Source organism: Passer montanus, unplaced genomic scaffold (assembly GCF_014805655.1).
Source record: "Passer montanus isolate IOZ18808 unplaced genomic scaffold, ASM1480565v1 scaffold226, whole genome shotgun sequence".
NCBI classification, from domain to species: domain Eukaryota; kingdom Metazoa; phylum Chordata; class Aves; order Passeriformes; family Passeridae; genus Passer; species Passer montanus.
The window spans coordinates 246968-319056 of record NW_024366882.1 but is presented as its reverse complement, the minus strand read 5'-3'; the positions used below and the strand labels follow the sequence as shown (position 1 = coordinate 319056).

Below are 72089 nucleotides of genomic sequence, written 5' to 3'. Positions count from 1 at the left end.
CTCTGCTGGATCCTGACAAAATGGATGAGTTGGCCAATTTGAATACAAATGAGAGAAAGTTGGACCACCAACCAGAGAGACAAAAGGAAATGTGGGAAAAGGAAGAAGGCAGGATGCAAGCTGGGACTGAATGGGCACGGATCAATAAAAGGAGACTAAGATTATTCAGTTTCAGAGAGTAAGCTGAAAGAAGAATTAGTACAGACTCGTAAGGACAAGAAACCAGACCAGTGGGCAGGCAGGGCTGTGCTGGAAGGGAAGACCATTGTCTCCCTTACTCCATGGACCACTGATGCTTTCCATGAACTGGAGCGCTTTCCCCAGGAGACACCTGAACAGCCCCATCCCAATACACCCTTCTTTCTGCCTGGTGCTCCTGGGGACTTGTTCCAACTCATGATCCACTGGATATTTATTTACATAAAATGGAATCGTGCAATCTAAGTACCAGGTCCCAAACTCTGCTGTTTCACAGGATCTGCTTGGAGATGCAAGTCTGGTGCTCTCAATAAACAAGCATCTACCTTGTCCTGGTAATGAGCAACCCAGCAAGCAGGGGAACACTCTCATATGCTTCTCCTCAAGATTTTGGTTTTAAGCTAGTCTTGTAAAATCTTTTTCCATGTCAGGTAAAAGAAGAAATGCAGTGTGAATTCTCCTCAATTCACAGAACAGCAACAGATAAGGAAGACGAGAGCAACACATCTTTAAAATTAATATCTATTCACCTTCAAGAATGACAGTGAGCCCTTACACAAGCTTCTGGGGAGGAAGTCCAGAATGTCCAATACACATTGTTTGTCTACCCATAAAAGTAAGCCAGGACAGAGCCCATCACTCCTGCTCACAATTCAGGACCTTACCAAGGGAACATCACTACAAACAGCTTCCTCTGGCACAGCAAATTTTGCCATCCAGCCCCTTACACACTCTCAACACAGAAATGAACTGCAGATTACTCCCAGCTGAGCTCGACATCATGTTTTCTGCATTTTCTCTCTTCCCTGGCTCTTTTCCTACACAATTAACTCGCCAGGTGGATATATTAGCACGAGGAAGGAAAACAAACCAAGCTGACTTAAGTACAGTAAGTAGAGCAGGAAATCGGTACCCATAAGCTCAGCAACTTGCAGAATATTAATCACCAAGCCACAAGTGAGACAAAAACATCATAAACATCTGCATTTGTCAGCAAAGAGTGAGGGAGCCACAGAAGACGCAGAGAGATGAGCAGCAGATTAACTACATTTAGCTTTGGGAAAAATGAAGCACTGCTCTTGGCAAAGATGTGCCACGGGCACAAAGGGCACTTGCTAGGCACCCAGGTGTGTCCAGGAGATAGCCAGGGCATGGCTGGAAAAAGCCCCTTAGTGATACCTGTGTTTAACCACAGGAAAACAACTTCAGCCATTTACAGAGGCTTCCACTGCAGTGGCATTTGGCAGCACCATGATCCATGCTTTATAATTTCCTTGCTTTTGCCTGTTCTAATTCACAGGCAGCACCCTAAAGAGGCACATTTATAAACACTTCTGCAATTTTCCAAGGGAATACTTACAGGGTTTTGGTCATTTATAATTTGCTTCTCTCAATGTCATTAATAAATTACTTCCATTTAAAAACCAATCTCACCATAACTGGACTTTTGGCAATAAAAAATGACTGTTCTAAGATGGAGGTAAATTACTAGAGGGAAAGTACCCTCCTGGTCCACCGCTGCCCTGTTCCTGGCAATATCTCATCATCTCTTTCACAAGTTCATCAAGTTTCACTTTTAAATGAGTTATTGGATTGGATTCACTGCCAGGCTGTGACCATTTGTTCTTGTGCCAGCTTTGGCCTTCAGCATAAACACTGCTGGTATTTACCCCCTCGTGGCAATTTATACAGTAATTATAATGCATTTTCATCTTCCATTTTGCTGGGGACTAAACAAATCAGTTGAAAGCACATCATATGAAAAGATTCTGAACTTGCTCAGCTCAACCTTTTTTAATACAACTAATTCACACACAAATAAGACTGAGTGTCTGTGGTGATTTTTTTAGCATTTCAGTATGTGTTCAACTCTCTATGGCTGATCTGTGCCTATTACAACTTGTGTGGTTATTTGGCATTTTCTGGGTTGCATTCCCTTACTGGTGCACAGTTTCACAGCAAACTTAAGACTGCAAATTCTTATTACTAGACCAAATTCTTTAATATTTACATAACACAACAACTTCTTGTGTCACTGATGCTTCACCAACTCCAGCACCCCAGAATTACTCCAGTGTTTCCTACACAATGCTCCAGCTGCCCACTGCAGTGACAGCATCTCCCAGACCTGGCTTTCCACGTGCTTCCCTCAGTTAAACTTCAGCAGCTTTGCAGCCAGGACAGGCTCAGCCTGCAGCACAACCTGTTGTCAGCTCCACTGCAGGGATCCTCCCTCCCCTTGCAGTCCTCTCTTCTGCCAATCCTGCCCTTCCCAACTGCACTAGTAACACGCGTGGCACGACAGCAAATGCTCACTGAAATCCAGACAAATCAGATTTACTGCGTTCCCCCTGTCTAGGAGACCAGTAACAGAATAATCTGCACAATCTACCTTTATTAAACTCAGGTTACATTTTATCTCATTATCTCCATCATTTGAAATGATTCTTCCCTTTCTAGATTACACGGAAGCCAAAAGGATGAGCTTCTACATGTCCATAATGTTTATTTTGCAAAATTTCCCATATTCCACAGTAGGAAGGACTTTTCCACATAGCCTTCATAAAATGAGCAGATGTCTGTGTGTCAACAGACTCGCCATTTGGGATGTCACATCCTTCAGCAGTCTGGGGCACCATTTCCTACTAAGATGCAATTGCTTCATTCTGTTTCCTAAACACTCACTTTCTCCATCCTCTCTGGCAACAGATTAAAGGATGAAGAGCACCATTCCTTCATTTTATATACTCATGGCTAAACAGCATTCCACTAATTGTTTTCATTTCTTCATTGTTTTTCCTCTTTTTTTTTTTTTTGATGGTCATCTCACTCCTCTCCATATTGGTAATTCTCATTTCTCCCTTATGCTTTCTAACTAAAGAGCAGTACCTTTCCTCACTGAATCATATTTTGCATTTTTGTGGACTTCCTGCCCACAAATATCTCATTTTTTACCTTTGTGGGTTTTTCTGGATTGTTTTATATTATTATTATCATTGTTATTATTATGGGTTGTTGCTTGTTTAAAAAAATCTCTTAGACAAAATGCCTTCCCTAGCCGACTTCTCCTAGGTCTGGCATATTAATTATACAGCTTTTTACCTCTCTCACAAAGAAAAAAAAATTAAAAAAATCCAGGCCACTTTTGTATTCAAGTCCAGAGTTTTACAGCCTAGTTTGCCTCTATAACTAGTTTTCTTCACTTTTATAAAATAATAAATCTTAGTTACAGTTGAATGTTTAGCCTTCCATCTAATTTAAATTGAAACAACTCACGGTCTCTCAGCTGAAGGTCACTTTCTATGTCTAAGACTTCTATAATAATCTCAATACTTTGCAAATCTGCACTGCTTTTTCTGAGTTTAATAACTATTTGGGAAAGAAATCCATGAATTATCACATCCTGGTAAATCTGTGCCCAGCATTACGAGCAGTATTTGTTCTCCAACATCTATTCAGAAAATGAAAATCTTTCAAAATGACATAATTTCTGATAGTTTTTATCTCACCAATAATGTGGCTGAGATTTGTGGGTCTCAAATATGCCTTAATACAATGAAACACTTTTTTCTTTGTGTGATTGAGTTTAACCTAGAATAATTTCATCACAAAATTACAGCCAAATCTCATTAAAGCAGGCTGACTACATATCTCTGCACCTCTGCCTTCAGCAGAGCTCATTTGAAAAAAATTCAGACAGGCTGTATCCTGCTTATTCCTGCTGAAAGAGGGAATTATTTTCCCAGTTAATTCCAATTAAAATAATTAAATCATGCAAGCTGTTATGCCCTAGCAAAGTTCTGTATGCAGAAGTGTTACTGGTACCTTTGGCTGCTAAAACTGGGAATGGAACTGCCAGGAGGGAGAGGTGTCCACCCTGTGACAGAAATCCCTGTGTGTTCCTATGCAGAAGTGTTACTGGTACCTTTGGCTGCTAAAACTGGGAATGGAACAGTGCTGCCAGGAGCAGAGGGCGAGGTGTCCACCCTGTGACAGAAACCCCCGTGTGTTCCCGCTGCTGGAAGCCTGCTCTGAGGCTCGGGGTGAGGATTCCTGCTCCACGGCAGGGCACTGATGCTGGAGCAAAGCACTCAGCATCCCCTTCTCCCCCAGTGCTCTGCACAGCCCACTCCCATCACGCCGACAGAGATTCAGACTGCCTCGCCCAGAGCTGTGGTGAGTAATTCTCACTTTTCCCTGGTGAAAATAGAGCTGGGCTTGTCCGTTCTGCCTTGCCAGGGAGATGAAGAAAGGAGGTGCTGAGGCATCAGCCTGAAACACGCTGCTGCATCTGTGCTGATGGGCTGCTGACAGGCTGGGACAAATCCTTGTGCACATCCCTCCTGCTTTTTTCAGGTTCCCTTGTGCCCTAAACAGAGAAACCTTGTCCCCCAAAGAGGAGCAGGGGGTGTTCACAGAGCAGCCTCTGCTGCCTCAAGCACCATGACGCTTTCCCAAGAAAATAAGTGGCACAGGAGTCATTTCACACCAGGCAGCAATTGAGGGGAAGAGTTAAAACCCCTGATAAATGGAGGCCACAGAGCCTGCACAGAGCAGGCACAAGGAGATGCTCATGACCTCCAGCCACAAACAGAGCAAGAGGAAAACAACCACATTCCCCTCCCTCCCACAATGAAGTCCAAGAGTCAAAAGTCAGGAATACAGCACATGCTGTTCCTCTAATGAGCTGGGAAAACATAAATATGGCTCGTCTACAAGCTCCTTTAAGTAGTAAATTTTAAGATCAGATACACCTGTCTTAGACATCAATAATTAATCCAAAATCCAGCAGACTAGAACACATGCAGCACAAACCAGAGACAGTGCTTCCAGGAAAACCCAACAGGTACAAAAGCTGGGTTAAAACAATACTGTCATTGCTGAAATGAAAAGCTGCCAAGAGATCAGAGAATGGAGCTAGGACGGAAATGCTGCCAGCATCCCTCTTGCAGGATTGCTGCAGGCTCTCATCAGACCTGTGACTGGACTTTACAGCAAATCCCACCTTCTTTTTCCAGTGAAGATTCTTAAGAAGCCTCAGGGCATTTCACTTAAGCACTTTATACTAACAGTTAATTTGTGAGACAGACAGTTAATTAACACACACTCGGTAGACAATAAAAGCTTTCTCCAGCTTCCAAATTACTTGTTCTTTGCAAATGAGAGGGCTTTTTCTTCTGTCACAGCAAAAATGTCCCTTTTACAGGGGTATCAAAAGAGAGGGTACTACTAAGCCCTATCTTCCCACCCTTGGTTATGGACCAGGTCAAGGGACACATCCCTGCAGTGCGAGGACAGGGATTTCCATCACGTACCTGTATTTATATTCACTACACACCTGGAAAGCTCCATTTTCCAGCTAAAGTCACGGAACCAGTGCACTTCCATCACCAGGTTGGAACTTTCTACGTAATTTGCAGCGTTTTATGTTCATTGCTGGTTTCCTGAAAACATCCCCCTTCTTAGCCAGTACAGCACATTACATGCCCAATTTTCTCCCTTAACAAACGCCAAAACCTTTTCCTCTCTTAACATATCCCCTCTAACTCAACCCTCAGCCCCAGAATTGTTTCTGTTGCCCTTCTCTGAATTCCTTCCAATCTCTGAGTCATAAAGGAGGATTTATTGGACAAAAGAACCACTTTTAATAATGCCTTCTGCTGTATAATTTCACTGCTGAAACTAACTCAGGCACCTTCTGTCCTGTTGGATTGTGGCTTGGAACAATCCATGACAGCACGTCTGGAGGAATTCTGCTGAAAAAACTCACAGTAGCAAAAATGTCAGATACAAAACGAGAGGCAACACCCATAGGGAGAACATGGGTGACAGGGGGAACCTGTCAGAGGAAAAGCAGGGAGACAGCACTGCTGCCTTTAGTACCTTTTGCTCTGTTTGTGGTCACAGGTCTATACACAGAAGTTAAATAATTGCAAGCCCTCAGCCTGTGACCCCTGCTCTCCTCCAACTACGTGAACAAGTAGGAACAAACCTCAAATTGTAATAAAAACTCACAGATGGTTTCTGGAAACCTTTTAATTAACACTGCAGTTTCCAAATGGAACAAGACAATCTCTCTCCCTTCTCACTGAGTAAGAGCAATAAAGAGCTGCCTTTAAAGGTGGATCATCGAGGATGTTATCGTGTCCTTCTGAAACAAGAGTGCAAATTAAGTGGCAACACTTTTATTACCAATGATTGCAGGGTCATCTCAGATCTTCTGGAGTGTCTGAGAGAAGGGCTGGTGCACACCAAGGGAAGCAATGCACAAAGGAACATGTTACTTGTGGAAACAGCGAGTATTGTCCAAGAAACGGGAATGCTGCACAGACTGCATTGGGCAGCAGGCAGCTGTACTAACTCCTGGGCCACACACCCCTGGCAAAAAACATTTCTCACCACAAAGGAACTCGTTTCTCTCCCATTCAGTCTGTTCAGACTGAGTTTCTATCCTGGCAATAATGACTAATAGCCCTTGTCAGCAGTGACTGATAACATGTCCTGGATGCAGACATCAGCCAAGAGGTGGAGATTTATTAGGGTGGTATTGAGTTGGACAGAGAGGAATCTGCATGTGGAGGTGATAGGTTTTGCATGACATAACGAATCTCTTCCACAACCCACCTTCTCATGCCCAAGTCTTCTCTGTCCTTCCTGTCACTTTCCTCCTACTTCTCACAAAGGAAACTATTAACACAAATGCAAGCATGCAAAATTTTTGGGGGCAGGAGATTTTTTTTATTGTTGTTTTTTAATGGCAACCAGATTGTTCCTTCAAAACAACCAGGACTTCCAGCAAGTTAATAGCTCCAGTCTATATCTGAGTGCTTTATTAAAATTGCTGTGCCTCCCTCTTTTTTTAATCACCTAAAGGCTGGTGCTGCAATACAAAAGACATTCATGTAGCATAATGCAGAAAGAGGTCTGTTTGCTCCTGAGACTCTGAGGACTGATTATTAACTCTCTTTTTGATTTCTGGCTTCCCTGCTAAGTTTTAGTGGTCTTTGCAGATGGCTCTGAACCTTTCTGCTGGAATATTTATGCACTAACTTATTGTAGCAGGTTGCTCTGCTGCTGCACTTCTTTCCCCAGGTCTGATCTCGGCAACACATTTGCATTTGCACTTTAAAGACATCTAAAGACATTGGATGGCTTTATTCTACTCTGTGGTCCTCTAGTTTCCAAAGCCAGGAAGCCACTTCAGCTGAGTCTTCCAAACCATCTCCAGAGACATCTGCAGAGACCACTAAAATACACCAGGGATGCCAGGAATTAAAAAGGGAGGAAATCCCTCCAAGGAGGGAAACTCCACAACCTCCCTGAGTAACCTGTGCCTGTGCTGAGCCACCCTCACAGTAAAATAACATTCATTTCCTGGTGTTCAGACAGAATCTCCTGTGCTTAATTTTTTGCCCACTGCCTCCAGACCTGGAGCCAGCTGAAAAATTCAGCTCTGCCCATAAAGTTTGCCTCATTGTCTCCTAGGCCACTGGGCTAATGCCCCCAGCACATATGCCATGGAGAGATAAATCTGTATGAAACATGATGAGCTAGGAAAGATAGTTCAATAGCTAAGGCAGGAGAGCAATGAGTTTTCACCACAAATTCTCAGGTCTTCCAAAGACCTTTTTTATCCCACTGCTCCTAGACCCTCTTGAACATAGGTTTCCTTCTGCCAGGGGTCCTTCTAGATGAGTATTTTGTTGCTGGTAGGGATCAGTACTGGCTATCCTGGTGAAAAGTTTAAGAACACAGCTGACAGCCCTGAATCTCCAGCAATCTTTACAGCCATCACATATTATATGAAGAATACTTTTTTCTCTGTTTTAAACTTGCTAATACTCTCCTGGAAAATGGCAGAGATAGTTCAGACATTGAGATTCACCCTCCTCTGAGGCTTCTCAGTGGGGCTGTGCTTCCAAGGACTCACCTTGATGCTTGAACTCATCTCCTCCTCTCTCTTGTTTGCACACCAACCTTCAAGACACTTTCACTGTCTCTAGGACCTGCTTTGCCCCACTATCTGCCTAGACCTAATTAGTTCCCTATTTGCTCTGCTCTGTCACATCACATGAAACTTTGCAGGTCTCTTCCAAACTGCTGTGAGAGGACAAGCAGTCACTCAGAATACACCATCCTCCGTACAGGATGGATGAAAACCCTCCAGTCCTGGCTCAATCGTGTCATTAAAATATTGCTCTAGGTAAAAATGACTCAACCAGTTTTGACAGGGGCCTCACAACTTGTTTTCCGCAGAACAGGAGGGTTCAGTCACACTTTCCATCTTACAACTGCTTTCTCAAATACATCTGCAAGTATTCTAACAATAAGGGTGATGGGATATCCTTAGCAGAAAAGGGACAGACTGACAAAGCTACAGAGGTGCCGTTTGTCTGGGCAATGAAGGTGATCTAAAAAAACCCAAAAAAAAAAAAAATGAAAACATGAAAATAATTGAACGTCAGAACTTCATTAGGAGTGTATATTTAATTTAGCTGAGGCTGAAAAGGGCATGGTCATTGAATAGCTGAAGGCTGAAACATCCAGAAACACATTTCTCCTTCTCATTTATTCACCGTATCTACAGACCAGGTTAAATAAATCCTTTTTTGCAGTCTGGACAGTTACTTTCTGCTGACTCTGCTGTCACACACTAAAGAACTATTCAGTGGCTTTTATTATAGAAAAAAACAGAAAAGAAACAATCAAACAAACAAAAAACCAAAATGAAAATGACTGGTAGGAAATTAAAAAAAGGTATCTAATCAGGAAATAGCATAATTCAGATGCTTTTAAACCATAAAAGACTGTAGAAGGGGAAGTAAAAATTGCAAATTTTTATTGGATTTGTGATGAATCCCCCTATTTACTGAAAAAATTGCTTCTAAATATCTATTTTTCTCTGAATATATACATTTGAGGAGTCAAGGCTATTGTGTTTGTCATGTATTAAGCTAATACATGAATACATTAGCTGATTTATCTGAATGGGCAAGAGTCACATGTAAGCCCACTTTTTCAAATATGTAAATCTGGTATGTGCCCTCAACATTTTTGTTATGACAGCCTCACTCGGAGTGTTACTATTTACCTACCAAGCATGCACACTGTACTTGCTATGCAATTACACCTTCTGAGTATGGAAATTCATCTTTGTCCTACTCAGTGTGGATTTAGCTTTGTACAGATGACAATGTAGCTCCTCTGAGCTTTTCCTCCTTCCTTCCTCCGAACATTTTTGAAGGGAAATGTGGTCAATATTTGCATTAGAACCACAAGACTAGGGTCATCTGTGATGGCAGTTTTAAAAATTACACTGCAGATCTGAGTGGTGGAAAGAAAGCAAGGAAGCAGCTGTAGCCAGGCTGCACAGAGCTCACCATGCCCCAGCAATCATTGCATCATTGGCTCCATCACTCGAGGACTCTATTTGGATGGTCAAACTCTTAAGCACAGCCATCCGTTAGCCCTGGGAAGATTAGACAGACAGATGGCTCCTACAGAGAGATGAGTTAGAAAGATGCAGGGAGGGATATTTTCACCACATGGATGCTGCCAAGTTTTGCAGAGCACAAGAGGTGCCCTGAGGTCTAGATCAAAACCTAGTCCCCCAGGATCTTCTGAAGAAAAACACTTCCACAGTTCAGCCAAGAACTTGACCAGAGGAGTAGCTGCAGATACAAGATTTCCTGTTGAATTAGGATATGGCCATATCCCTTATGCCTCAGTCACTGTATAAGGCCACTGAACCAGCCCCAGAGATAACCAGCTTGCACGAGATGGATATGAACAGCTTTTGGCCCCCAGTGCCAGCAATGCATGGAAATACAGCAACAGCCACTGCAGCCTTCTCTTAGGTGTATTTTCAGTAAACAACCCAAAGAATAAAAGTGAATGGAGAATCTACACAAGGCCACCAACTTTAAAACACACTCAGAATGCCTGTCAGAGTTTGCTCACTCCATGCAGGTTTCAGTGACTCAAGATTCAAGAGTTACAGGAGGGAAAGTCCATCATTGATAGCTACATCAATGTTCACAGAAACTGTGAAACTGCTAACCACAAAGTATTTTACAATCTGAAGTGACACTACTGTGAGCAGATTATACCCAAGTATTTGAAGATATGATTGATGACTACAGGCACAAAGAAAAGGGACACTATGAAAGTGAAGATAAATTAAAGGACATCATGACCTAAGAAGTGCATGCTGCAGACTCTATTGTGGAGTCTTTGGAAAGATGTACAGGCTCCTCTGAGAACTGTGTGGCTGAAGCTTTTGTTACAGAGCACACAGCCCTTCACAGCTTCCTCTTGCTGCCCTCAACGCACCCACCACCCCTGCTGAGCACGGCAGTCCTCTGCTATAGAGGATAATGGTTTGATCTTTCCTAGGGAAGACCCTAGGATGGAGATGAGCTTGTACCTTGCCACAGATTTCAGTGGGGTCTTAGAGCTTGACTATCTTGGTCTCTTATGTTCTAGAGATTTCCAGTATTCAATACCTTTAGAGAAAACTTTGAAAACATCTCCTGGCTATAAAAAATTTATTTCGGACAGTCTCCAAACAAACGACAAGAAAGAGAGTCCTAAATGATGAGCACAAAACTGAGCTTTTGAAGTCTGTAAATAAAAGGGGAAAGAACTGCAGGGCTGGTGATTACTTTGAAATCCCACTGAAACCACAGGGAGCTGCAAGTATTTACAGCACCACTGGTAATGAAGTAACTAGGTGTCAGAACAGTGATTTAGCCGAAATAGATGATATCTAGCTTCTGGGTTTATTCCTTCAGGTGGTGTCAGGTCAATTTATTCCATTTTGAACTCAGATAGTGATTTTCCTACTTCCCTGCATCACTCCAACTTGACAAACCTGAAAACCAAGTGATTCTTTTAGCCATTTCTTTTAATGAATAATAGAGCTATCTAGAATAGAAGCTGCCTCCAAACACTGCAACACTGTTTGAACACTTCTTTAGTTGAGCAATGTGGGGCAAACAGGTCAAATAGGGACAGGATGGATGAACTCAGAGAGAAACCTAACTAGGTCTCTCTGAGCAGAGAGCAATGTCAGCCCTGGAAGGCTTCAGGTGTGAGAGACTCATGTGAGCTCATCTCTTTCAGAGCAGTAACAACCTGATAGGAAAAGGACGTGTGAAGGAGAAAATCTTCTGAGGTAAAACAACGTGAAAAAACCTAATGCTGTCATGTAGTCACTCTCTTATCTACTCAAGCTCTTGCACAGTGCCCTTACCACAGCATCCGAGTGCCTGTCAATCACCAACAGGCTTATCTCCACACTGTCTCCGTGGGAGCAAGAAAGGAATCTTATCTCCACCATATAGATGAGCAGCTGAGGCACAGAGATTAAGGGCTCCATCTGGTTACCTCAACACAGGTTTCCAGTGCCATCTAAGATGTCCTGGGGCAGGTAAGACATGCACAGGACTGGCAGGCAGGACACAGGTCCTAAGGGAGATCCATAGTCTTGTGGAAGCCAGGCAGGGGATGCTGGCACATTGCACAGGGAGGGGAAGGTTTAGAACTGAATCATCGAGTCAAGGTAAGCCATTTCTGTGAGAGCAGGGAGCTGAACTCTACAAATTGTCCTAAGAGCACCCTAAGTATAAAACTCCTATCTGCAAAGAGGGACACAACATTCTTTAAAAATGCTGACTGCAGGCCTGTTTTATTACTAAATAGTACTATCAAGCTTATTGTGCCTGGGACTTCAAAAAAAAAGGCTACTGCTGTCAGGAGCCTGTGAGTTGTCTTCTGGGCTGAAGCACCCACCCACACCTTTTAGCCACTATCAAGGAGATCCCTATGGACCTATGGAATATGAAGTTATTCCCTGTCAAACTCAGTAAAAACACAGACTGTCATACAAGGGGTCAGAGTCAGTATCAGAGTGGCCTTGGTCCACCAAGCCCACAAGCCCAGACCTCATGCTGAGAGGTGAACATACTTCATTGTGGCAGTATTTACTGAAAGACACTTTCATTTTAGCTCATGGCAAATCCCTGATGATGATTTGGGAGCTCATGATGAGCTTCGTGAGGAAGAATGAAAGGATGCTCAAGGTCGCAGCACCCATAGGAGTGCTTTCAGTCTTGACATGAACAAATAAGGTTCTCAAACAGCTGCCAAATCAGAAAAAAGCTGTATGCAGAGAAGCTGTGCTGGCCTTGCTGCAGGCTGGCATTTTGGTGCATTAGGCTGAGAACAGACTTGTAAAACCACTCCAGCAGTTTGGACAGTGGGCTCCCCTTTGCAGCAGCTCAGTGCACGAGGTGGTGGTGAAGCACAGCCTGGCAGCCCTGGCTGCTGGAGCAGCTTCCTGCAGCCACACAGCCATCCCCTCCCTGCCATTTGTCCCCTTTGGGGTGGACTGTGGCCATGTGCCTTGCAGGTCCACATCCCAGCTGCTACCTGAAACACAGGTTCAACCAAGTAACCCCAAGGGACAAGTCTGATTTCAATCCTTCTGGCCTCCCTCTCTCTGAAGATAAAAAAAACACGCATCAGACAGAATCCCCCAGCCACAACAGGTACCCTCCATTGTATTCACAGCTTCAACAGTGAGCAGAATCTGATCAATGTCTTAATTTACTTAAGCTTCACAAAGACTTGAAAGAGGAGAATTAAATTTATGTTATTATTTTTTGTATGTGAAATCTGATTAGAATAATCCTGGCAAGGCAGAGAGTGATAAGAAAATGGAGTAGGTGAAAAAATGCAGTTTCGAAGAAGGAAATTGATTTCCTTCCATCCCTCCAAATTTGAATAATAAACTTTCACAAAGACCTGCTTTGCACAAAACTCCTGGAGATGCAAGAAACTATAAAATACTCTACTAAACCTTTAGTAAATTGTCTCTCAGAGCTCCTTACAAAAACAGAGACTGTTGCACAGTGTAAGTTTGAGACATTCACACTGGGAATCCAGAGGGAAAAGCTTCTGTGGGGATGCAGAAATATTTTACAAACTACTTGAAATTAGCCTGTGTCATGCAAGAAGCTGAGGCTATGGGAGCCTGGGTGCTTTGCCACTAAGGAATTACAAACCAAAGATAAGAGTGGCCAACAGGTGCCTTTCCCTATTCTACAGCTCTCCTTTCTTGTGTAAAAGGTGGATAATTCTCTCCTTCTTCTGGAAATCACTTTGAAATTTCAGGTAGACAGGCCAGTCTTGCTATCACATCCCAGAAAGACACAATAATTTCCAGTTTCCAAACCAGGCACTACTTCTAATGAATTACCATTTTTTCACCAAAATCGTCAATCACTATTGACAAAGAACATTCACAGAGAATTCATAATCCAATGCCTCAAAAAGGAGTTTCTTCCAGCTGGCACTGTGAGTAGCACTTACTGAAGGAGGACACTGAGTTAATGCACCCACAAGGGCCACCCTTACATTCATGTCAGTGAGAGCAAGGGAATGTACTAGGTGCTCAATACCTCTGAAAGCAGGGCTTTAAGCTATCTGAAAACCCATGCCTGCTTTTTACTGCAAACAGTTTTCTTGCAAGAACTGGCTGTTCAGCTCCTGGGGGCAACAGCAATTACCAAGCGTTTCTTTTCAGAGCACTGCTGCAATCCTGAGCTTCTCAGGAGCAGTTTCTAATTCTCCACCTGCCATCTTGTGAAGCCGACACCGTAAACAGCCCCAGCTCCTCGGGTGGCTGAAAAAGAGATATCTGTGGAGCCCTGAGCAACTGCACTTGACATATGGTATTAAGATGTGCAAGGGAAGATGGCTGGCAAAGCACGACTCTCCTGTGGTTCTTTTGCCTGCTCCCATTATCCTCAATGATGATTGCTAGGGACATAAATGCTGAGGAGCCAGAACAGAAATGCAATGGGAAGACAGAGGGAAAAGCAATCCCAGCCTACACAGTGCACAGCTTTGAAAGCAAACTGATTTTCTCAGACACAAGATACTACACAAACAAGTTGTGCTGCTGCTGATGCACTAGTTCCCTAAATAATCACAGTGATACAAAAGAAAGCTTGTAATTAAGGCAAAGTATTAGGATCAGGAAGAACAGAAGGCCTAATCCAGTCTCCACACATGTCCTTGGGCATATCACATCACTCCTCTACACTCAGTTTCCTTAGCTACGTGATGATGTTTGCCAGTTTGAGTGGAAAACTATCAGAGAGCATGGGAGAGACCATGAGGAACTGGCAGGACATCCACAGACATTTCCTGTGGACAAGATTGTGATGAGCCTCTATGAAGACAGACAAGCAGGAGGTAAAAAAGACACAGGGTATCTCTAAGGACAGCAGAGCCAGTGCTGTTTAGCAGCAGCTTCTGCAGCATGCCAGGAGAATCAAGGAGAAATGCTTTGTCCAGCCAAATCCCCAGAGCAGTAGGAAGAGGTACAAGAAGACAGAAGTTGCTTTGGACAAGCCAGTGTTAACAGCTGTGAGACCTTTTCTCCCAAGATCTAGGAGGGAAACAATCAACATTATGGAACCCACTTGCTGCACACGTGCACAGCACTCTGCTCCTGAGCTGGCTGGATCCCTGGCAAAGGTCCTGCTTCTGGCAGTGTGCCCTGCCCTGCTGGGAAGGAAGGGGCTCTGTGCAGCCCCTCACTGGCAGGGGAATAGACACAGTACAGAGGACTGGGCTGCAGGAACAGACAGCAGGCACCAGCTGCAGAGGGTGATGATTCTCCTTGGCAGCAAGCACAGTCCAATGCTCGAAACCCATCAGCTGCCCCAGCTCCACCATCAGCCTTGGGAGGAAAAGAGGAACCTCTTTGCAGTGCACATGAATCAACTTAAAGCAATATGGGACCATGTGGGGACTCAAGCCACCAGAAGCAGAAAAGTCACTTTAAAGGCATGTCTGGCATGCAATGTGCAATGGCTTTGAACACTGAGCAGGAATACCAAGAACTGCCCTTGTCAACCCCTGCTTGCTTCAGATTCCTGCTGTGGGAACAACAGCCCAGCACAGCCACTGTGCTTGAGGGAATGTCAGAATTAGGCAAAATTTCTTTCCTCATCTCACTCTGCACGTGTCTAGAAAGTTGGACATTATCTTTTTTGGTGCCTCCTCACTCAATGGCCTTGTTCAAAATCCTGAGGTTCCATTTTCTTCTCTCCTATTTCATGCTTACAATGACTTAGTGGTGGGAGAGAAAAGGCTGTGCAGGAGATTCATACTGATTTCTATCTCAGGGGTTTTTAGAAAGAAGCAGATAATCTTTGTCCAGCTGCATTCATTGCTCTGCAGTGTTCCAGACAGCAGCTGGGAGTCTGTAAGGTGTGCATGCAACCTCCAAGGGCTGTTATCAATAATGCATTTGGTGTGCAGCCTTCAGCAGCTGACCAAGGAAGTGTCTTATAAAGAGAAGGAAATCCTTCAGTCTTCTCAGGAGGAAAGTGGTGAGGAGACAAAGACTCACCATCATTGTGCCATGTCTAATTTATGTCAAGAGGTTGTTCATGTTTCAAAAAGCTTTTAGCATGGGGCTGGTGCATAGGTATGTATTTGGAGGATTCGGGAGCACATTGTGAATACCAAAATACTTTCAGCTTTCTGCAATCCCCTAACTTGTAGGGAAGAGCTGCATTAAAGGCTACCACTGCTTCAAAAGCACTGCTCCTCTACACCTCAGACACAATCAGTATGTGGGAGGTGGCAGGGCACCCTCATAGTCTCCTTACTGCCTTCTCACTGGCTGAGATGTCCAAACACCATATTAACCTGTGACTTATGTGTGTGTGTGAGGGATTTATTGATTTCACAGAGGAACAATTAGTTTAGTATCATTTAAACATTACAGGGCTTGTCAAGCTTTTCCACAGTAGAGTAGAAACCTCCACACAGTTTGCAATCCTTAGTTCATCAGCAGTGAAGAAGGTTCATTTGTTAATCAAGCAAAAGCTGTTGAGAAGGCCACAGGCATAAGAATACATAGTTTGCATCTGCTAAGATAAATCTGATGGTTTGGGTATGTTATCCGAAACACAGTGATGTGAAAGTAAAAAATGGTAAAGGAACAGGAGAAAGGATGACAGAACTAAGGTGAGGAGCGGAAGCTGCTGGGAAGTGTAACTAAAGAACAGCAAAACTGCTGCAAGCAAATGAAATTAGTCACAAAAGATTAAGCATGTAACCTAATTGCAGGCAGAAAGGTGATGATACACCATAAAGGGCCTAATGGGTACCAGTCCAACCATGATTATTTGGTTCTCCAGTCCTGCAAGCAGTCTAAAAACAACTGCTGGTGCAGCAGAGAGTGTTTCATTTCAGTTTGGTAAAGAAGGACCAAGCTGCAAGTCCACACTCTGCTCTGAATCATCCTGTCTGGGCTCAGCCTCCAGTGAAGTGAGGATTTTCTCCTCCTATTCATGATGCAGAAGAGGCCACGGCTGATGAGAATTTCTGACAGCACAGACAGGGATGTGCAAGCACATGCAGTATCCTGCTCACTACCCTGCACTGTCACAACTTCCAGGGCAGGACAAGGACCAGCAGGTGGGATGAGAGAGCTTTGTGTGTGTTTGAGCTCACGTTGAGGTTAATGTGTGAAACAATCTGCTCTGCAGAATGTTGGTTAAACTGGCTGCAGAAGGTTTGGGATGATTGCTAAACTGACCTGCTCTGCAGAAGGTCCAGGGGGAAGCAAAGCCTCCATTGTAATAATGACTGTCTTGAGTCGTCTTTCTGCCCTGAAGAACCAAGGACCTCTAAATGTGCCTGTCCCCATGGTGTTGGATGGCATAATCTCAAAACCCTGTGGGCCCCACCCTAGAACCATTCCAGAGGCAAAAAAATACCATGGAAAAAACCCCAAGTGTTACAGCAGATATTAATTCATTCAAAATTTACAAGTTGACTAATACAATTAAATGCCCTAGAAATAAACAACCAGCAGATCTGACACACTCAGCTATTTCCCCTCGAGGCTGACATTTTCAGTCTCCCAGGAGGGTTGGGCATATTTTTTAAAAAGTCAGTCCCTGTGGCAGTGGCTGTGGTGGGTGAGCAGGAGAGGCTCTGCCTCTGCTGCAGGGTGCCTTCCCAGTGCCCTCCAAGCCCTGTCACAGGGCCAGCATGCACAGGACACAGCCTTTGCAGTGCTGCTCTGGCACACCTCAGATGCCATGAGCCACATGCAAGGACCAGGCAAGGCTCAGGGGGCCCTGGAGCAGTGACAGAGCTGCATCCTGCCTGTCTGCTCTGCTGCCAGGCTGCCTTTGGGCAATGCTGCTGGCAAGGTGCCCCTGAGCTCCTCCCTGCTTGCACACAGCTCAGGCTCCTGGCACAGCCCCGCTGGCCATCCTGTGCCTCTGCAGAGCCGAGCACACTGTCAGCACACAGCACATGGCAGCAGGGACAGCAGCACACAGACCCCTGCCACCCCATGCTCCCTTTCAAGGATGCATGCACTGCAAGAGAAGATGGGTAGATGTGGAGTTTTCCTTGCAGCATGGAGTGTCTCACTCAGAAAGATGCCAGAAGCAGCATTTGGTGCATTTGGATGGTGCTCCCCACAGCCTGCATCTCTGCCACAGGGGTGACCAGGGAACACAGACTCACAAAACACCAAGGTGCAATTCTAGCACTTCACTGAATTGTAGACACACGTTTCAGGCCAGGTTCCTAACTCCTGCTGTGCACGTCTACTTCAACAATTTCAGGAGGTTCCTGTGCCAGAATCCAGCCCTGTATCTTGGGATCCATGGTAACAAAAGTCTCTAGTACCTGAACTGAGTTCCAGTCATCCAGAGACCTCAATAAAATTATTTTTGTTTTGCAGATGCTTAGTCAGGACATTACCCTTGGACAGCAAAGCAGGGATAGTTCAGGGTCCCATCCAGGCCTTTCTGCTACAGTACCCTACATTCTCCACTGTTTCAACCAGTCTGTCTTGAAATAGCCCAGGGGCTTAGTCTCTCTTCCTTTTCCTTGGAAAACAGCATTACAATTCAATGTTCCCCATTTTTGAAGTTTTCTATCACTTGGCTCACAGTTATAATTACATGCACATAGTCAGTAAAGTTCTTTCCTTGGATTTTTTAGCCTCTCTCCTACTTTCACCTCCAGAACTGTTAGTCACTGTTTGGAAAAGGCACACCATTTCCTAGTTTTATCCATTCTGTATTTGAGTTTGGTGTTATTAGAAAAGAGATCCAAATCATTTCATTAACACAAACCTGACCTCAGTCAAACATGTCCTCACTCAAAACTTTCCTTGCTTCTTTTCATATCAGTGTCCTGCACTTGGGAAGGACAATATTTGTCCTCCCTCCACTACAAAATAAAATGTTAATGATAGTCTCACTGTAACTCAGGATATCCTGGAATTTTGTCTAGGTTTACTTCTGCAAAACAGACAACAGACAAATTATTTGGTAATTACTTATTGTCAAAATAGACACTGGATAAATGGCATTAAAAACAAGCAAAGCAGGCCAGAGAGTTTTAGGAAAAGCCAAATATTAGCCAGGTACTGGAGGAAGGAGCTCAGTTACCAGCCAGTCCTTCATCCCCCAGCTAGCAAGACGCAAAGGAATGGGAACAAAAGGGACTTCTGCTGTGAATACCTCTCCAGAATGACACTTTGACAGTTGTCTTTTGGTTTTTCCTGCTGGGATAAATGCTCCACCTGAACATAATTTTTGCTAAACAGGGTCTTCACTGCACACTGTCCTGTCCTCAGTCTAGACATGTGTTAGAGTTTCCTTCCAAAACCCAGTTCAGACATTGTATTGCCATTGACTGTTCTGCTTTAACCTCATCATTTCCCCTACAGTGATTAATTGATCACAAACAACACACAGGACAAAAACAGATAAGCTCTATGCAAGGCTACTGCTGCTTTGCACCTGCTCCAAAGGCTCTGCCTACCTGCTTATCCAGGGCTAGGTCTGTCTGGCCTCAAGGAAATCAGCAAAACAAACACTGTGCAGGAGATGCCAGCCTCCACTTATCCATCCCTCTGGTTTCAACTCTTGCCTTCACTTCAATTTACAGCAACCCCTCCCTGATGGTGTTTTACCCTCCCTCCACATTTCAAGGGAATCATGTGGGATCAAAATGCTCCACCAAAATCTAAACATTTTGTTCTGATTTTATTAGGAATGATAAGGCAATATAAACCTCTCTAAAGTTCTTTCAAAATGGGAATCTGTAATGTTTCTTTGGGGAAGTATCAAAATGAGATAAGTCAGCACCTCAGGAGCATTTCCCCCCAATCTTCTTTCAAAATGAAATTTCAACAAAAGATCATAATTCATTCCAACACTGACAGACCACTGCCCACAAGGGAAATGGCCCATCCCTGCTCCTCAGCTGGTGTTAGGTAGACCATTGTATGTTCCTAAATATACTGTGCAACTAAGGCTAAGAGAAGAATATTTTTATTGAAGCTTACTTATCCTTTATAATTTGTATTGCTGTCATATAAGACAAGGTAACAGCAGCTAAGAAAGCAAGATTAGGCACTGCTGTTACTGATTTTTTCCTCTAAAGGTCTCTTGCTTGAACAGCAAAGTCTGATCTAACTCATTCCAGATGTGAATTCAAGGTGCACAGCCCCATCCTCCCTTTGGGAGCTGTACCACGGTGCTGTGCTGGGAATTTCAGGGAATACAGGTACCTCAGCAGGATGCCAGATGAGAAACCTGCCCCCAAAAGCCACAGAAATGCACCATGCTGCTCTCCTCCACCTGACAAGTGAACAACATGGATGGCAGCATCTCACCAGGGAGAAAGAGCCCACTTTGTTAATGAGAGGTGTGTTTACAAGTTTCCATGCTACAAGGATGGCATGGCCAGGGTGCCTGCCAGGAGCTGTATATTAGGAACATTCGATGCAAGGCAGGAATCTGCTCCCAGGGGCTGGCTCTTCTCAGGACTGCTGCTTCCTTGAATATTCATTTTTGTTCCTATATTTATGAAAAAGTCAGGGGACAGGAGGAGCTTTTTATCTCCCAGTTAATGCCTCCATTCAGTGAGCCCCTTTAAACAGCCAGTGAAGCAGAGTAGATACTCTGGAGAGAAATTAAAGGCACATTACATTGCTGTGCTTTGCCTGTGAGATAGTTCTCTCCCCCTCCACTGACCTGGCTTCCTAATGAGGCCTGTAAACTAGGGAATCCCTCAACAAGTGTGCTTTCTTACCAGGTCTGCAAAATGTCCAGGATACCTGCCTGGCCTATTGGTACCTCTGATCAAATCAACTAGCACCACTGGAGATCAAACAAGAACTAAAGAAATGGAATTGGCAGGGGCAGGTTTAATACCCCAAGCCTATTAGGGGAGAGAATGCAGTATTATTGATTCCAGCCCCTGACCTTGGAGTGATATAAACAGGAGTGCAGCAACCCTAGAGGAGTTGTAGCAAAACAGTTATAGCATTGCAAGCAGATTAAAAATACAGTTAATATACATACTTCCCCAGATGCTTGTTCATTATTATTCAAGACATGTTTATTATGCAAAATGATAAAGCAGAAAAAAAGGAGAGGAAAAGAAAATGCAAAGACACACTGAGCTTTTAGCATGACTGGGGTTTTCTCAATGCTGCTTAGAATTTTTTTTTTTATTGTGCATAATCATTCCCTTATTAGCAGGAATCTTTGAAGTGATTCAGGCTCTAATTTCAGCATTTCAAACTCATAGGTTTATATTGAAAAACCATAGTGAGCTCCTGTAAGTGACCCATTTTTTTTCCCTCTGTATTCTCTATCTCTGCTAGGGTTTTCTACGTCTTCCCAATAAATTATGCATCACAATTTGCCATTTCAAAAATAATTAGAACTCCAAGTTAAACAACAAGGAATATCTGAGAGCAATACATTTTAGAAGAGAAGTGTTTTGCACTTGGGGCAAAACCAATCCCAGCTGCATTGCCACTGAATTATAGATATCATCATATTGAGAGATGCACTTTCAGTGTACTTGGAGTGATCGGGTAGCCTGTGGAGACTCTACAGCCCCATGACGAAGAGAGATGCACTTTCAGTGTACTTGGAGTGATTAGGTGGACATGGGGAGACTCCACAGCCCCATGACGAAAATCTGCTCCAGGAGAACCAGCTTTGCCTCCCAGACAAAATACTTCACAAGCACTCCCTTTCCTATGGCCCTGTGAGGTGTTGCAGGAATAACAGAGGGAAAGCTGGGAAGCGAGGGGAGAAACTTCACAAAGTAACACAGGAGTGGAAATTAATTTGATGCTGGAACTATTAACTCCAGACAGACAGGAGAGCATGCTCTGAGTCTTCTCCTGTTAGGATTAGGCTGCAAACTCACTGGAGCAGGACAGACCTCTTTATGCCACATTTCTGAACCCTGTGCAACAACCAGCCCATGGTCTCAGATTCTTCCCAAGTGCTGAGGCACTGTAAGTTATACCCCCTGCCCTTCGTTCATTCTGTGCATTTTTACTTTGTCATCAAATGCTAACAGTGGATTTTCAGGAGAGTCAAGCCCCTCCCCAGAACAGAGGCTGACTGAAACCTTTGTGCACCCTCAGGGAATTTACAGCTGCTGTACATTACAGGAAATCCAAACAGAACACACCAATGACTCCACAAGCTTGCTATGCAGACAGTGGCTTGCATCCTACTTTCTGCAAAGCAGGAAGCCTCCAACCAAAGCATGATTTTCTTGTCTGCTTATCCCCTAATTCCCATGTCAACCTCAGAGATAACAATAACCTAGTCTGGGGGAAACTAAAACAGGTATCTAGTGTGAGTAAGCAATGCACAAGTCCCAAACAACTGCTTCCCAAACAAAGAAGGTTTAGCATCTAATAAATTTAGGTCTCTAAAGCTGGCTAGGAATATATGGTTGGCTTCAACCCAGCCTGACACTATCCCTGCCTGAACAGATGAGGCAGGGATGAGGAAACTCATTGCTGAAGGTAGTGATGTGGCCAAGCCATCGGAAGGTCTTGCAAGTTTCTAGGAAATGCTGTCTCACCATATTTGGCTTTAGAGGACTCTACTCAGCCCTACTTTTGTGCTAATCGACAGAAGGAAGACTTTTTCCAGGGGCTGGTTATTCTAAGCCCATTCATTCAAGAGCCCATTGGCCTAAACTCAGAAGGAGCTGGCACAATCCTCCCTAAGACCAGGCTGATAACAGCCTCTGGCTTGATCCAGGACAGAGGATGTCAGCCAAGACCTCAGCTGTCACGCAGAGATTAAACTTCACTAAAAACCCCACAAAACAAAACCAAAGCAAACCCACAGTGATGACATGTTCAGTTACAGCATCAATCTGGGTTCAAGAGGAGGGAAAAAACCTCAACCCGAACCAAAAACAAACAAACAAACAGGGTAAAAAACCATTACCCTGAACAATTTTATTTGAAACCAGTCCTGGACTTGAGGGGGTTCTAAGAAGTCATTACAGAGCTTCCACGCAGCATGGAAGGCAGCCAAGCAATTAATTTATCAATTGGCTCATGTGAGTGAATGATATCTGTGGGGAATGTTGACCCGTTTTTTTCAGAAATCCCCCCAAAAAGGATAGTGAAAAAAGCCCAAGTTTCTTTTCACACAGAACAAATCTGTAGTTTATGGTCTGCTAAGCAAAGCCCAGGGACAATGTGTCCCTCGGTGTGGTCAGAAGTGAGGTCCAGGCAGCATGGCCTGGGGACCCCACAAGGAAACCTGCAGCATCCAAACGAGACTGCCTAAACAGGTTCTGAGCTCTTCTCGGACATATCCAGTTCTTTCATGGCATCCTGATCTCATCCCTTGTCCTTTATGATGAGCTTGACCCACACTCCCTGCTCCTAACACACTTTATCCACAAATTTTCTATTTTCTTGCCTTGGGGTTTGCTCCCAAGCACAGTGAATTCATTCATTTGCTGCTGTAAGACAAAGACACAGCCACCAGTCATCACAAGGAAAGTATCCAAAAAGGTCCATCACCCTGGAGTAGAGCATCACATATTTATTGGAAGCAGAAACCTTGGATCACATTGATAAAATGAACAGTTTCACTCTTACTAGCTCAGACAGAGCTCAATGCCATCAAGCTGTGGCATGTAATGAGGTTCACTTCATTAACCACCGGCCATCACAGTGCATCCTTCCCCATCAGCCTTCCCTGATTAACCTTCTTACTCAAGACAGGCACACTTGTTGGAAATAAGCAAGCCCATTAAATCTGCCTCATTTGAATACATGTGTGATCTGGTGCCTTTTAGGATACTTGAAATGACTAACAGATGTGTTTCCTGGACAGCATGGTCTTCCTGCTGTCTACCACCTCTTGGTGTGTCCCTCCCACCCTTTATATCGTGTCTCACTGCTACTAGAGAGAGAAAATTTTTCTCTGCATCTCCTCTAGTCTCTCAGCTGTCAAAGATCATTTTTTCAACTCTTCTTTTTCCCAAGACCCACACCTTTCCCTCCCCTGCACTACTTGTTCAGAAAATGATGACTGCTCATTGGTCCATTGGCTGGCTGTGATTGTGTGACACACTCTGATTTCCTGCAATCCTCATTTACAGCGTACTGATGGTGCAAGGAGACTTAGCACTGGGCCAGAACTGTGTTCTGCACTGCACAAACAGGGCAAAGCATCAGTCCTGAGCCCCTGACAATGTGCCCAGAGGGACATACACACAATAATGCAGTACCACGCCGTGCTTGGTATTACCTTCAGGACTCTGATAGCTTTACAAAGAAAGGAAGTTTTCATTGTTTGTAAACCTATTTAATTTATTTAGAAGCAGTCAATTATGTTTACTGGGCTATGAAAGAACAGGAAGCGTCTGGCATCCACAGAGATCCAGACTGATCTTTCTGTCTCTTCTTGACAAGCAGCCAGTTTTGAGACCTATCTCGCCAGGCATACTAACACCTCCACTTGCTTCCTACCCTGAGCTGCTGGGGAGACAGAGCCTTGCCACATCCCAAGGGAAAAGGGGAAATCTCAATCATGTGACCAGTATAAAACTGACCAGGAACAAAGATGGAAGATAAAAGTAATGAAAAATCGCCTAGAGCAAACCAAACTGCTATCCTTTCAGTGGTCCCATCTCCATGCTCACACACACTTCTGAAGCAAAAGTAAGTGCCCAGACAAGAGCAGAATCACTGCATTGTAAATTTACACAAAGGCAGATGAGATTAGAATCTGGCTATGCACTGTAAAGCTATCATAACTACAGAAATGAGAAGTGTATTATTAACTATCCCTTTTTACTATGTAGAACTAGAACAAAGTTATTTGAAGCATAAAAATTCTGGCAAAGGGTTGCCATATTTAATAAATCACTGAATCAATTATTCACTGTGAAAATCAATTACTTATTTTAAATGAGAATCTTATGAATAACCTCATGCCCTTTCATGCCATCTAAGAAAGTTGTAAGGGAATTAGTCGGCAAAAATTGCTGCACTTATCTTTTACGTGCTTTAAAAAGACCACACAAATACAGGGAATTTCTGCCAACAGAATAGTCCAGAACCCTTTTAAGAGAGTCAGGGTATTGCTGTGGATTTACACTGCAGTCAAAAGCAGAGTATGACCCATTGGGGTACCACCTATGATCGGTTATCTGGGTGCAATTCAGAAGCAATCCCAGTGAGTCCATGCCATTTCACAAATGAGAAATCAGAATATGACCAGCCAACTCTATACAAACGCCTCAACAACGTGACCTACATTAAGTATATACTTAAAGGAACCAAAAGTGTATCTTCACAGGTCAGGAAATATTGCCATGAATCTCCATGGAGACACTATTAAGTGAATATTGCATGGTCTTGCAGCAGCTCCCCCCGCTCCTGCTTTTAAAGGTTTGCTGATATGTGCTTGTTTTCAGGAAAAGCTGGAAGTCCCGGCGCAGTCTGCTTCCTCCCACCTACAAAACTCCAGGAGCCCAACAGTGCAAAGTACTCACTGAGCTGTAGAGATATCCCTCAGCGTTCATGGCAACGTACAGACCTGCCTTCACCCCTTGGATTGCCACCACGCGAAGACCCACAGGAATTAGATTGAAAAGGGCTGTGGAAGGAAAAGAAAAGCAAATGTTATGGACACATCACCCTACATGGCCACTGCTAATTTTGCCCCAGGGCCAGCCCACCCCACTCCTGCCTCTTCACAAAAGTGACTGCACTAGGATCAAGCATCCTGCTTCCAGATACAGGGAAGGACTGCAGCCATGGAGGTGATGGTGAAAGGAAATTTTTAAGAGTACTGAGTTTGGCTGCCTCCCAAATGCCGTAACACACCCATCAGTCTGTCTGATCACTGCCTTTGCAATGCCAAGGGCTCATCCGTGCTCCCAAGCAAGAGCATCGTGACGGCTTTTTGAGGGCCCGCTGAGCCAGGGCAACTGCACATAGATAGACTTTGCCTGTGGCAAACACAACAACACAACTCAGTTTAGCTCCCCCTGAAACACATTTAAGCCTAGTCACACTTTCCTGCATTTGCCATATGCTAAAAGAGGACACAGACAGCGACCATGGCCAGAAGAATGCAAATTAACTTGACTGTGTGTTTGCCCATGTGATCCTGGGCTGTCAAGGGAATGAAGAAACTCAAGAAGAGATAGTGCTTCACTCTGGGACATCAGCACTGCTCCCCATTCAGGACCAGCACTGGAGAGGACAGAAGAGGACAAGATCTTCAATTATTCAGTTTTACTGCAGTCTTATTGATTAAAGCATTGCAACCACTTCCTCTCAGTTAATTACTTTATTGCTTGATTCCCACCCAGAAGACCCTATATCTCATTGAAAGACTCTTCCCATGAGTATATACATTAATGTACTGTCAGGCTTTTGCTACACTTCTAACAGCATGGGCTCAAAGAGGAGACTATTATCAGCACGGATAGACTGAGCACTGAAGCATTAGCATGGCTTTGTTTCTACTGAGCTTTATAGGACAAGAGTATTTAGATGTTGCAGGATCCCTTGTGCTTCAGCTTACAAAGAGCTAATTAGAACTCATCCCAGGAAGCTGAAGATAGGGAAAGATGGGCACAGGGTCAGGCAGAAATATAAGCACAAACACAGTGGAAATACTTCACTCAAGGTCTCTTCCTACGCAACAGCCCTGAAACAAGAATATGCAATGCCACTTTGCTCAGGACATCTACCAGGTGTCTTGGCTGTGCTGGTTTCAGGGTTGCCTCCAAAAGAGGATCAATAAATTCCAGTGCATATGAATATAATTTTTTCTTCACTTAATTCCCAAGGATGACTGAATGATTTCCCTCAATGAGCTGCCTAAAATGGAGACATCTCAAATCTAGTAAAAAAATCCCTCATCTCAGCCTCCTCTTGTGCTTTTATGCACCATATTCCGTAAAACATCAAAGCACGTGCTGAAGTCTTACCAAATCCAGTGCCTGTATGTGTGTTTTTGAGGGACAATGTCAATAGATGTATATGGAAAATGCAGTCCAGGCCAGGTATTGGTCTGTGAATAACTGGAGTCAAGGACAGTGCTACTCTGGTACTGTCCCTAGACAAGACAAACCCATCCCCGAGTAACTACTCAGCATTAGAAGTGTTGCCTATCCCTTTCTCCTGACCATGAAGGTCTAAAACCTTCTGCAATTAACAAGTCTATAAGCAATTCCCCTTCCCTATTTCTTCCTCCTACTGAAAAATGGAGCATATTACTGCTAATAATGAAAAAAAATGGGCATCATCATTCATTTCCTACAGCCAATTTGTCTTGCATAGGGAACTTGTGACAGACCATTCAAAGCATTCATTAGGCAGCAAGGTGATAACACCCAGAATTAGTGGTTGAGAAGTTCCACTTGGAAGCACCCCCGTGTCTCCAAATCTCTTTTCACCTCTACATGCAAAGGGAGCAAAGGAACAACCCTGCTGTGCTGTGCTACAGCAGGAGGACCACTGCCACTTCCCAAACTCCCTGGGACCCTTCACCCACGACCATGGCAGAGCATCTCCTCCTCTATGCAGGGGAGCAAGTGGGCAGGCAAGCATGAGGACACAAAGCTGACAGAGGTAACTGGCAGCCAAAAGAAGTTTTAAGAAGCAAATATCTTCCTCTATTAAAAAAAACAGTGGTTTGGGTCAATCAAGATTCTGTAAATTCCCAGAGCAACGTCTGCACTCCAATCTAGAAATGCCTTTGTAAAAGTTGATGCCTTTTACTATGATGCTTCCAAATAAACATTTCATATTTTGAACAGATTTAAAAGCTTATAAGCTTAAAAGTAAGAATGTAAAAATGGAGGAAAACCCCTCAATCAACCTCAAAAGCAAGAGGTCTCATTTTTCGTCTCAAAAAAAGATCTGATTCATTTGAAACAGCAGATTTGAAAACGGGAAAGAGGACTAGTTGTGGTAGAATAGAACTGGACACTGAGGGTGCTGATGTGAGAAAGAGAAAAATTTAAAAATGCTTTTAAAACTGTTTCTTTACTGCAAATGGCACATATTCTATGCCATCTGCAACTTCATGGAAGGAACATGTTCTTTTACTTCATGGGCAAAAGGGAAAAAAACTTAAAGATATTGAATATTTGTGCCCCTTTTCTTTCATTACATCTTACCATCTTCAACCCGTGGTATTTACACCTAACCCTACTACTTCTAGCACACTCCAGTCCTAAATGCATGAGTATATTGTCACTGTTATGTTATGGTAATTTATCAGCTAAATTCTGAATGCATGATTCCCTATGGGTCTAAGTTATCTACAGAAAGGGAAGAGTGAGGCAAGACCTGCCATATATAAGATGTGCTCAGCTTTAAACAGCAGCAAGTCAGAGGAGCTAAAGTAAATGATAACAGGTGATTTGCTCCTGAGCAAGACATTTGTGCTGCACATGAATAGCAAAGAACTGATGGAGGATGCAATAGGCCAGAGCAGCCTCAGTGCATGAGGAGGTGAGGATTAAGGTCCTGAGGGGAGTGAGGAAGGCTGCTGAGATGATCAAGAGGCTCTGGTGCAACATATAACGAAAGAAGAGACAGAGGGAACTGCATTTGCTGCACTCAAAGAAGGCAAAAATTCTTCTCAGAGGAACACAATGAGAAGACAAGAGGCACTAGACAAAAGCGTTAAATAGAAATGAGGACTGGATATGAAGAAAATTCTCTACAAAGAAAATAGTGCAGCACTGGAACCCGAGAGGTTATGAGAGGTTATGCAATAGCTAATTGCTAGAAATGTTTGAAAGAACTCGACAAGGCTCTGTACAGCTGAAGATAATCCAAGTGGGATGCTGGAATGCAAGCCTCTTTAATATTTTGATGTTTCTAGCTGGAAATCCCAAAAAATAGCCTAGATATGCTGGGCTGATTCCATCTGTTCAGTCCAGTTCACCTATCCTTTCTGTACTGTCCATTTGCCAAAGCCTTTCAGATGTTCAACATGATGATGTGGGCAGACAAGGAAGTCCACTTGCTTCTATGATGGGGCATTACCCTGCTCAGCCCAGGAGAGAGCAGTAACAATGCAAGCACTGACAGCAGCAGTGAGCCCTGAAAGGCCATTTGAGATCACTGAAGCTGGGAGGAAAAGATACTGCCCCAAGCTGGGGTTCATACATCACAGGAGGAACACAAACAGGGGCCATACACCACGAAAATACACTCCAGTGGGAAGAAAACTCTTCACATATGCCAATAGCCAGAGAATGTGCCCCCTTGCTTACATTGAGATGGCACGTCTCTAACAGCATGGCAGAAGGAACAGATGTCCCAAGTGCTGGCTCCTGGGAAGCTGGATGGATGCCCATTCAAATGCCATTATAATTTGGCTTCTGGGTTTTTTTTTTTCTTTAAGTGAGTGGAGGTGGAAAGTAAATGCCATCAGCTTCAAGAACATAAAAAAATGGGCAACAGATAATTAATTTTAAAATTGCTTAAATATTAGCAGTTCCTCTTGCATAAATAACTGGGTTTTTATTAGAACTTTTAATTCCATCAGATGTATCTGAGGGACATGGCGTGTCTCATTTTAAACATTTATTTTGTCAGAGTAAACCAACCTAATGTATTCCATGAAAATTATGCATCATTTCACAATGCTAATTTGAATAATCAGTGTGGGGATACAGAACACAAAGCAATGTATGGAACACAGTGTTCACCAACTGTTTAACTGTGCTAAGATGACTTCTGCATGGAGAATAGATGGTGATCTAGGATGGGAAGGATCCTCTTGTGGCCCTCTAGAGTGCCCTTCCCTGCCGTGGATGCAAGTTAACCAACTGCTCTTCAGGGATGGGAAAATATTATTTATCTAGTCTTTGATGAGTTGTGCTCTTGCACACACTTCTGACTGGCTGGTCAGGAATCTTCTGCAGAAGCACTTCAAAACAGAAAATTGCAGTGAAGCAAGTCTGTAAGCTGTTCACTTAGACAAGCAACTTTGGACGTTCTTCTGGTCAAAATTGGAGATTTTTTTTGGAGGAAGAGAAACGAAAAAAGGCAATCAGCTTTATTTTGGCACTTCCAAAGTGCAAAATGTGATTTCGTCTCAAAGCTGTAACTGGAAGCTTTATATATTCTAAAATGTTCATTCACACTGAAGATTTATTGATGAGACCATGTGGTAAAAAGCTATATAAAATTGAATAAAGCACAGTCCTAATTTCATTTTCAGGAGCCAAATATTATCAGGTTGGATATTTCCCTCTTTTGAGATCCCCTGAGATCAGAAGCTGGGGAATTCTTTGGCTTCAATCTTCTCTCAAAAACTTGCCTAAACTTTCCAGCATAGTCCCTGACTTCGAGCCAGTGGCTTGGCACACTTCAGTGAGATGCCTCCTGTCCCACCAAGCTGCCGAGGCAGGGATGCCATCTCACCAGATAAATTTACACTCTAGAAGTGTACTTCAGCCCATCTATTTCCAGTTAAGAACACTGGGTGGAAGCAGCTCTCAAGTACTCAGCACCTGGCCAAACTCCTCTCTGGGAGTTTCTCGGGGGGATGTATAAATCACAGCTCTTTGGGCAATTGGGGCCCAGCCTCAGCCACGGGAACTCAGGAGGTTCCTCTGCAACCACTGAGAGTGCAGCAGCTTCCCTCATCTCCCCTGTCACTCTGAAATATTGCAGAACTGCTCTTACATCTCTCTGCTGTTTACCTAAATTCATCCCTGCTCCCATTTAAGCCCATTACTTTGTTGTTCAATCCTCCATGATAGATGAGGGCAATGAATCCCTGTCATCTCTAGCATATCTTCCCATATTTTTGACAAATAGGTTTCCAATGGGATTTTCTGCAGTTCAAGTTTAAGAACACCCCAGGTCTTCTTCCTTTAAGAAAAGGCAGCTAATACAGCCTACTGAACTCACCCCATGTGCTGGGTCTGTCTGAGAGAATCTCAAGGCCAGACTTTTGAAGGAGACCTCCTGAGTCTGAGTGTAGAAGTGTGTGTGTCTAAGTCCACAGATTCTCCTGCTTCACACATAAATCAGAAATTATCTTATTGCAATTTGCAGTATTTAATTTCTTCAATATGAGTGTAGGAAAAAGGACTAAAACCTGACATTTGCATTTGATACAGAACACGTTTCTGGTGGATGCAGCCTCCTGAGTCATTGCACAAGGGCTTTGCCAGCCACCTGCAATTTCAGTCACCATCTTCCCACGGCTCCTCTCTCCTCTATGGACCCTCAGCCCTGAGCTGCCTGCAGCAGGGCAGCCCCAGAACACAGCATGCTCCTGCTACAGCACCCTGCAGCTTCCTGGGGATGGGGTAAACACCAGGGATGTGGGGCTGCAGCCACCCTGCACCCCTGTCCAAGTGCACCTTCACAGGACAATGCCAACGCTGCACCCCTACAGACACCTGCAGCCCAGGCCCTGCCCTCCTGGAGGAATGCCACCTCCAATCCAGCCAGGAGCTTTGAATTAAACCAAAATTTGTCTGCAAATCAAGCAGGCTCCTCCTTTCACAAAGTACATAAAGTTTGCTTCCATCAACCCTATCACACAGATTAACATTTGTTCACCTCTAATAATGACTGGCCAAGCTGGCCAGGTTAAATACCCCTTTAGCAGTGGTACAGGGAGCTCCAAACCAACATAGAGAAGAAAAAGCTAGACTTGAATCCTACCCTGTTGATGCAATTTGTGGCAGCAAGGATCTGAGCTTAACTGCCCACTCAGGGACAGCACTCTGATGCCTATGAAATGCAGAGATGCTGCCAAAAATATTCTACACCTTTTTTAACCTTTTGAAGAGTTTCAGCATTGACAAAACAACTTCCTCTTCAAAAGGAAGATTGACTACTGTTTTGCATGCATTTAAACCTGTATGGCTCCTGCACATGGCCATGGTTTTTAAACTGTGTGGCTCTGCTGCCCTTTGTTGTCCAGCACAAACCCAATCCTTCTGAACAGGGTTTTGGAAGATGACCTCCTTTGACAAGGTCATTTGATACCCTCAGCCCCTACACCAGCCTCAAAGCACGAGACTTCAGCAAACAGCTGCTTTTCTCCAGCCTAGAAATTCCTGATGCTTGCTGAATTTTTGAGGCTAAAATAGTGGAAACGATTTTCTCCTCTTCTCCTTGGAGAGAGAATTCCCCGTATCCTTTACCCACGTGGCATGTGTATAAATATAATCTCCTTTCTCTTCTGGCAGCAATTCAAATCATGGGTTTTATTCTCCACCCCACCCAGATGGCAGTTACAGAATCGGGGCAGGAGGGAAGAAGATCGGAGAGGAAACATATGAAATTTTACTGGCAAGATTTAAAGGGGACGGATAGATAGAAAAAAATATGCAGAAAACAGCTGTCTTCCTCTTAATTTGATCTTTTCAAAAATGAAGTTGCACAAGTGAGAACCACTAGGTGATGCATTTGATTGTAATTGGGTTGCAAAACAGGCTAATTTTTCTTACTGTAGTCACTGTTTTCGTCCTTGGTCCCATCAATTGTACCATCTGGGTGCATCTGCAGGAAGTATTCCTGCTGGCTGAATAACCTTGTCACAATTCCTTTCAGCTGGGGTTCTGCAAAATAAAAATAATAATTATTACCAGATATACTGAGTAGCACAAGACCCAATTTGCTTGTCCCCCATTAAGCCCTGAGTAAATGTAGAAGTGCTTGGCAGCTAAGACTGCTTTCAGTGATTCCTTTCAAGCATGGCTGTGAAATATTCTCATATAATACACAGACAGGCAAACACAATTGAGATCAGATGAGCAGGTAAAATGAAATGCATACTTGGTGCAGTAGAAACAGATTAAGGAACATCAATTCTCTGAAAGGTACCTACCAAATGGAAGTACTTAGACAGTTGATGTATTTAGAATATGCCACTTGTTCAGAAGAGTATTTGCTAACATTGTTGCAAAGAATGTGCTCATTGTTTCTTATTCTGCTTGTGAAGCCAACCACCTTGCTTCTTTGTATGGTTGAGTCACTATCATGCAGTGCCAGTTTTATACCAATGAAAAGCTAAGTAAATCACTGGTATTACAGTGGTGTAAACCCAGAGCAACTGAATGCTGAATCAGGGCTGCATGTGAGTGCAACTCTGTGGGACTTGGGGAGAAAAATTTGGAAAGGGACAGACACAAGACATTTCCAAAACTGACTGCTGAAGCATTTATAGGCACCTCAGACCACCTCTGTTGCAAAATCCTGCATGTTCTCCCCGTCCTAAAACATGTGCCACACACTCTGGCAGATTAGAATTATTTGTTTCAAACAGGGACCTTTCCCAGTCCTGTGTATCATGAGCCAGCCATGCTCTGGCAGGCTCTTCCCTATTGCCTCTACAACATTTTATACTTTCCTGCTGAAGGGTAAAATGAAAACATGAAAAAAAGCAAAGCCAGCTTGAACTTCACATGACAGAGGTGTGCAGCTTTACCACCTGTCTCCTTGTCACCCTACCAATCAAACAAAAACTAAGTGGTCAAAACCAAATTCAATTGTAATCGTGCAAGATTAAAAATTTGTCACAGGCATTGCTGCTGGAACACAAGTGAGCTGACTGTGTGTGAGCAGACACACTTACTGCATGGAGGACATCCTCCTTGTGTGACAGGACTTTGTGGTTTTATGCGACCACCCTCCAAAAGTAAATAAATAAGACCCAATTATTGCTGGCTCAATGGACAGGAAAGAACCCAGCGTAGCATACCAAAATCTCGTCAGGCTCCTGCCTTTCATGCCTCTGGTGAGGCTGTTTAATAAGCCATGCTCGTTACATAACCGTGGTCACGTTGTGTGTTGATGTTCCCATCCGGAGCCCCGCTCCCGCTGCATCCCTGCACGACTCCCCTTTGGGGAACCCTCACCCTGCTCTCCTGCACTGACAGCAGCAGCAGCAGGCATCTCAGATGGAGACAGGCTGCAGGTGCAAAGGATTTCAGTTTCAGCAACCCCTAGCCAGGGGAGAGTCAGGTACTTTCTCACAGCCACAAAAGCCACTGACTAAGTCAGATCAGATGGTTTCTATGCTGCCTTAAAAAAGAAGTGATTTCAGCGCAGTGAGTGCTGTAGGCTGCAGTCAGGCTTTCTCCCAGCAACTCTCAATGCTGGGACAGTAAATAAGCACAATTGTACTGGTCATTAACTAGGAGCTAGTGCTGGTCAAGCCAACATATGTCAAAGTGACACCTAGCAAAACACTTAGCTCATTCTTCTTACCTAAATGCATTACCTATTTTGCTGAATGCAGAAGTTTGATTTAACTTGCTTTTCGTTAGAAAAGCACATCAAAGCTAGAGGAAATGAAAAGCTGCATTCTCAGGCACAGATGCCTGCACCACCCTCCTCAAGTCCGTCCCATTTCTCCCTTTTATCTAATACCACAATAGTAAAGGCACTAATAGGCACTCTTTGATATGAGACACCTACATTTGAGTCCCTGAATGAATCTTAGCCTTAATTTTACTCACTGGTTAAATTTTAATGTTGAAGTACTTTGCATGAAATGGAAGAGCTCCCAGAAGGAGAGATTTAGAAGATGCTCTGCAGTCTGAGGCTTTCTGTATGCTGGAGAAGTGACGAGGTCTTGTCTTAAAGCTCTCTGAAGAGGACCAAGGAGAGAAAACAACCCTGACCTTATCTCTTTTCTTCGGAAGATGGCTTAGCTACAGGATAGAATTACAATAGCACCTTTTCTTCCTTCTTAAGGATGCAAACTATATTTCAACCATGCAAATAATTTTGGAACAGGAAAATCTCTCCCACTTCTACTAAATAGCCTACCATGTAAAACACTGACCAAATCTGCTTGTTATTAATAACTTATGACATTTTCAGAGTTTATCAGAATAGCACCCAAGATCCCCTGATGCTTCCTTACATCCTTTCTATAGATGCAAACACTTGCACCAGAAGGCTGTATCACTATAGCAAATACAGGCTAAACCCTTTCAGGTTCCTTTCTCTTACTGACCTGACACACACCTGGTCAGCTTTAACAACTGCCCTCTTCATAATGCCAGCCATTTCTGAGTCATGGCCTACCTAGGGACAAGTTGGAGGGGAAATCTTGTGTTACATGACCTGGTTTTGCTGAACTTTGAGGCTCACACCCAAACTCAAAAGTAAAACCCAAAGGGAGTGAAGCAGAGAGTTCTCAGCCATACATAAAACCACATTCCTCCTGGCCCTAACACAGTCTGAAAGCAGCAGAGCTCCTGTCTCTCCTCACTGCACAGATGCTCTTCTGCAGGAACATCCCTGCCCACACTCATTTAGGATGCCCTGTAGCAAAAAAATGCCTCTTCCAGACACCGAAGGATCAGAGAGCATTTCAGAGACACACAGGTCTCTACCTCCCTGGTTTTTTCATTTTCTTGGGTCTCTTTCTACAGCAGAGAAGCTGCACTTCCAGGTACCTTTAGCTACCTGAACTAAACACAGGAGCAGTGCAGGGAGGTGCACAGCCAGCACCGAGCTCTCTCCTCTAACACAAGGAGGGCTGGGGAGTCACCTGAGCAATGGGTGATTTGTCTCACCCAGTACAGCCATCTCTCCACCTGAGCTGATCTCTCTTTGCATCCCCAAACCCCCACAGGCTGGCCAGACCAGGTCCAAAGGGTCCCAAAACTACCAGTACCTCTCCAGTGCCTGCAAAGGAAGCAGCTCAAACACAAACAGGTGCACAGGTGACAACAGCTGCTGGAATAGCTGCTTCCCACCAGGGAACCTCTTGTCTTATGTCTGGGCATAAAGTGACGTACTGGGATTTGCCATTCATACAGTAAGCAGTGTGGCTGGTGGCCCACAGACAAAATTTTGGGCAAAGACAACTTTTAACAAGGAGCAAGGAATTACTCATCTTCCCCTCTCAGTATGGAACTATTACCAGAAGAGAAAATTTTATAATCACAGGACGGGAACTTTGCTGCTAGCCCAGAGGTAAAATGCTGCACGTGACTTTTAGGAGACCTACTTTTGTCATATCATATATTTTAACATCACTTCTTTCCATCTACAGAGCAATTCTATCAGTCTTCCAGCACTGCCAACCCTTATGCTCAGCACTTGTGCTGAAAACCTCAGTTTATAGAAAAAAAGCCCTCAAAACCAGTAAGTCTCCTTGTCAATTAAGGATGCTGAGACACCCTGGTAAGTCAGAACAGAAAGACAATGAAATAGACTGAGAACTTTCCAGGCAATAAAAAGAGAACCACCCTTCCCAGCAGATATTATTGACAGTGCTTATTGGAGTACCAGGGGGGAAAAAATACAATAAAACCCCACAACCTCTACACTTTTGTCTGTATTTCCCTCAATGATACTGCTCCAGGCTATATTCAATAAGAGAGAATCAAACTGTAAAATAAAGGGAAAAAATGCAGCACAGATAAGCAAAAACTCTGCTATGAGCACTTTTTTCTATAATTCTTAGAATTTATCACAAAACAAACTTAAACCTACTCTCTAACCTCAGCCTTGTAAAGCAAATGGGACCCAAATCCTCTTGCTTTTAAAGGTGCAATACTGCATAACACACTGGGGATAAACCTATTCCTCCCCCTCAGGCTCATCCATGTGCCCTTCCCTTCTGCTATAGAAGCAGCTTTCCCTGCAGAAATGGAACTGAACTAACATGGATGAGACTTCAGCACCAACTTAGTGTCTCCCTAAACACAAAGTCAAGCACTTCAGAATGGATTTAAGAAAGATGTTCTTGCTGCCTTAATCCCAAACTACTGACTGAAGAGATTTCCATGCAGCTTCTATTCCCAGTGCAAGACTCCAAGCTACAAGGTTTCCCATGCAATATGCAAAGGGATATTTTTATCCCCACTTTATAAGCAATGCTACTATACTTCATAATGTTTACTTTAAAGATCTTGCTCTAGCTGCTCATATACAGCTGTTGAGGGCTGGGGACTACTGGAGAAAAGTCAGTGGACTCTCTTTATGCAGATGCAATAAGCTCAGTTCCTTCCAGTGTGGCAATTCTGGAAGACGCAAGGGAAGATCATGCTCAGGAAGCATCACAATGGGGACATCAGAGTGCAGAACAGGAACAGAGAGCAAGACCTAAGCTGTAACTCTCCTAGTGTGTAGCATCTGTCAGACTGGGCACTTTACCTTCAGTGAAGACACAGTTGTCACCTAATGACCCTTCTGAGGGCAGTCAGCCACTGACAACTCACTAAACAACCCCTGAAGAGCATCTTGCTTGGTTACCCTTTCCACAGTCCAAGCTCACCACTTCTGCCTGCCCTGCTTTTAACTTTCTGAGCCCTCTGGCACAGCTGAGGCTAACTAAATCATGATCTGACTGCTAATCTTCCTGTCTCTACTTAAATGGTAATGTGATGCTGCCATTATTCACTTCTGCTGTCCTGCTGCTGAGCCTTAAAGTCATCTCAGTTCACCATGAGCTGCTGTGCTTCCTGCCTTATTATGCAGCTACACAGTGATCTTCATCCTCCTGGGGCTTGCCAAGGACATGATAGTTGCAGGGTGCTCACATGCACTTTGTTTGATCTCCAGGGGCATGCTCACTGAAGGCCAGAGGATCATGGCTAAATCAGCTGCTCTGCAGAGTCATGTCCCTCACCCTCAAGCTGCAGGTATTGCTGAAGATAATCTGCTGTGTGCTGTGGGGGAAAGAGCAAGAGCAATGACAGAAATATTAGTCTTTAATGACCTTTTCATTTAGCTCTCCTGTTTAAGGTGAATAAGGAACTCACCCCTTAAATGGAAAATGGAGAACACAGAAGTATAATAACTCTGCACAGAGGAGCTATGAGGTTATGCATCAATGCAGCATTTAGCAAAGACCCACTAAAGGCAACAACTCCTGCTTATTTCCATCAGCAAAGAAGGAGCTATGAGGTTATGCATCAATGCAGCATTTAGCAAAGACCCACTGAAGGTACCAACTCCTTATTTCAAACAGCAAAGCAGCAGCACTAAACCCCTGGGGGAGGACCCCTACTCTCTTATCATCACTGCAGGGTAACTCAATTTGCTCTAAACCCTGCTCAGAAGCAGCAAAGAACAGGGCACAACACTGAATTCCAGCTGCAACTCCACTATGGAAGGCAGTCTGATATGGTCTCGTGTCTTTCAACTCTCAGAATGCCCCTTATTACAGCAACACAATGACATGAGGCTGCAGCAAGCCAGTCCCCACTTTCCCTTGGGCTGGGAGTGATAAAAAGACTCAACACAACCACACTCACAGAAATCACCTTAATCTGAATTCTCCAACTCAATGGCACAGAACTCCGAGCGACCACCTTTCAATGAACTCTGAAAAAAGATGAAGGGCTTAGTGACCTTTGAGGGATTTGAGCCACTGGCTCCAAGGATTCTTGCAATGCACAGCAATGCTCTTGGTTGGCAGGCAAGCCTCCACTTGAGGTTACTGGTGCAGAACTGCTTCTAAATCTACTTCAGAAGTTACCGTGCTGGGTGCCAGAGGTACTCATTGTGGGTTATGGCATAAACTCTGAAGCTCGTGGGGTTACTGCTCTCTGCACAACGAGCTGTCAAACAACAGATGACTCTGCAAGCTCAGATGGGAAGCAGCGATTTTCTATCCAGCAACCTGCAATAAGGTACAAGGAAGGCACCTACTGCAGAATTTCCACAGGAGACTTGCCCATTTGTTTGCTCTCTCACTGCAGCTCAGTGCCTCTGTCTGGTCTGAGCACAGCGAGGCTGTGAGAGATGCCAGCAGCAGGCTCCCAGAACAGTCCCTCTGGCACCTGCTAAGGACATCGGTCTGGTGAGGGACAAAGCATCTCCAGCCCTCCTCTGAACCACCTCGGCACGCTGCTGACTCCCTTCTGTGCCTGTGCAACAGTTTTGCTGAGGATGTGACTGCAAACATGGGAAATGTAATACATCTCAGCAGCATATTTCACCTAAATGTTCTTCAAACATTTGTTTATTGCAATTAAACATTTTAGCCTGGAATTTACACATTCCATTATTCTTATTTTCCCCCATTCAGGCTGCAGCTGTCATAATGGGAGGTTGATTTATGACTCACCTAACCAGCACTCAAATCCCTAGCACACCAAGCCCAGCATGCAAGTCAGAGCATAAACTGCTCCTAATTTACTCAGATTAACTCCGCATTTTAAGTGCCACTGCAGAAACCGCAGTTCCCCTCCCCTAAAAAGGATGGGTTCCAGAATACTCGATAAGCCAAATTTTGCAAACACAAATTTTGTAGACAGAGAAGGGCACCAAAATCCCTCCTTCAGAAGTACAGCATTAATAAAGGCTTGTAATAAATCGGCACGAGAATCAGCAAGCTCCATGCAGATTACTATGGTGACAGGCATCAGCACAGAACTCGGGGATGAAAGGCTGAGGGAGATAAATGTTGGGGCTGTTTTCCCAGCCAGGAGCTGCCAAATTCTCCAGGGTGTTTGAAGCTAAGATGAAGTAATTTGACTGTCTCAAATTAAATGCATCACTATCGACATAAGTTTAATAGCTCAACTCACTACAATGATTCACTGAACCCACCCAAACTGTGAAGCTCAGAAATAACACCACTCACAGCTGTGAAAGGAGCTACTGCCCTTGAGGCTCCGAGTGTTTCCTCTGGCCAAACACCCTGACCAACTCTGCCACGCAGTGACTGTGGCTGTAAGTCTTCAGCAGAGGCTGCACATGGCTGGCTGTGGCTGCACCTGCAGTGAGTCACGCACGGAGCAGGTCGGAGCACCGTGAGCCACACGCGGGGATCCTGGAGGACACTCCAACTGTGTCATGCAGGTGTGGAGGTGGGAAATCCTGCTGCAAAGTGCTGAGCGTTTTCAGCTCCCTCAGGAGTCACTCAGTGCACAGAAGTGCACAGGCAGAGGCAAGGCATTTATTTCCCAGTGTCACAGTGTCTTCCAGTTTCTGTCACTAAACTCAGCACAATTGTTTGGAGCTGAAGGACATGTATTCCTTGAGGAAGCCTACAAGCAGGTGGCCAGGATGGCCTGGGCAATGCTGCCTGTAGCATCCTGAGTAACAGGCAGGGAGAGGGCAAAAGAACTGCAGAGCCAAGAGAAATGAGCGACACAGGGGAGCATTTGTATTTATCTGGATGTCTCCTCAGACTGCCTGCATATAGGTCCAGTCACAGTGGGTAACAACAGCTGCCCAAACATTAGGAGCTCTGTAGCAAAGCCAGGCATCCAACCCCACCTTGCACAGCTGTCATGAACCCCTTTAGATGCAGCCATTTGGCCTAACACACTGGCACATCACTGAGCCTGTGAGTAGGATGCAGAGATGGAAACAGACTTATTGACATGAAGATTTGCTCACAAGGTCTATGGGTTTGGGGGCATCAAACAGTCAATCCCAGCTCCTTTCCCAATGATGCAGAACAAAGGCCATACCCAGCTTCAGTTGAGCATGATTACAGGGATAGGGTCACCCTCCAATTACAAAGCATTCATTTGGAGAAGAAGATCTGGGACAACAGCGCTGCACGGTGCACTCGTGTATTTACTCATCTCAAGTGCGAATCTCCACCCAGGGCTAATAACCACAGAGAAACAACCAGTGTCTCCAGGATGCATTACATGTAATAACGGGCTGTGCTGGCAGGGATGGCCTCTCTGTTTGAAGGACATGCTTCCAAAAATTATATTTCCCTAACTTAGAGGGATGATGGGCTCAAGCTGATGACAGCACCCATCAGCGCAATTGCCTCCTGTCACCGTCACTGAGTCACTAGAGCAGAATGGCACCTTGTAGGCAAAAAGAGCATGCAGAGAAGTGACTTCCTTTCCTGCGCCGGCGCCTGCCAGGAGGAATAGTAATTATCTCTCCAGCATGGAGCACAGCTGCCTGCCTGCACCCCTCCACGATGCCTGCTTTGCTCTAACCAAGATGAGTCCCTCCAGGGAAGTCTTATTTCTCACTTGCAGAGTAGGTGGAAATGATGTGATTGCACGTCTGTGGCATTTATGCAGGCCCTCCCATATCCAGGGAATCAGCTTTACAGAGATGTTAATACAAGTCTGAGGTAAGGGGCAGAGAAATTAGTCACATAAAGCATTGAAAACTAGGGGTGTCACATGGAATCACTGCTACATCTCTGGGGATGCTCTTAGCACAGCCTGTGGATGTCAGAAAGTAAAGAAGTCACCCTGCAGCTCACCCACTCTCCAAGATCTGGATCCCATGTGACAGCCACCTAAGGTCAACAGCTCAAGGATAAGGAGGTACAAGGTTGTGGATGAGTTTTCCCAGAAAGCAAACACCAAACTCATGTACATGACACGTGAGCTACCCACTCTGCACAAACACCAAGGACAAAACAGCCACCCCAGCACTGCAGGGCCAAAGAGGAACCAAAAGATCACTGCAGGTGAAACAGTGGGACAAAAAGTGGATGAGAACTGATGGCCCACCTGCCACCAGGTATTTTGGCACAGAATTGCTGACTACTTCTGAGTAAAACTGTCTAGCTGAATATTTTGCTGAAAAGTTCAGAGTAAGAGTAGATAAAGCTATATGCAAACTCCATCTCACTAACAGAAAAAAAGAGAGGCCTGAAAAGACTGCAAGTTTTTATCTTTTCTTTTGACATGACATTTTCTTTGGAAATGTAATGAAAAAAATGTTAACAGAGACAGAGATTAAATCCAAAGTTTCATTTTAAGTACAATGAAATACTGCACTGAGTCTGAATCCTCTTCTCCCCAGAAACTTCTTTTATTTGACCAGAGAACTAAAAAAATCCAATTCTTTATACAATTCACTGCCACATTTGTCTTTGCCTCCCTCAGGATGTGGTTTATGTTGCTTTGTTGATCCAGTGTGTTTTAGCAGCAGACAAAATTTCAAAACATTTCCCTTTCAAGAGCAATTTTCTACACCTGTATTGGCTCCAGTTCTGATGATAAAACTAAAGCCAGGCAGGAACAAAAGGCATACAAAAGAGATGTAGGGGCTGTTCCAGAATTTATGCAGGATAAGCTTTTTCAGGTAAAGGAATTTTAAAAATTAGAAATTTAATGCAAAATAAGTTGTAGCTACAGCTCCCAAGCTGTCATTTTCCAGCACAGTCAATGCCTTGGCTACTGAAGGTTAAAGCTTGCTCATAAGTATGGATAGCAGAGCATACAAAATGTATTATTTATTTTGAGGAACACCCTGCAATTATTCCTGACATATTGTGTAATTAGCCAAAATTACAGCATATTCACCGAGAGTGAAACAGAGGATAGCATAAATATTATGTGTGAGCCCACAGCCACTGAGCACATTTCATCTGGGTGCAGATGCGTCTCAGGAACCAAGCAAGCGTGGTTCTCCCTGGCCCCCTGGGCTGTGCCAGCTCCTGAGCAAACACCCACAAAGGGGAAACATGGGCACTAAAATCCTGACTTTCCCATGCCAGCAATGGGAGCCCAAGAGCTGCATGAGGATTTAACAAATGCAAACACCCACACTGCAGAGCTTTCAGGATGACTGAGCCCAAAGCTCATACCAGAGAAGACGGGGTATATTCCCACATATGTTATGCCAAGGGAGGTGGAAAGGTGAGCTCAGAGGATGTCTGGAAAAGCTGCTTGCTTTGCTGCCTCGAGCTGACAGGAGGAGAAACTGAAAAGCAGCGATGCCATCTTTGCCATGCTTGCAGAACCTCCTGGCCTGCAGCTTCCCAGAGAGAAGAGCTACATGTCAGACTCATCCTAAGGACTTGTCTGATGGCTCAGAAATCCTGGAGGATGTTGTAGCAGTGCCCTGCCATGTGTACAGTTAGAAAAATTTTATTTTGTTCTCTTGACTCCAAAATGCAACACAAAACTTCGTCACTGTTTATCAGATTTCTTCCTGGTTTCCTACAGAGATGTGGTTTGGATATTAGGACATTCTACCCAGAATTTGCTCTGTGGGAGGATGCAAAAAAACAACTTTAAGAATATCCTTCTAAGGAATGCACATCTGGAATCAGTGCAGGACTGAAGCTGGACTAATCAACAGTGAGGTCCCTTTCAGCCCTGCTGCTGGGTGACCAAGACTTGGTGGCATTAGCACATTCTGTACTCTGAGTTTTTGAGAGACTCCACGATAGAGTCCCCATCTCCCCTCACATTGAAGTGCCCCATGCAAGGCACCTCATCACTAGTAGTGCTCACATGAGCAGGGCAGACACCATCCCTGCTGTTCAGGCCTGCCACAGCACTGAGATTTATGCTGTTCTCAGATGCTAAATCTCTCCACTTCCCCCATCAATCCAGCAGGACTGAAATACTGCAGAAACACCAAGAAGTCCCTCACACAAACAAAACATACTATGGAAACAACCACATCAAACTTCCACTCTGCTCTGAATGCCTAGCATAGTAGATTCATTAAAATAGAAAATGGACAGGACATACTACCAACAAGCACTGAGGAGAAATTAATCACTTCAGATGCTATCAGTCTCGGGGAAGGTGCCTGGTCCTACCAACACCAGCTCACAGAAGCGTCCTGGATAATCACTGGATAACAACTCTGGGAAAAATTTAGGTCCCAGTGTCATTCTGCAAGCTTTAAATAGTCCTAAGTGATAACATCCTCTTTTGCTACGGTATTCCTCAAGCAACCTCACAGCATTTTCCAATGGGATGAGCACGTGAAACTCCTTTATTTAACAGGTAATGAGCCTGTGATGTGGAAGAAATTAAAGCTTGAATCAGTCGGGTTGTATTACAAGAATATTTTTTGCTCACTGCACTAGTGCAGCTTAAGCATTTCTGTAGCAGTCTGGAAGCATTTTTGACTCAAGACGATGCTGTTACTAAATTTCAACAAATCTTATACAACACCCAAATGCATAATGAAAATGTGCTGCTTGTGCCATTGTGAAACATTATACTTCAAAGAGCGAGATCATGCTAAAAATGGCCAAAATTCTACCATATGACTCGAAGTTCTTTCCTTTTGCTTTGTGAAAATATATGTTTTTTATCTGCATAATGATTTTAATTTTCATTGCAGCCAAAGGTTTCCTTCAAACTAATGAAAACGCTCCAGGTGTGAGAAAGCGATCATCCACTTTGTTCCATCTAAAGCTCTGTTTTAAATAACGATGATGTTTTATTGCTCATCTCTCAGCACAAACACCTCATTTCTGGTATCAAGCAGCCCTCAGGACTCCAGTGAGACAGGCAGGTTCATCTGCCGCCCAACTGCCATCTCAGAAGAGAGCTGAAATCAGTGAGCTCCCTCTCCAGGGATGCGTGTGCTGAGGATGACACAGTGCAGATGGAGTGAAAACAGAAAATCTGCCTCTCCAACAGGTTTCTGAACAAAGCTCCTGCTCCCCCAGCTGCCCAGGAGAGCTCAGAAAGCTCTAAAAACTTCACGTGGTGCTTGCTAATCATTCAAGAGCTGCTATGGGGCTGTAGCTCTAAAATCTTAGAATTTATTTAATGGAAAATAGAATAGAAGGAACAGGAAGAAAAAGAGAAGAAGAAATGTTTATGGAAACAAAGAGGGCAGGAGTGGCACAGAACGAAATGAAATGAAAGCCAAAAGAAACGTTTAGAAATGTTTCAGTACTGATGCTGCGTGCCTGCCAGCAGGCAGAGCCCATACTGATGAGCACCACACCTGACTGTAAAGGCCAGCAGGGAATTACTGGTTACACCACAGGCTCTGGCAGCCCTTTTAGCCCCAGTAACAGACAATCCCCACGGAGCATGATGCTGATCACCCCAGAATGACCGCAGGGACGGCTGCAGATCAATACCAGAGGCAGCCAGTGACTCACCCCGGCTCCAGTTACAGGAGCTGTGCCAGAAAACCACCAGCTACAGGGCAGGTGTATGGTCCAAGCTCTTCACCTGCCAGCATCTGATCCCTGCATCTCCTGCAGCCCAGTGGCTCCCAAGATCCCAGGGAACCCTTCAGCAACCCAACCCTAAGCTGGGCCCTGGAAGCCAAAACCAGCTGTCTCTTTGCTCATTTCTACTGCTTCTCAATGTTCTGGAAAATGTGGACTGGCTTTTTGCAGCCCGGCTTCATTTGCAGCAGACCCATCCACTTGACCTTTTGCAAACAGTTTTGCTTTGGGGGATGAATGAAATGTATTTATTTGGCAGCTGAGGCAACATGGGTGGCAACTGCTAAGCAAAGAAACTATCTGTGCAGCCAACAAGGGAGGAGACAGCCAACTATGCTATTGTAGATAAATATCAATTAAGTGAGCATGTTCTATTAACCCCAAGACCTCTCTTTTCTTCCTTCATTCCAATCCAAAATGCTTAAGTATCTCAAGAAAGGAACATTTGAGGGGGATTTTATCTTTATCATAACTGCAATCAGGTTTCAGCTGGAGAAGAGGCACAAGTAACAGAATTACATTGCCTCTCTGTGGTTATTTTGCCAGTTCACAGCATGTAGCTGTCCACTGGATGTAACACATGCCCTTAACAGAGCAGGCTGCTGCAGGGAAGGTGAGACAGGAGTGCACAGAGCACTCCACAGATGCTGCTGTGAGATGTGAGAGAAGCTCTGTGCCCTCCACCACTGTAGTGGCTGTACCTAGCCCTGGATCTTCACCCTCACGTACAGCCCCCACGAGAGGCAAACAGCCATTTTCTGACATCTATCACTGAAGATGCACACTCCAAACAAGAACTATTGTGCTGAAAAAGTCCCAGGAAGAAAGACAGGGAACACAGGCAGGTGACAGCATACCTGCTTCTCTCCTTTTACCACAGCTGCCCACTTTCTGGCCAGTGAAGTGCCAGAGGTCCACAGCTGAGGGTTCCTCTTCAGGAGCACAGCAGGGCCAGCCAAGCACCATTGGAAATCGAGTTTGTTTTTGGGCTTGGTAACACTGAAGGAGGAGGGGGCACTGATGCAAGTCAAACTGGATTGCACAAAATTCCACCTCCCACACAAAACTTCAGGTACAACAGGTGCACATGCTGCCAAGACAAGAGAGGAGCTGATACTGCTACCTCCCCCCTTGCTATTGCGCACAAGAGCTCAACAGTCTTCCAAACTTAAAGCTCTGCCTAGAACCCCAAGCAGCATCTCCTCAGTGGGTACCCCAGCACAGAGGAACAGTCACCTCCTCATGACAAACCCAAAGCCACGAGCAGAAGCAGCAACACAGCTGCACAGACCCCTTCTGTGATGCTGCTGCTTCCAGCATTAACCTCCATCTCTCAGTGCAGCCCACTCCACAGGGAAAGGGCAGAGAGCAGAAATGCCTGGAGGGGCTGCATGGAGCCTCATCACACCAGCAACCAGCCACAGCTCCTCCCAGAAGACTGGAAAGGCTCAGAACTCAGGTCACCACCCTGCCTCCAGGTTTGTGGCCTTGTCTCTCTGTCACCTTTAGCCAGGGCATTCTGAAATGAACACAGGACAGAAGAGGTGTTCGACAAGTGTCAGCTTGCATCCAGGTGCATTTTCTCAGCAGCCACGTAAGCTCCATCAGAGTGTCAGAAAGCCTCATTTCAGTGCTAGGAACGAGCACAGTCACTTGTCTGAGCTGCAGCGTGGGGGCTGGAAAAGCCTAAGTGAGTGGTCTGCCTGAACAGTGAATCCCACAGTCGTGTTCCACAGCTCTCAAGAAAGATGCCTTCTGCTTTACCATTTTAGAAATGTGTTGTAGCTGCTATTTTCAGAGGTACTGTTAAGAAGCTGTAGCCCTACAGCCCTGTGACCATGCTGCACAAACTCAGTCTCCGCATTGACTCCCTGAAAGCACAAAACCCCTGTTCCTGCAAGCTGGATGAGAGGCACTCATGAGTGTGTCCATGGTTCTCCTACAGCTTCTAACAGAGATGTGCAGTAAAACCAGCCTCTGGAAAGGCCAAGTTATTCCAGGATTCTGCTACATGTCAGAAGAGGGCAAAGATAAAATAGATGTAGTAGCTTACTCCATGCTCAGAAAGGATAATACATTAACATGAAGAATCTTGTGTTAGCTGGGGAATAGAGATAAACCATGTATTAAACAGAGAAAAGAGTACAAAGGGACTGCTCCCTGACAGACTGCAGCAAGCACAGCCCAGGCACGGAGTAGATGACTTTAGTACAGGTCACTTCTCAAGACATTTCTGAGATCAAGACACAACAATAATGCAGTCATGGCAATGACACTCTGACAGAACATACGGAAACGTATCTGTATTCAATGATTACTCTTTATTTAGAAGTTAGTTCTTTGGAGCTGCTTTCTCTGACCTGTTCTTGTCTATGTTCTTGGTCACCTTCTGCCAAGCCATGGAGCTTGCAAATATGAAAGGGATGTCAATCTCTTACACGTTTTTTTTGCTTGATAAAATTCTTCCTTTGATTTTAATAACAAATCACAGCTTGGTTCCAACTGTGCAGCAGCAGAAAAATCTCAGAAATAACTGTTCAGAAGGATAGATCAAATGAGAAAAATGGGGATGAAACAAACACCTACCTGGCCACTGTGGTTCATGGTATTCCTTTTTGGGGAGGGGAAGGAAGGACAGCAGATAAGCCCAACTGCATTTGCACTTGCTCCCCACCACAGTGAGAGTCATGATTATGTTTGCCTTTCAAACAGCCTCATCAGCTCCCATGGCAGTTCTGCTCTCCTCACTGCCCAAGTCAAGCTGATGATTGTTTTGGTTAATAAGTAATAATAAGTAAATAATAATATAACTTAATAATAAGTTAAAATATTAAGTATCTGGTCTATTGGAATTATTCTAAATTTGTTTTGAATTCAGCAAAGAAAGTAAGGAAGAAAGAAAACCTTGTCTCCATTCTGGTATTTTTTTGGAACTCAAGCTTTAAAAATACACATACCAGAAACTTCTAAATGAAACTGCACCATTACCACACCACCCCCCCCCAAAAAAAAGAAACCAAACAAAAACCACAGTTGTATCAGTCTTTTTTGGAACTCAAGCTTTAAAAATACACATACCAGAAACTTCTAAATAAAACTGCACCATTACCCCCCCCCCCAAAAAAAAAAGAAAACAAACAAAAACCACAGTTGTATCAGTGAACGATAAATTGATTTATATGGATCTTTTATGGTGAAGGGAAATAATCACTCACAAACCACTTTTTGCCCTGACTCTCCCATTTGGCTGGTGATGGAAGAATCAATCATTTGTATTGATCTAATGGTGAGCCTCTGCTGCCTAACAATTTCCACTGCTCTCACAAGCACAGCTACCCCTGAGGCCAGGGGGACAAAGATATCCATCCCTCTCAGAGCTTGGATAACTTCCATGTATTTTCTTGGCATCAACCATACTCAGTCCAGAACTAGTACAAAGAGGCTTACTGACTGACATGCTCACCCATAAGTTGGGGAAGCAAGCTGGAAGCTGAGTGTTCCATGCTCTGGAGAAAGCCAGGAACCTGCAGCTCTTCCCAGACTTTAGGCACTGAGAGCTGGGAGCTGCTATCTGACCCTCAGTAATGGAGCACAGGCATGCACTGTGACATCCACCATACCTGCAAGTCATGAATGTGTGCGATAGCACCCCCAGGATCGACTGGGTAAAATGAAACCCATCAGCCGAGCTGTCATGAGCAGGAGGGAGCCTCTTCCTCCCTCCTGGTTATGCTTCATAAGCATGGGTGGTGCAGAAGGAGCTTACAGCACTGCCCCACCAAGGAGGACGCATGCCCTCAGGGCTGTGCCCTTCCCCGTGGTGTTATCCAGGCTCATGTCTGGCTCGAGACTTGGCATCCATGCCCTTATCTCAGCTAGCACTTGTAGGAGCTCTTGTGGTCCACATGATGTCACATTTCCAGGTATTTCCATTCCACTCAGCCACTGCTTAGATAGAGAACACAGCATCAAATTCTGCAGAGGAGCAGGCAGAAGAATGTGATGGACGCCCCCTTGGTTGGGCACACACATGCATGGACACACAGAGAAGAGCTGGGATGGAGATGGAATTCCCTCCTGCAGGGAGCAGCTATGCCCTGGGTAATGCAGCCAGCATTTGGACAGTAGCAACAAAGTGGACAAATTCCACAGGTTGGGCAGGTATTAACAGCTGTTCTGATATGCACCACTCCCCAAAAGCAGGCAAGGACTATGAGCTAAAAAGGTGGTTTTTACCCTGAGCTTCAATCATCATTTTCACCCTGCATGAAATCAGAAAGGACTTCAGGATTTAAGTCAGGGAATTTAACAGCTTGCAGATGACAGACTTCTCAAATGCTTTAAATGAATCTCTGAATGAACAAAGTCCTTCTATGTCCTTCAACTAAAGTTGCCCTTATATTTTACTTATACTGCTGCAAAAATATCTACATCCATATATTTTAAGTTCCAAATCTCTATTTATTATTCAAAATGAGAAATACGGCAAATGGAAAACATGGTTTAAGTTACTGCTTTTTTCCTATGTGCAAGCCATTTCCTTCGCTTTGAGAGAAGCCTTTATATATCCCTAAGGAAAACCATCTTTCCCTGGAAGAGCACAAAATATGTACCAGACAGGGAAAAAAAAGAATTAAAAAACACAATTTTTTTTTCCCTGGGGTGAAAAACCTGTTTGAGAATGAGCTCTGCATTCTGAGCTGGTAACTCACCTACAAAAGCAGCATCTGAGGGGACTGAGACAATACTACACAGTGCCTGGCATCACCTGACCCAAAGCTGCCTCAATTTAAACATGATTTCCCCAAGTAGTAACACTCTTTCAGTGGGCTTCACTTGGACAAAATTTCTAGCAATCCCCACAGATATTGTGATGCTCTAGCCTGATGCTCTAGCCTGTTTTCCTTTGTGCAAGGGTGCCAAACTGCTCAGCTTTGCTGTTCAGTGGCCATGACATGATGGAAGGCCACCTCTACCCCAGCTCTCTGGGGTGCGCTCTGCCCGAGAAGATGGCTGGTGAAACAACAGTGGCAGCTTTCACAAATAAGCTGGACCCTCCAGCCCAGGCTTTTCAGACTGCTATAAAACAGCTGAAGAAGGGACACACTTGAATGCTTTAATTCAGACACAAAGGGGATGAAAGTACTTGGTTCAACTCTTTGTTGGCAGGGAAGTCATATGGAGAGAGCTGCTTATCTCCTGCATTCAACTCTTGGATCCATCAGTCCCTGAGGAAGAATCCACCTCTTGAACCTGCACTGACAAGCCATGCCATAACATAATTTCTTTTGAATCCTCTATCAAGTCACTATGGTTCAGAGCAAAATATATAATTTATAGATGCACAATTGCAGCTAATGACCTGTATCAACTCACAATAACGGGATTAAGCCCATGTGTCCAAATGTTCAGTTTAGTCCATAGCACTCAGTGTCCTTATTTGGCCTATCTTAAACTAGTAACTCATCTTGGAGCAAAACACATCCAAGAGCTCTAAAGAACACAGTGTACATGTGAGACAGCTGCCTTTGCCCATTGAAAAGACAGACAAAATTAGTTATCGTTTTACAACACAGTCCCTATTGCAACCAACAAACGAGATGTTTCTGCAGTCTGTTTTCCCCAGGAGCAGATAGCTTTGATTATACAAGATATCCCTGCATGGATCTGGCTCCCCATGGCTTGCCAAAACCTTTGACTACTCATGCCCAGTATGCGAGACTCAGCTGCTCCGGGGTGCAAATTCTCCCTTCCCATGCGAGAGCAGGAGTATGTCACTCTCACTCCTCACAGGCTGCAAAGAGGAGCACAAGGTGCCAACCAGTGCCAAGTAACTCTGCTCAGCCACATCTTTACTGAATATTTTAGTTATAGCACTGTTTGAGTCACATATTAAAACATGTATTAAACAGCTTACTTAATCAATGTAAGCTTACACAGTTACTTTACAGAAACAAGGAGCAAAGGGAACATGAACCTCCACCAGAGATGCATCTGTGTAATGTGCAAGCTGCAGCTCCACCACTGCTGCATCCTGAGCTCAGAGGCACCAGGGCCCAAGGTGTGGAGTGCTGGTCCCAGCACAGGGAAATTAGGTCTCTGTGTCAGGTGACTGCTCCATAGCTGGAGCTGGTCTCACCTTCTGTAAAATGGGAAGAATCCTCTCCATTTGGTAGAGCTTGTTGAGTGCTATAGATGAAAACCACTCTGTAAATTCGAAGTATTTTGACAGTTACTCCCCATAGTCATAGGAAAAGGTCATGTTTAAAAAGGTAAGGAGGGATCCCCTGGCCCTGTATCACCTCCAAATACAACAGTACCTCTTGAACAGGGGTGTTTCTCTCATTCCCTTCACTGACTTGCAAACTACTGAACCAGCATATCATTAAGTGCACATAATCACTGGGGTTGTGGGTCACTGCACAAAATATGCACATTTCTTTAAACCACTTTCAATTCATTTGCATGTCATTTTCTGTGCAGAAACTGGATTCTGAAATGAGCAAGTTATCTGGGCACAATACACTCCCATGAATAAACAATGGGAGCAGCAGAACCTCAGTAGCCGCCTCCTGAGCACCCAAGACCAGGAATACAATGTATCAGTGAAATAAATCCCTAGATAAAAGATGGACACAGGGAACTAAAGCAGAGACAGTCTATAGCCTAGGAAAGGACACTTAGGATTTTTTTTCATAGCAACTTAATTCCTCTAGTTCTTGATTATATAAAATGAATACTGGTTACAAGCTATTGACTGACAGCTCTGAAGATTGAGCAGCTCTATTTTACAACACTGAGTAGCACTGATCCTCCTTCTAAGTTAATAAAAAGATTCCCTAAAATCACTCTTGTCTGTAAGTTATCAAAAATGTTCCTCAGCATAAAAGTCCATGAAAGCTGACAGAATTCTTAAAATTCATTGATTATTCACAGGCATTTACTGAGTCCAAGGAAGCAGAATTGGACCTGTGTAGCTGGGAGCACTGGGGTACGACCAATAGAAAGCCTTCCCAACTACATCCTGCTGGAAGTCACTAAAACTTTCATGAGACAAAGCATCTTGAAATCTAGCTAACAGATCTACACTTCCCAGCCCTCTTAATCCTGAGGAGATTGCATTTAATAGGAGATTAAGATGGAGAGGAAAGAGGAATATAAAAATTACATCAGTAAGACTCCCAGTTCCCATTCTTGATCCTGTAAAGAGTGACTCCTGAGACAAAATGCCAACATTTTTTGGGCAAGAGCCGTGTTCTGCTCTTGGCTCAGAGATTAACTAATACATAGGATAGTCCAGCAAGCCACCACTCATCAGAACTTAAGTAGGAAAAAAATGATAGACAACTTTTCCCCTTTGAATATTTCAAGTCACGCTATATTTTAAGTATTTTACAGTCTCTTGTGATACCTGCTTTCAAGCAGGCCATTAAGAAACGGGTTTGCACAGCCTAACCCATGCATTGAGTCTTCAAACATTCTTGTAACTAAGTATGGTCCCTTCCCCACAGCCTGTGAATCTGGAGTGCTGACAGCAATCCAGAGTAAATATTCTTTCCCATTTGTTTGACAACAGTGCTGACAGAAGTGGCCTTTTATGGTGAGAGGCTTTGTCCCATTCCCTTCCCTTGCCCAGATGAGTCCAGCTCATGTGCATCAGCCTACAGACAAGAAGAACAGCCTTAGCTACCTCCGACACCTTGGTGGAGACCTCAGCTGTGGAGAAGGGGCTTCATGAAGAGACTGATCAACAAACATAATACTAATGTTTATGGAAAACATGGGAGGCTTACACAGGTTGATGGTACATCCTGAATGGCTAAGTGAATGAGTATCCCCCTTTTTTAACCATTATACTGAAGAACATCTGAGAAAACGGTATCTTCACAGCAGCTTCTCAAACCAATCTCTGTTTTCTTACCTTTACAGTGACTTATAGCAGTAAAAAAAATAAAGGAAGGCATAAATAATAATTCCACTCAGAAATTATGGAGGGCCTATTCTTGCCAGGTGCTGAGTTCTCACGCCTACCAAGGACAGCTGACAGCCCAAAGCAATGCTCAGAACTGAAACTGTGGGTGGTGGGACTTCATCGTGGGAATGTGAGCACTAGGGTGTACACTAGGGTGAAGTTCTTCACAAGGAACCAAGACTGAGCACACACAAGGATAAAAGTATAAAAAGAAAGAAGACAAAAAAGGACTACCCTAAAGAGCACTTCTAGGTCCTCACAAACTCAGTATCAGGTGTAACCATCATGCAGCTGCCATCAAGAAAGCTTTCTAATGAAATTCCCTGTACAACTCTGCTCTTGAAGTAGCACTTGATGGATTTAGTAATCAAATGGCCACGATTTTAACTGATCCTCAGTTTATCGATTTCCATGTCTCCATGCAGAAAATGAGAAACCATTAAAAAAACTTATCTACGAAGAAGTGGAAAAATACAATTCTGGGTAAACCTTCAACAGATGAAACCGCTGGGCCACTCTTGCCAAGAGGACCCTCTGTGCTCATCCTTCCCATAGTCGTGAAGGGATGCTGGCAGCAGGTCACTGCCCTCCCATCCCTCCTCAAACCAAGGGAGGAGATCCGCCAGGACCCAGGCCAAAGTTCAGCTCGGAGCAAGCCTCGTCCCCAGCCGGTAGCCGGCGATGCCGGGAGCGCCCCGGAGCAGCCATCCCGGCGGGTCCGGGGCTGCCCTCGCCGCCAAGCGGGTTCGCACTGCCCCGGCCCGCCGTACTCACCCGGTCTCCTCCTCACCGGCCTTTTCCTGCCGCTGCAGAAGCGCACTTTGCTGAAGACCCCCAGGACATGCCTCTCGCATAGGGAGCGCCCGTCCTTGCTGGGGCTGGAGCGGCGCTTGGAGGCGGACACCCGGTCGCTGTTGGACTCCCTCGCCTGCCGCTTCTGCCGGATCAGCGAGCTGGCGATAGCCGCTGCCATCGCCGCTCATGGGCCCCCCGCGCCGCTCCGCTCCGGGGTGCGCCGCCCGGGCGCGCTGGGGCCAAGCCGCCGCCGCGCCCCGCGGGGACCGGGGACGGGAACGACCGGCTGAACGCGCTGCAGCCCCGAGTCCCGGCGCCGGGGAGGGCTCAGCCGGCCAGGCGGAGCAGGGCGCCCGGGCTAACAACCATGGCTGGACGCCGGACCCCGCCGCCCATGGGTCTGTCCCCGGGGAGCGCAAATCCCGGCGCGGGCGGCCGTCGGCGAGACCCCCGGCCGGGCTGGTAGCGCCGCGTAGATCCGGGAGCGGCCGCCGCGCTGGCGAAGGTCCGCTGTGTCCAAAGGATAGGGGGACGCGGAGGATCCGCGGGTCCCTGCGGCGCGGTGCCGCTCCGCTCCGCCCGGGCGCAGGCGGCGGCGCTTCCTCCCTCCGGCCGCTCTCCGGCGAGGGGCTGCGGGATGAGTCAGAGACCCCTCGGCCCGCGGGCAGCCCCGGCCCCGGCGCGGTGGCTCCGAGGCGCTGCGCGGCAGGGCGCGCACATGGACGCGGCTCCGCGGCCGGGCTCAGGGAGAGCCGCGCTGCATTCCTGTTCGCACTCCTCCTCTTTCTCCTCTCCCCCCCTACCCACTCTGCTCTCAGAGAGGGCGGGAGGGGAAGGAAAAAGCGGCCACGAGAAAAAGCAGCAGACCAACAAACAAATTAAAAAGAACGGGGAAAAAATTAAATTCTAAAAAAAAAAAAAAAAAAAAAAAAAAAAAAAAAAAAAAAAAAAAAAAAAAAAAAGAAAAAAAAAAAAAAAAAAAAAAAAAAAAAAAAAAAAAAAAAAAAAAAAAAAAAAAAAAGAAGCGGCCGGCCGCGAGTGCGGGCTCACATCGCCGCAGCTCGGCGCCCCGGGCTCACAGCGCCATGGCTGGCGCAGCTTCTCCTGCCCTGCTCGCCGCCTCTGCCCCGGCACCGGCTCTCCCCGACGGCAGCAACCCACATCGTCCGGCCGACCGCCGAGCACTCGGCACCGGGGCGGCCCCGGGCCCGGCTGCCGCGGCGGGGACGGCGGCGGGAGGAGCGATGCAAGGCGGGGAGGAGGTGGAGGAGGAGAAGGGCGGGGGGGTGCGGCTGCCACTGCTGCTGCTGCTCCGTGCGGGGCTCAGGATGCTCCGCGGTGCCGCCCGACGGCGGCGGGGCGAGGAGGAGCCGAGCCGCGCCCGCTTCGCGCCTGCATCCTCCTGCCCGAGCCGGGAGGGGGGAGGCGAGGAGAGGAGGGGGGAGGAGGAGAGGGGAGGGAGGGGCCGGGGAAGCCCCCCCGGACGCCCACGCTGCGCAGGGCTGTTGCCAAGGCGGCGGGGAGCCCCGCAGCCCGCGGCGGCCGGGCAGGAGCCGGGCTCCGGGCTTCGGGCTCAGAGAGAATTGCAGCTGCTCCCGCTCGCCCTCTTCTACGCAATCCTACGTGATCGAGGTTTGGATGAGAAATATCGCGCAGGCAAAGCGAGGCAATTGCAGCTCCGCGGCGGCTCTGCCCCTCCGCTCGGGCAGACCCGCCGCCGGCAGCCGGGCTTCCCCGGGACCGCAACCCTCCCGGCAGAGCCGCCTGCCACTCGTGCAGCCACCCCGGCTGCCTCCCTGGCCACTGCTGTCGACCCCCGAGCACCCAGCCTCGGCAGCCGAGCGTGTCCGTGGCTTTCCCTGTTTCTCCGTGGAAGCAGAGAAAGGACAACCCCGGCATCCCGAGGGCTGCTCTGCCGGGGCCGGTTCCCTGGCTGGGGAACGTGCGGGCGGCTCCAGCGGCGGTGGGCACTGCTGGGCTGCCCCCGACACACCGCCATCAGCAGGTGCTGGGCCGGCTCCCGCATATCTCCAGCCACAAAACCGCACCGAGAAAAAACTGAAGGTGGAGATACATCTCTGGTTATCCAGAGAAGTAACTGCTGCTGCACAAGGACGGTGCTCTCCAGATTTCAGGTTCAAGTAACAGGTAGCGATGGTAGCTACCAGGTTATTTAGGTGACGAGCAAAATACCCAGGGGAACGCACAGGCGTCGGGGTGGAGGGAGAGGGGATCTCGGCTGAGAGGACACTGCTACACTTTGGCAAGTAACAATGGCACGACAGGATTAAGCGAGTCCTGAAGGTGTACGGGTGATGCATGTTTCTGGCTGACAAGATCATTTTAGACCAGTTGGTGACACGCCCTAGGAATTTCTAGATTTAGCAAAATAATATTTTTAACTACTTCACTTCTAAGTTCTAAAAATTTTCTGAATTCTTCACCTCTAGACTTCAGCTCTAAATTATTTTAATGTATTGGGGAGAAAAGACAACTGAAACAACCACCCACTGTGTCCATAATGATTAACTAAACTCTGGCATTACTTCCTGATTTTTACTCTTAGTCTCTCTGCATACCAAAACAAGGTGGAATCAGGTACTCCAGGCTGTTTATCTCTTTTTAACTACTGCCAACTTTTTCTGAGCAGATTTCACCATCCCAATCAATAACGTTTTTTCTTCCCTTCCCTTTCCTGTAGCTAAAATGCTTCAGATTTTAATTTTTTCTATCGGATTATTTCACTTGACATCAAAGAATTATTGCAGTACAAGGTACAGGCATGGCCTAAAGAAAGCTGTTTGCAATCAGAGAATCACTGTCTGAAATGCCAGTGAATTATCCAAAGCTTCATCTTCAAAGGATGTGAGCATATCTTCATATCATCTCAAGAAAGAGATTTTCCATCTATATATATACTTTTTTTGCCTGTAGTCTTCAAGTCTGGTGAAAAAATGCCAGTTTATCCACCCCACATTAGATAAGTTCCAGTTATTTTGATGTGCAACTAATTTGTTTTGTTGTGTAGCTGTAAACTGGTAGCAGCAGCTCTGCACTTAAAAATGATCCCAATCAGTGATAAAGTCGGTCACAGCATTTTTTTTCCTGATGATTTGTGGTCTGAAAAGAGAGTTGCTGCAACTCTTAGGAAGAAAGGCTTCTCCCAGGTCTTTCCTGCTTCTGCAGTGAGTGAATTAAATTAAGCCAAAGCTTGTGAAACTGAATGTAGTGTTGCATTTGCCAACATGCAGGTCTGCCTTTATCTATAGATGGCCAAGGAGTCCACAGGGTTTGGTTGTGAGCACAGGCACGGTGCCATGAGCTCCTGGTGACATTACTGACACATACAACTGCACAGGTCAAATCATGCTACAACTTCACAAAACTTTATAAAGAACCCAAGCTTTTATAAACACCAAGGAAGCCCAGAGTGGTCTTGATCTGGAGAATAGAAGGCCAGTCTCATCATGCTCCTGCACTGTCATTGTCACCAGTGAAACATTACCTTTGGTGGGCTGCCAAGTGAAACAGGAAAGCCTCCATGTGCTTTCATCTATCTCTAACAGTGAAAGTTATCTCTTTCAACTTCCATTTGGGAAAACAGGGTTCAAAACATCTTCTATTTTAATCTGTATCAGCTACTCCTCTTTGAGGGTTGTGCAGCCTACACTGTTCCAAACCAACTAGTCCCTGTAAGATTCACAAGCTGTCTTCCTCCTTACTACCAATGGAAGCTGAATTGTTTGAGCAAACAGGGCCAATATGGCATTTTTCCTTAAGGAAAATATTTTAAAACATATTTTTCTATAAAGTAATATCTATATTGTGTAGTTATTATGGCCATTTTTCTGGCATGCCCCTTCTCTCCGGGCTTCCTCCTCACTTCAGTACCAGTCTGCAAAGCTGCACAGTGCATCCTATGAAAAACAATGCAATTCATAAAATAACCAATACAGACTATTATGATGACATTGGAGAGATATGCCAGGGGTCCTTCTGCAGTTTGTGGAGAAAGACCCCATCTGGCACAGAGGAGCAGGCAGAGGGTCAGACTCCATGTGGCTGTTGAAGGATCAGACTCACTGTGCTCACTAAACATCCCCACCCCAAACATACAGGAGCCTCTGCATGACCAATATTAATATTTCAAGACACTAGCATTTCTGAGATTTCACTCTGTTGATAAATAAACTCTTCTGTCCTTAGTGCTGAGGTTTAAAATGAAGGCATGGCTGAATTTCAGGGCTCTGGTGACTTGAGCAGAGAAGAGATCTAGAATTGCATTCCCTTACCTTCCTAAACAGAATGATCTATCTAGGTCAAAACGGAGGTTATTGGCATCTTTCCTGAGTGAAGTGCAATAATTCCCGCAGGGTTGCTAACAGAATATCCTGTTTATTTTTCATAGAGCCTTCAAAAGCCATGGGCTGTGTTCTGTAGATTCAGTCATTAGGCATATCTCTGCTTTACTAATTCTGTACATATAGAGCTAATTACAGATACAAACATATGCAGGTTTTTTGCTATTTTATCTGCAGAGCTACTGAAAATGCATACATGAAAATTAAGGAAGAGATTTACATTTAATACCACTTTAAAATGTGTGTGCACATTGCTGTAGTTGAATGGGAAAAAAAGAAAGACTCCCATCTCTGGCCAATAATTATGAATGGCCTAATTCACCATTTTACAGCAGCATAGCAACAAATCTCTTCCAATAGGAAGGCACTGTTGAGTTTGAAAGTCTGCATGCAGACACCTCTTAAGAATTGTACCAAATTTCCACGCTGTGTAAATTACATCTAAAATGTGCATTGCCAGAGCTGCTTATTAAGCAGAATTAAGCCCATATCCATGTTTTATTAACTTTATTCTTTATAAGGTAGCCCCTTGTTGCATGTCTAGCATAATTAAAATTCATGCAGCTTTGGCATTCCCCAGTCTCTCTGCGTGGGCGGACTTTTTGAAAAAAAAAACATGCCTGGGTAACCTGATAAAGAAAAGACAAGACCTTACTGCATTTTGCTCGGTTTCTGTGCAGGGTAATTCTGTTTACAATGCATGAGTTTGTATCTATGTTTGGATGCCTAATAAGAATTCACATGGCCACTTTAAATATGCTATTCAGGGAGAGAGATCTGGCCCTTAAACAGCAGCAGAGTACAAGAACTGGCCAGCTTTCTGGGCTGTTCTCGCACAGCTGAGCTTAGAGCTGACTTGGCCTTTTAATAAACACAAAAAAGCCTGCATCACCTGATTGCTATATTGAAATAATTCATTTAATGGGCCCTTCACTCCCCTTTTTGCCTTCAAAGATTCAATTAAACAAAATTTGCAACTCATCACAAGAAGTATTTATTAGTTTAGCTGGTGTCTTTCAATCCAGCTCCAGCCTGGGGAGGAGTTGGGCCTGTCTAGGTGTTAAAGCCAGGGGCAGGTACACAGCTGGCACACTGCAGAATGAAACCACTATTGCAAAAAGCAAGCCACCAGCAGTACCAACATGACAAAACCAGCTGCAGCCTAGAAAATGAAAGCATTCTACTAGGATTTTATACATTCACTTTTTTTTTTTTTTTTCCTTTTTAAGAGAAGGTTTTCTACTTAGCAGAAGCTTTTATTTCTCCTTGTTGACTGGTCACCTATATGAGGTGGAGGCAGGGCAACACAAGAAAGCTTCACCTCACTGAAGGGAACTGTGGCTGTCTAAAAAAGAAAGTGTTGTGAAGCATTCTTCTTCAAGAAGCCTCCCGTACGGATGAATAGACTTTTGTCTCCAGGGCTCTGGAAGCCCTGCTGGGATCATTTCCCTGAAATGAAGCCTGAAAAGGAGCAGTAGCAGGGAGCATCTCAAACTGTTCCCACACAGAGACCTCCCTGTAGACAGGTCAGTGCCTGTCCCACATGGCAGAGCCAGACCTGGGGCTTGCTCAAGGTGGGCTCATTGCAAACCTGTTTTTATCACCTCAGCCCAACAGTCCTGTTCATCAACCATTCTGTCATTGCCTTCCCCTATGGGATCAGGACATGAAAAGCTGCTGTCCTTGCAGTGATACACTTCTGTTGTGGCTTCCTAAGTGGCAGGAATCCAAGAGAAAGGGCCTGCAAACACCTGCCCAGTGACAACAATTTAAAAGGCAGGACAGATAGCCTCTCTTCCTTTCTTCCTCCCTCTACCTCCTCTTCCTCACTGGGGTTCTCCCAACAGCCAGCAACTCCTTCCATCCAGTCCTTAAGGATTTTTCACCTATTGCTACCTGTCAAATAGCCTTAAGCCACAGGAACCCAGAAGAGGAAAGAAAGCATGGACTTGAGATTTTCCTTCAGGTCTTACATCTGCATTCACAGTGTGTTAGAAGAAGACCACATCCCTTGTGCTTTTAATGCACAGCAGAAGCTTGAAGTGAAATAGGTGGAATAGTCACCACTGAACAACCCCACTTGTGAGCCTGAGGCTGAACACACAGACATCATGCTCCTCTGTCTAGAGCAGAGATTCAGACCCCACACCTCAGGATAGCGGCACTTTTAGGAGCAAGACAATTCCCACTCTTCTCCCTAGGAGAGGGTCAGCCATCCTCACCGTTCTCTTTACATCCTATTTGATGACAGCCTGTAGCCCATTTTGGCCTACAGTTTCAATAATGCCGGAGATGCCCACGTCCCACAGACACTGAACATGGTTGTGACTGGATGAACATGTCACCTGCAAGAAGGTGTGGTCTGGGTAGAGAGGGGATTGAAACCCCACAGTGCAGCTCCAGGCCCAGGGCCCCCAAGCCCCTGGGCTCAGGAGGTCTGAGAGGCTGCCCAAACTTTTCCCTCTCCCTGGAAGGAAGGAAAACTCCTCATGTTGTAACCATGCAGCCAGACACCAATTTCAAACAAAACCATTTTCAAGTGTGTCAGGAAAAGTCTTTAAATTTAAAGTTTCCATCAAGCTGACTTTGCTGAAAGTCACAGAGATCCTTCCTGATTAGATGTTGGCTGAGGCAAAGGAACCCGATTATGTGATTGAGAATGATAAAAAGGAGGAAAGAAGAATGAAACCCTATTGTGCTCCTCCAGCAGGGCTGTGGGACCTCTGCTCCACAGCAGGTCAAGGCTTGGAGACTGAAGACATCCACCTCCTTGCTGCACCTCTGTAGCACTGGCATGGGCCAAGAGGGGGAGGAAGGGCCAGAAGCTGTCAAAAGAAGTATCAAACTTCCTCCAGACCTGTAATCTGTCTATCTGCACATAATGGATTCTGACAGACCTAAAGAAGCCAGGGAAAGTTCCCTAAACCAAAACTTTGCTCGTCCCTTCATCCGGCTTCCAGAAGCCCAGAATGTGCAGCCTGAGCTAGGTCAAATCTCAAATCCTGCTGGGTCAGCAGAGCAGTGCTGCACTGGGGCAGCCCACTGCTCTGCACTCAGCAAAGCATCCTTCCAGTCTGGAGAGCTTGAAAGAAAAGCAGCAATTCTGGCAAGACCTGGTACTCCTATTGTCATCCAGCTGTGCAGTCCAGGAGTGCTGGAACATTAATCCTGCCCTAAGGATGCCTCTGAAGTTACATGCATTCAGATTGCATCTTACTTAACAAAACCTGCTTATTTCTCCTGCATACTTCAAGAGCATATTCAACACTAAAAGTAACTGTGAGATTACAGCTGTCATGTAGCTAGGACAAGGTTTGAAGACTCCCTCATCCCCTGATGACCTAAAGTGCTGGGTAAAAAGGATCTGGGTGAATGCATTGCTTCCCCCACAAACCCCTGGCTTAGAAGCACACCTTTTGCTATTTGCATTGTAATTTATTTCTCTCTCCAGCAATAAATCAACTCCTCTATCTCTCCAGCAAAATGAAATCCCATGTCCTCTTTCCCTGGACTCTGAGAGCTGCTGCAATCCAGACACCAATAAAGATATCAGTGGTCTGTAAGGAAATCTAAGTTTGCCAAGGATACAAAGACTAATGCAGTAGTAATTAATGATCGCAGTAAGTCTGGTGAAGAGAATAAACTGAACTGACACGGAAACTGAGTTCATAGAAACAAGTTTCCTTTTAACACAGCCAGATCAAATCTCCAGGGATAAATTGTGCAGTCTGTATTACTTCAAGACTGGGCAATTTTTTTCCTCAGAAGCAGTAACTCTGGGAACTGGGAACCATGAGGGAGATACAACTAACAGGAGCTTTCTGCACAGAACTGCAGCTAGGAGAGCCCAAGCCCATGCATACACAGATGGAGCAACAGCGAGAAAAATGGGCAATGTTCATTTTAACGAATTTGTACAAATACATTTCTACCAGTGCAGCGAACACCAGTATCACAAGTCACAAAGTCTGGTTACCACACTTCAGAAGTGGCAGAACAAAGATGGTCTGAATACTATGAAGAATATGGATATAGTGACAGACACGAGCAGTTTGGTCTCTTGGTTGCAGTAATAGCACGTCTACAGGGATTCACATGGGGCCACTCTTGAAAACACTCTTGGTACTCGCCTGTATTTAGCCTGTTAATACCATGGCCACTAATTGTTTGATGTTGATGGCTGAAAATCTGGCCATTAAAGACAAATTTTCTCGGTATCCAAGAAAATGACAGGGAAAACTTAGCCCTGGCTGATAAATCTCTCACCTCTCAGTAAGAACATTTTTGAAAGGAGGGACTGTCTCAATCCAGCAAAGTCAGAGTGAAATCTGGAGGCTGTAAGTCAAGGCAAGGCTCGTGTTTATTGTTAATATCAAAGGTAATCCATCAAGAGAACATGGCAAGAGTTGTGATGGATTTGCTATCATTTCACCATAAGAGCCAGCCTCTTTCAAAAATAGATGAGCTGATATCACAGTGCACGGGGTACAAGGGACCCTGGAGAAGTCACCCATGTACTGAGCCAGCAGTACCTTCATCATCACTGACAAGGCTTGTCCGATGGTCCGAGCTCTGATCAGGCACCTGCAGCACTGTAAATCCCACACCTCCCTTAGGATGCGGCTCTCTACCACCATCAGCTGAGAAAGGCTACTTCTAACATCTAGTCCAAATCCCACTTAGCTTCAAGTTTCTTGCCCTACTGATTATGCCTGCCCCACAGGACTTACTGGACTTGCTTGGTGCAGTCCTGATTTGAGTTATGGTGGAGACCAGACTCATAATCACAACCGGTCCCTTCTGCCTGGCTTCTGACACTCACCAGCTTCTGACTCGTCAGTCGGTATTAGAGCTGAGATGAACAGAAATCTACTCTGCAAAAAATGTTGCATTCAAAGTTGTGTTTCTTCCCCACGTGAAATGAAAATGAGACCTTTTGGAGCTCACTATGAAATGCCAGACGAGAGGAAAGCACACTGATGTGGTAGAAGTGGCGGTCTCACCACTGTTCAGACCAAGTCTCTGCTTTTGCAGTAGGCAGAGCAGTGACATGAAACTTGGCACTGAAATCTCTGCTCAATACGCTCTTCTGAAATGACTATTTCCTTTCTCCCTTGCACAGTTTTGACAAAGTGGCATTTTTCAAGGGAAAAATGCACCTCTACTGATTGTTTGGCTACTCCTTCTTGATGCATCCATCACAGCCTCCCAGGCTGTACCACTCACATGTGTCTCTCTGACATGAATTACAGTTCCTGCCTTTTCTTCTCTCACACTGCTGAACTCCTGAAGTGCCTAAAGCAGAAGATGCAATAGCTGTTCTGACCACTTTCTATGGCTCTTCTAGGGCTTTGCAAGAACAGCTTTTGGACGTGGGCAACCCCTTTTCCTTGCATCCTTTATTCATGACCCCTCTACAGCTTCTGTCTTGGACAAAGAATTCCTGTACAGTGTGATTTCTGTCTTCCTCTCTGGCCACGCTTGCCTGCCCTCCCCCTTCACATACACATTCCTTTTCCCACTTCAGGGACACAGTTAGTGTCCCTTTGGTCTCCATCACAAACAGGAAAAAATATTCTGCTAAAGGGCTGCTGGAGCCTGCTACAAATAGGTCACTGGTCGGAGCTGGTGTCTGGAGACTACCCCAGTAACAGTGGAATTAAGCAGAGAGAGCAATGCCTTCTGTGAGTCATGGAGAAACAGGCAACAGACCCTGCTTACCCATCTAGTCATGATCTAAAGCATGCCCTGTTGAATACTGCTGGGTCCTGCAGGATGGGAGCACAGGATCCCCTGAGCTTCCCCTCTACTCCCACAAAGAAGGCTGCGAAGTTGGAAATGCTGCCCTCCCACCACCCCATGGGCAGTATCAGCTGCCTGCTGTGGCACCCAGCACGATGTCTATGGCTCATCCTTGCCACCTGCCTCAGAGCTTTTACAGGAGCCCATGGGCACTCCTGCTCCAGCACAGGGGAAAGGGGCAGCCTCCAATAACGAGAGGAGCTGGCAAAGCAGCTAGCAGCAGTCCAACGAGAGATGCTGTAGAACTGCCAAGTGTTGTCAGATGTAGGGTAACTCACCAATAAGAGCTTTCATCTTTCATTATGATTGAATGCTCCTTCTCTAGCCTGTTGGAAAGATCATCTCCTGAGAGGCTATGGGCTCACTGAAGCTCATGCAAGGTAGTACAAACCAGGGGGCAGGGTATTAGCATTTTCTTTTGGCAGACGCTTATACCTAAGACTAGCTGTGCTTGGCAATTGCAAAATGCACACGTGTGGGGGTGAGGAGCCTGAATTAAAAGCCACTTAAGTGGGTACTTGAGTAATTATTGGGAGGCTTCTGAAGAGACATTTTTGTCAGTAATTAAGGAGATCATGGCTTTGTGGTGGGTACAGGTAGCAATATAGCAACAGAGATCCTCAGCACTCCATGGAGAGATGACCAGCTATCCATTAGCTACAGAGGCATGTTGGGATTTTCTGCCCAAAAAGCATCCTTCAGTCTTGAAAGAGGGCCACAGCAGCAAAGGGGCTGAAATCCTAATATTCTCACAGTCTCAGATTTTCTGCACCAGGGAAAAGGAGGCACAAAATTATTTTCATGGAACTGCCTAGTTCTTGAAGTAGCTCTTCTTCCGCAGACCTAGGGCCCACTGGTGTTTCTGTCTTCCAGATGCCCTGTTTCAGCTTCAGAAGCTCGGTATCCCTGGGCAACCTCCCCATCCAAAGGAAGTGAAGCAAAACATGCTGGGCAGTTCCAGCCTGGAAGAGGGTTGACTTATGCTTCATTTATGGGCAGGGTAGTTTTGATCTGATTGCAAGGATGCTCTCTATCCCCTAACTCATTTTCATAAGCCTGATGCAAGCTTTGTCACTCATTTGCTTGGCTTTGGGAACCCTTCTGTTTGCTAAAGAATGCCAATAATACATGTTCCCTTCTGAGCATTAAGAAGTAAATCTATTATTTCTTCAATCCATTACAGTAGATACTTCTAGAAACTCAGATACTAAGCTGGATACTTTTAGTACCTCTAATACCCACTTCAGCCCACCTCAAATGCTGTAAAATGTGGGGTGCAAGAAGGTGCCCTCAGATGAAAAATCTGATTTGACAGGACGGTGATTCAGAGCTACATTTAAGTCTGCACTGATGAAGTTGGGCACTTAGGAAATTAAGTGTGCAGATCTGTAGCTACCAGGGCAGTGTCTGTCTCCTCATTACAGATGCAGGTAAAGAAGCTTGAAGACAGTAGCAGTAAAAGGAGCATATGCAACACAAACATGTCCTTGTGAAAGAGCATAATTCACAGACACTTCATTACCTTCAATAACTTTGAGGTCCTTGCTTATTCATCAGCAAGTCTTAGCTGTCATGAGCCAAAAAGAACGTGAGCTGAGATTATCAGTGTCTACATAAATGAAACAAACTTCAAGGTCTCACTGATGCTCCTGGGATCTCCCCATAAGCTCCACCATCCACCCCTTACACTACCAATGCTCTGTGTGGGGTGTGCAAGAAATCCCTGTGCAGCAGGCACCAGCTCTCACCCCAGTTAAACATGCCAGACTGACTCCTGCAAAGTTCATCTTGCCAAAAACCAGTTGACATAAGGAGGTAGACACCAGGCATTTGTTTCAGAAAAGGATACGTGCTACTCCCAGCCTTATTATTATTTGCACATGGATAGCTCCAGCATTTGTTGCAATTCTCTCACTTTTCCTCCTTGACTCTTGGCACAATGTAGGGTCTGAAAAGTCTTTATTTTTTTCTTTATTTAATAATTTGATATGGACTCTGTCAGCTTAAGTTTGACCCAGCTTTGTGATTTTATGGGGAAAATAAAAATTGAAAAAAATATAGAGAATTCATAAACCCTTGGTCAAGCAGGAAATATGCCCACAATATTGTGCAGCTTCAATGAAAGCTTTTCTTCTTAAAACAAAGGATGCTCCCTTGTGTTGTCTGAAAACCTGGCAATAGAGCAATTAAGAAAGTGAAACTGCCTACAAACTAAAGCAGAATGCCATGTTTCATAGATCTTCATTGCCCAGGCAGAAAGAAATGTAAACAGGGCATAAATAACTGCAGTCAGAGGACAGATAAGCTGAAGGACAATGCTGGCACAAGAGGAAATGGGTAGAAACTGGCCAAGAATAAATTTAGACTAGAAATTAGACATGGTTTCTAGAAATCAAAGGAGTAAGACACTTCCAGCAGGACCAGTGGGCACATTGCTGCTCTCATTCTACTCCTTCTGTTCCAAGGAGGCTTTTTGCACACATTTGTGAAAAAATTATGTGACACAGCCTACAATAACATGAGCCAAGAGACCCTTTCTCTGATCTGTAGCACTAATACTTTCAGTCTTTCAAAAAATCACTTTTAAATATTCTAAGAATTAGGAGACACTTGATGTACATTCAGTAGGGTGTTTTATTTAACCTTTGCTAATTGACCCATCTTAAAATATATCTATACTAATAGTCTTGCACATTTAATTGATGAATTGAAGTAAGCAACAACAATTATTGAGTGTTTTTATTTAGTAGTGTCATTAAATAAAGTGAAAGCAAATAAGATCCCATAAAATACAAATGGTCTTATCTAAGAGTTGTTAGGGATGCAGTGACAGGAGTGCATTCAGTTAAGTGTTTATATTGTTACCATCATTCAGACATCAGCTCCAAAGCTTATCTAATTTGAAAGCCACTCCTGCAGATCTTTGCTATTGATTGCTGCAGCTTGCAGAGACACCACTCTCATTCCAGAACAGGGAAGATGTCATTCCCACTTGTGGGGTCCCCTGGCCAGCTGGTACCCACATCTGTCTGCACAGATCTTTTCTGCTTGCTGGATAATTTGAGGATACCCAGCATCATCTGGGAGATGAGGATTCTGTTGCCAGGGTGAGTTAGGAACAGAGGTACCCTCAGCTCTTCACCCCACATCTCCCCTGACCAGGATGGCTGGTGTCTCTACTTAGCTACTACTCAGCCTAAGTGAAACATATGTTTATGTCTGTAATTTCTGCTCTGAACTGCCATAGTGCCAGTTAATGTTGTTCAGAAATGAATTGCTGCTGCATAATGTACAGAACAACAAATTCACATTAGCTACATATCACAAATCAGATAATTACCAACCAAGATATTTGTATGCATGTTCAACCTCTTACACGATGTAATAGGACACTATCAAAAAAGAGCTCACATTACAATGACAGTTTTGGCTTCTAGCACTTTGGCTTTTATTGTAAAAAAATTCTAATTTTCTGATTTTTATCTGCTCCTCCCCCCTGCTCCTAGTGATGTAGGAATTATGATTATGCCAGCTCTAAAACTAGACTGCCTGCTTTTAAAGCAGTCTTTCTGCTTGATTCACAAGCACAGCACTGAAGCATTTGAGACACAAACACTGCAGATCACCCTCAATGCCAAGAGAAAGCACCAGCCTGACCAACTTCTCTTTGACTGCCACCAGACCATGAAGTGACCGCAGGTGTGCACCCTCCTCCATCCACGGCACCAGCCTGACCAACTTCTCTTTGACTGCCACAGACCACGGAGTGACCACAGGTGTGCACCCTCCTCCATCCACAAAATCAGGGCGATGATACTGCTTTTGTGAGCCTTCCCCAAGGGAAGGCTTGCAAAGACACGTCCTTGGGAGGCAGATAGATTTCAGGGTGGGATTTTTCACGCAGTGAAGGCAAGAGGTAACGATGGCAGGGCCCCAGCTTTCCCCATGCTTGCACAGATGGAGCTGTCAGGAAGGGCTCCCCTTTCGGAAGGGACCGACACTCTTCAGCCGACACCTCTGACAGCATCCCCTCTGCTTGCAGCTCAACTTCTCTGCACCTCGAGCAGAGACCCCACCAGGCCTCGCTCCCCCCCGTGAGGCCATACAGAGAGAGCTCGGCACAGCCACTGCAGAGCAGCCTTGGCTCCCCAGCCACTCTCCCCCCTCACCAGCTCTTCCAGCGTGCTTACAGGTTCCCTGTATTCACACTGCAATAAATTACAAGGTTGCCACCTTGCTTCACCGAGACTTTATTTTTCAAACCCACAATCCTTCTGCCCCAGAACCACGAGCTCAGCAGCCCAGAGGCAGGAGAGATGGAGGTGCCACCAGGCAAGCAGTGGGGACCCAGTAATCACACCCAAACCCACACTTCCCCAGGGCTGCACCAACAAAGCCATTTTCACTGGTAAGAGTCTCGTAGGCACCACAGAAGCCCTTTCCAGTGTGCAAAACAGAGATTAGTCCCTCCTGCTCTGGGGAAACACCAAGGCTTGACAAAGATGTATCCCACTCAGATCCTTTTCCATCCTAAGTAAATAAGTAAGGAATCCAACTACAGCAGCATGACTAGAGTGACTGTGCCTCACAGGGTTATAGGATTACAGCTCTCAGCGCACGCAATTTCACAAAATTTCCAGGCTTTTTTTATGCCTGTGAGTAGAGTGAAAAATAGTAAAATACAGTATTGCACCAAGTTTCCTCTTTTCTTATGATGATTTATTTAGAAATGGAAAACAATATTGGGGTCATAGAACTATTTTATTTTACTTTAAATTAATCTTGTTTCTTTCCTACATAACCATTGAATGGTTAGTCTTGAGGAAACCTCAGAAGGCTGTAAACTTTCCCCTGTTTTTGGGGGGTGGGGGGAATTACAGAATATCTTGGACTATGTCTCTCATGGAAAAATTTGAAATGCAATTAGATAAAGATGTGAAAGAAGGTAAAGCTCCCCAGGCTATTAATTTATTTTGGGGGGAAGTGGGGGGGAGGGCAGTTCTAAAATTGGGAAAATACCTCCTTTTGCCTTTAAATCTAATTTTTTGTTTGAGGGCATCCTGGTCACTGCTGCACCTAGGCCAAAGCTTTCCCAGTTTTGTTTCCAAGGGCCTGTGGATTAGAACAAACTTATATTTTTTATTTTTGCATGTGGAATAGTTTGGATGAGGTACTTCCAACTGAGATTGGAAGGGACTCGATGAATCCCTGTTATAATGAAGGTGAACAATGCCAGGGCACAAGGATCCCCAGACTCACACACAAGAGAGGGGTTCAGCAGCCAAGCATGGGAGCTGGAAAGGGAGAGCACTGCCACGTAAGGTGACCAGACCACACCAGATCTGCTGCTGAAACTGAGACACAATACAAGAATCACCAATGAAATGAGAAAAAAACCCCGAGTTTGAGTTTATTTTCATCAAGTTACAATGCTGTCTCCCTGGGGCTGACCATCTACGTTGAGGCACAGTTAGCGATAGCCTGTGCAGGAACGTGCACTCTTTGTGCTGTAAGACATGCAGGAGGTTCTCAACCAAACCCACAGGGATTTAAGAAAACAATGATAAAATTCACTGCTTACTTAAATCAGTCCAGAACGGGTGTACACCCCTTAATTTACATGGGAAGGACACCGCTACCGACTCTTATCTAACCTACGCCTTTCTGAAACGCCGCTCTGCCTCCTTTTCTTTATTTCATTTCCATTTTCAAGGCCTGCGAGCGCTCGCCCCAGAGGCGCCGATCCCCGAGCAGCAAACGCGAACCCCACCAAGGCGCTCCCCTCACGGGCCGGCGGCGGCGGAGCGGCAGCGCCCCCCAGCGGTGCCGGAGCCGCGCGCTCACCGCGGGCACGGCACCGGGTACGGGGGAGAGCGAGCGGGGAAAAGGGAAAAAAAACCCAAAAGAAAAAGAAATTAAAGAAATGTAAGGGCGGAAAGGAAAATATACAAAAGGAAGGAAGAAGAGGGAAGAAAGAAGGGGAGAAACAACGAAGAGGAAAAGGGAAAAAAGAGGAGGAAAAGGGAAGAAAAAGGGAAGAAAAAAGGAAGAACAGGGGAAGAAAAGGGGAAGAAAAAGGAATGGGAAAAGGAATAGGAAAAGAAATGGGAAAAGAAGAAAAAATGGGAAGGAAAATAACAAATATGGGGGAAAGGGAAGGGGGAAAAAAAAGAAAAATAAATTAAAGACATGTAAGGGCGGAGAGGAAAATATATAAAAGGAAGGAAGAAAAAGGAAGAAAGAAGGGGAGAAACAACGAAGAGGAAAAGGGAAAAAAGAGGAGGAAAAGGGAAGAAAAAGGGAAGAAAAAAGGAAGAAGGGGAAGAAACGGGGAAGAAAAAGGAATGGAAAAAGGGAAGAAAAAGGAACGGGAAAAGGAATAGGAAAAGAAATGGGAAAAGAAGAAAAAATGGGAAGGAAAATAACAAATATGGGGGAAAGGGAAGGGAGAAGAAATAAAGGGTAAAGAACAAGGGGGAAAAGGGGAAAGAGTTACAAAAAGGGGTGAAGGAAAATAAATGAAAAATCAAACCTTAGAGTATAAACACAGAGGCTTGGGTTTTGGTTTTTCTTTTTTTTTTTTTTTTTTTTTTTTTTACAAGGACCTGAAAGGCCGTATGAAAAAAGCAGAATTTCTGCACACACCAGCCCTCTCACAAGTGGGAGCGCTCCCGTGGTGCCGAGCCGGGCACCCCTCGCTGCCGGCAGGGCAGGGACCTGGGGCTCCCGCACGCACCAAAGCTGCCCCGGGAGATTGCACCAGGGCCGGGACTTGCTGCAGGCTCAGCCTGAGGGAAATGCAGCTGCTGGCAGCCCGAGATGCTCCTCTGAGCACCAGCGTTTAGAGGCAGGGGCCGGACCCGCCGGGGCAGCTCCCAGCCGCTGCGCGCAGGGCCGCAGCCTCAGACGCCTCTGTGCGACTAAACAGGGACAACCGGTCGGGCTCAGGGGTGGGGCTCTCTGCTCAACAGAGAAATACGTAATTTCGGCTCACACATGGAAAATCCGCGTGGCCTAGAAATGGGTGAAAGGAGAAGGACGCTCGGAGAGGAGGGCGGAGGGGCTCGGCCGCGCAGGGCGCTGCCGGCGCTCCGCGGGCGCGGTGTCCCCGCGGCAGCACTGCCACCTGGCGCTCAGGGACGCGCCCGCAGCCCGCCTGCCTCCCGTCCCTGCCCGCACCTGCCCGGGCCCTTTCCGAAGGCAGGGGTTTCTGCAGCCGGGACATGGCTTGCTCCCAGTGAAATGGGACAGCTCTGCGTTGTTCTTAGCAGGGCTTTCCCCTCCATGTCACAAGCCTTTGCACTCGTGGCAGCTCTGCCAGAAGGGCAGGTGCCCTGTGCTGCAGGTGACAGATCATTTCATTGACTGTTTCATCATCTCCACGTTATTATTATTATTTTTAAAAAAAGAGACACCTGCATGTAGTTTCACCAGTCTGTTGCATTTGCGATATTTTAAAGTGCTACTTTAAAAAAAAAAACAAAACCTGGAAGAACTTAAAAGAAAGAAAATTTATTTCTCTGCAACTCAAAAGCCTTCCTGTTCTTTTATTCACAAAGCTTTATTCTAAGTCTTTTTAACAAGTTGAAAACATAGTGTATTTTTTTCTGTTGGAGTTTTGGACTAAGTGTGACAAACCTCGTTCCTTCCCTCCAAACTTTTTGGCACCGCACAAACTCCCAGATATGTTGTTCTCCCAGTGCTAAATTAAACTGCCTTTCCCCTTTGTACCATGCAGCCTTTGTGCTCTGTACCTAGAAAATCCAAGTGCTAGAATTGCTTGCTGATAAATGTAAAGGTCTATAACTGACACTGGAAATGCCCACTTGCTTCCACATATCTTGCTCTGCCTTACAGATCACAAAAATCTGAGTGCACATTAAGGTCACCTTCACTCCCTGCTGAAAATACAACCAGCAACAGGGCAGAACAAATCACCTGTATAAGAGTGGCCAGCAGCACCCCACAGTGTGCCCGCCACACTGGCCAGGGGACAGCACTGCAGAGGAGATGGGGACTTTGGAGCAGCCAGAGGCAGCCAAGTCAGAAGCTGACCAGAGCCTTGGAGCGGGCATCGAACACCTTGGCCTTGGTCTACAGGTAATGAGAGAGAACAAATGGGTTCAGTGCTTCTTTCCACCCCTTACACACTTCCTTCCCCTCCTGCCTGGTCCTGGTCACTGCAAGCCAGAACTCACTCAGAAGCGGGAGGCAGCTGCCTAAATCTGGACCTGCAGTTTTTTCACACACAAAATTTACAAGGGAGGCAGCTTTTCCCCCTTTCCCGTCTGTTTTAGCACAGCCATCCTATACAAAGATGAGAGAGGGGGAGCTTAGGTTCTGCACTTAAGCTGCCTGAATATACATCCAGCAAATCTGGGGAGCGTCTCTGGATATGCTCCTAAGCCGTAAGGGACACCAATCACACCAATGTACTAATGCACCAGCTCTAGATATTAGTACCTGCAGGGTAATGTAGGTGCACAGATTACAAAGAAAAACATTAGCTAACTAGCTTGGCCTTAGCTGTACTGCTTGTTCATTTGTCTGCAAGCAAGTTGTATTCATTTGTCTACTCCGAGATCTGTTATTCATAGCTATTTGTTTATGTTGCCTTGAGCAGTTCTCGCTCTGCCAGTCATGCAAGCCCAACATTTGTAATTTCTCCTATAAAATAGGAAATTAACGTAGGAAAGAGGCTGCATGCAGCTTTCC

At 45.3% G+C, this 72089-nt stretch overlaps 1 protein-coding gene across 1 annotated transcript; it reads right to left on the bottom strand.

The window, feature by feature from the left end:
* Positions 1-25101: 25101 nt before the first annotated feature.
* Positions 25102-54121, bottom strand: LOC120502651 (fibroblast growth factor 12-like; the record flags this gene model as incomplete). Its single annotated transcript, XM_039710228.1, has 3 exons — positions 53191-54121; positions 32056-32166; positions 25102-25205 (listed from the first exon to the last, which is right to left on the bottom strand). Coding segments are annotated over exons 1-3 (414 nt in total), but the record flags the coding sequence as incomplete, so codon positions are not given.
* Between the last annotated feature and the right edge of the window lie 17968 nt (positions 54122-72089).